The 72,089-nt window shown below is 41.0% G+C and overlaps 1 protein-coding gene across 1 annotated transcript; it reads left to right on the top strand.

Moving 5' to 3' along the window:
- Positions 1-30,945: 30,945 nt before the first annotated feature.
- On the top strand, positions 30,946-68,347 carry SLC5A7 (solute carrier family 5 member 7). Its single transcript, XM_063444624.1, has 10 exons — positions 30,946-31,060; positions 31,598-31,828; positions 32,609-32,825; positions 34,124-34,237; positions 42,125-42,280; positions 56,728-56,876; positions 59,483-59,626; positions 60,690-60,843; positions 61,446-61,663; positions 65,987-68,347. The coding sequence occupies exons 3-10, from the start codon at positions 32,648-32,650 to the stop codon at positions 66,617-66,619; spliced, it is 1,746 nt and encodes a 581-aa protein (XP_063300694.1). The 5' UTR covers positions 30,946-31,060; positions 31,598-31,828; positions 32,609-32,647; the 3' UTR covers positions 66,620-68,347.
- Positions 68,348-72,089: the final 3,742 nt, after the last annotated feature.

Below are 72,089 nucleotides of genomic sequence, written 5' to 3'. Positions count from 1 at the left end.
AAACCATCATGTGAAAAACGTAACTTTTGTATGTGACTACAATTCTCAAGGTAAACTTTTTTTTAAAGATTTAAAAAAACATTGGCACATTTTAAAACAAAACAAATACTTAAATCAATATATACGAGCTAAACCCAACATTGTATATAGGGGACATAAAAAATGTAAGCACATTTTAACAAAAAAGCTGTGTTTTAAAATAGGCTGAAAATAAAGACACATTTGGAATTGAGCTGAAAGTTTTTTTAATTGTGGCCATTGTCGGGCATGTAGAGAGGCAGCTATAAAAAATAAAAAGACTATTAAGTTTGTTTCTAAAATCACTAATAAAACTTTTGAAATTGATTCCTTTATTATATCTATATTTGGGACTTGAAGACTTGCATACAGCATCTATCCTACTGATGTGTAAGACTTTTATGTTTTTGTTTAAATACATTTGTATATTTTATTCTAGTGCTTGCTATTTTCATCTAATTCTGTGAGGATTCAATAACAGAAGCTTCACTCTATAATATCTTGATCCCACATATGCTGATATACATGAGCCAATCATGTACAGACTCATAAAAATGTAAATTAATTTAAGATTTATCTCTTGAATTGTTAAAACAGGCAGTGTGTACAAACAATATTTCCCTATATGAGTATTCTCTCTTACATTGACATCTGGAATAACTCTTATATGGTATATCTTTATTTATTTTCTCACTGATTCACTGTTATGCCATATACTATTGTAGCAAATAATTATCTTACATATTAGTGTCACACACTGTCCAACTTTTTTTGTATTGTTTTGGATATTTCATTTGTGAAATTGTGTGGTTGTTTTCACGGCGACATTTAGCAGCACTGATTTTCTGTGCTTACATAGTGCCTTTATACTATATATTTGTTTTTTCATATTGTTATATTGGCTGTTTACCAAAATAAATTTAAGTTACGCTTATAGTGCAGTCTCTCAGCTTTACTTTGAGGGTATTCACAAATAATTGGGGAAAGGAATTACAGCTCTTTAATATGTAGCCCCCTCTTTTCAAGAGACCAAAAGTAACTGGACAGTTGATTCAAAATCTGGTTCATGGACAGGTGTGGGCTATTCCTGTGCTATTTCTTCATCAATTAAACAGGTAAAAGGTCTGGAGTGGATTCCAGGTGTGGCATTTACATTTGGAAACTGTTGCTGTGGACCCATGGCATTCAGTCAATTAAGTGAAACACTCCATCCTTAGGCTGCAAAAAAGAGAGATAGCTGGAACATTAGGAGTGGCCAAATCGACAGTTTGGCACATTATGAGAAAAATAATAATGCATTGGCTCTGCAACAGTGATGGATGATCATAGGATCCTTTCCATGGTAATGAAAAACCCCTCCACAATGTCATGACTACTATATGACCCAACACGCAAAACTATGATAACACAAACAACGTATACCGGGTCTTAGAATGGCCGGATTTAACGTAAAAGAGAAAGGTCTATAAATAAGGTCAGGGACACAGAATGGGACAATATGAATATACTAGCAAAAGGTCAGGATACCAGACGTAGGGAAAGTCAAAATACAAAAACAAGACAATATTATGAAGAACAAGCTCTCTGACAACCAACAAGTGGAAACAATGACAGGGCACTGAGAAAAGGCATTACAGGGTTTAAATATGCCTCTCAGGGGTGTGAATGGTCACTACGTGGCCTTTGACCCCAAAATGTGCATGTGCATCGACAGCGTAACATCACATACATGCTGGCACCATCTTTAATGTGGGCATTGTGTAATTTATTAGTAAGAAAGCGGTCGCAGCTGCCGGCGTCCCTTAGAATGCCGCACCAGTCGAGACCCGGCTTACAGGAGGATTGAACGGCAATCCAGGTGAGTATATTACTCCTCTCTCAGCACGACCGCCATGTTCATGTGCAGCTGCGGCGATCGGAGACTTATTTATGACTGAAGTATCGGTATAACCACACTGATCAGGCGCAGTCACGCCGATACGAACCCCCAGTGCCGTGACACACAACATCCAGCTAAGAGGTAAGCATATAAATATCCAAGTCTACCATAGAAGATAAGAGAAAATACAGAGGTTTCACTTCACCACAAGGTGTAAAGCATTCATAGGCCTCAAGAATAGAAAGGCCAGTTTAGACTTTCCCAAAACAGTTCTGTAACAGCATTCTTTGGACAGATAAAAGTAAGATCAACCTGTACTAGTGTTTATTGATGATGTGACAGAAGACGGAAGCAGTCAGATACATTCTGAAGTGTAAAGGGATATATTGTCTGCTCGAATTCAACCTAATTCAGAAAAGTTGATTGGGCAGCGCTTCACTTTACAGATGGACAGTGACCCAAAACATACTGTAAAGAAACCTAGGAATTTGTTAAGGCAAAGAAGTGGAATAATCTGCAATGGTCGATTCAATCACCTGATCTCAACCCGATCATGCATGCATTTTACTTGCTCAAGACAAAACTTAAGGCAGAAAGGCCAACTAACAAACAATAACAACAACTGAAGACAGCTGCAGCAAAAGCCTGGCAAAGCATCACAAAGGAGTAAACCCAGCATTTGGTGATCCATGCATTCAAGACTTCAAGCAGTCCATGCCTGCAAAGTATTAAAAATTCACATTGTGTTTATGATTGTGTTAATTTGTCCAATTACATTTGAGCCACTGAAATAAGGGGACTGAGTATGAAAATGGTAGCAATTCGTAAACATTTCATACAATATTTTTGTTCGGTTCCTTGAATTAAAGATGAAAGTCTGCTCTTCAATTGCATATGGGTTGTTTCATTCCAAATCCATTGTGTTGGTATACAAAGTCAAAATTATGCAAATTGTGTCAGTGTCCAAATAGTTCCAGACCTAACTGTAAAATTCTTCTGCTGACCATCTGCCACTGGTGGAGACAGTCCAGCAATGCATGCCACATGTAAGCTTGCATTGGCATCTATAACCAGATCTGTAGATGGATTGTATGTTCTACATGTTCATATGAGTGAGCCTCCACATCAGTTCTCCCTTGGATTAGATTGCATCAAATGGAATAAGAGTTTTGTAGGAGTGACTGGAACGTAGATAAGACGCCTTAAAACAGGGCCGGAGTGGGACAAAAATTTAGCCCGGGCAGTTAAAGGCAGAGCAGCCCACTATGAGGTGTGGGACCAGAGAGCGGTGTGTTATGTCATCACTAAAAAGTATCCCTAAAAACAAAATATGAGTATGTTAGTTGGGGCCTCTCCAGAGATCCAGTGCTCTGGAGTAAATTTCCTGGGGGGGAGGGAGGGGGAGTTCTGCACAACTCAGGCATACAATGTATTTGCTGGTGACTTGTCTCTGGTGTCCTCAATAGTGAGATACCAGAAAACAAAAGTGGGACAGGTCTGTTAAAGTGTGTGTGCATCTGTGAGGATGTTCCTTGTGGTATTGTATGCATTTGGAGGTTGCTTGTTTATAAAAGTCCCAGTTTCTATTGAAATCTCCACCTTTCACAAGATAGATAAAAAAGAGGACACACTTTACACGTAAAGCATTTCGGCAAGCTAAAGAGCATTAAAGGGCCACTATAGTGCCAGGAAAACATACTCGTTTTCCTGGCACTATAGTGCCCTGAGGGTGCCCCCACCCTCTGGGACCCCCTCCCGCCAGGCTCTAGGGGGTGGAAGGGGTTAAACTTACCTCTTTTTCCAGCGCCGGGCGGGGAGCTCTCCTCCTGCTCTCCTCCTCCTCTCTGCCTCCTCGGCTGAATGCGCATACGCGTCAGGAGCCGCGCGCATTCAGCCGGTCTCATAGGAAAGCATTTACAATGCTTTTCTATGGACGCTTGCGTCTTCTTACTGTGATTTTCACAGTGAGAAGCACGCAAGCCCTCTAGCCGCTGTCAATGAGACAGCCACTAGAGGCTGGATTAACCCTAATATAAACATAGTAGTTTCTCTGAACTGAAAAAGGGTTAACCCTAGCTGGACCAGGCACCCAGACCACTTCATTAAGCTGAAGTGGTCTGGGTGCCTATAGTGGTCCTTTAAGTGTCCCTTTAAAGTAGGTCTTACAATAGCTAAATGTTTTGCAACTATATTGCTGTCAAAAAGCTAACAAAATAAATACATGCTATGTTCCATAACCAAAGCCCCATATCATATTAATGATTTCAGGACATTACTTCCAAGTCTCTATTTACAAAAACTCTGTTACTTATTTACTATATTTACTCAGTCCAAAATACTGTTTTCACTCATGGGATTTATATATTTTGCCTATAACAAGGGTGGTTATGCTTAATGTGTACATATTGTAAATATCTGCCATTGTTGGTCCATTCTGTCATTATCTCTGTTACCAAGTTAACTCCATAGTGTATGGGGTCAAGTGTCACAATATATGCCAAGAGTGATAAAGTGGTCATTGTATTCTGCCTAAACTACTGTCCTCTGCAGATATTGCACCATCACTACCATGATTTGTGATGGCATATGTAATTAGAATATTAATTATGAAATACATATTAGAATCTATTTTTAATAATTATAAGCAGAAGGCTACAGCTCAGTTGATTAAAGTTATGTTTGATTATTAACTAACTCTTTAGTGTCATATCACAGTTGTAGTTGTAGACAGAGGGGAATTGACAGAAGACCAAGAGTTAAAGTAATATTAACTCTCGTGGTAGGATGGGGGTAGGTTTTAGAAAGGCTCAAGCCTGCTACTAAGACTACTAAGTAAAGTACAGTTTAAGTCGAGCCTTCAGGCACTCTGTGTCAGTGGAATGCCTAGGGGCCCTTAAACCAATAGCGCCAAAACAACCTCAATCAAATCATGTACCAAGAATTTACCGAGAAATCCTGTCATCAGGATTTACCATATGTTATATATTAATTATGACGATATCTCCCCTATGTCTCTAAATATATGTGTGCATGGGTAGTGTCTTTCATAACCTTTTCTAGAAACCTCAGAAATAGCAATACATGAAAATTAAAACCCACCCCATTTCAGACACAAAAATGTAGCACAAAAAGGATTAAAGGAACACTATAGGCACTATAGTAATTTGATGTCATTTAGAGGTGTAACTAATGCAGTGAAAGCCCTTTAGGTAAACCCATCTATCACAAGAGGGGCCAAAAGGTAGATCCCCATCCGCCGCACAACTCCCATGATCCTATGCCTGCTGGGAGTCTACTATTTGCCCATCCTTGCAGGGCTGTATTTGTGAGCAGTGTTTGTGCATTTCAATGTAAGCATGTTTTTGTTTAGAGTATGTGTATGCATGTAGGAATGTATTTGTATGTATGGTTGTCATTGGATTTCAGTGGTGTACTTGTGTGTAGTGTTTGCGTTTGAAGGCAGGAGTATGTTTGTATGTAATGTTGGCTTTTAAATGCAGGTCTAATTTTGTGTGTAGTGTTGATGTTTGAATGAAGGGGTGTGTGGGGTGGCTTTTAAATGCGGGTATACATTTGTGTGTAGTATTGCTGTTTGAATTAAGGGGTGTGTTTGTATGTAATGTTTGTGTTTGATTGCAGTGAGGTGTTTGCATGTTGTGCTTGTGTTTGATTGCAGGAATCTACCCACATATACACATACACTGCCACATACATACATACTTACAGAGATATACATACACATTAATAAACACAGATACACACATATATAAACACACTGACACACACAGACACATTTGGATCCACAATGACACACACATAGATGCACACTCTGAAATATACACACACACTCAGATACACAAACTGACATATACACATCCTGACACACAGATACACATACTGACACATATGCACACACTAACACCCACATACATACACACATGCACACACACTGACACATGAACATACTCAGATACACACACACTGACACATACACGCACCTTGACACACAGATACACACACTTAAACATAGATACACGTACTCACTGACATATTCACAAATTCATACATACATGTTGGCACACATATACACCTACACTGACACACAGATACATACTGTGACGGAACGCTGGCACTCCGACTGAGTACCTCTGCCAATCGATGCTCCTAGTGCTCGCTGAGGACTCCAAGCACTCCAACCGACACCATCAGCACTGCAGACCCCACTTCCAGCGATAGAGCTGTGCTGGGGTCTCGCCGTCTCCACCCACCCTGGATCCACGACCAGGATCCAGCTCCCAGTGGGTGACCCTCTCCTAAATTCAGAGAGTGTAGCAGGAACAAATCAAGCTATTGCAAGAGCGTACTCTGGGGAGTAAGTGATTATAGCAATCCCCAGAGTGTAGGTATCCCTTCCCCCAAACATGAGCCAAGGCTTCAAGAAAGGTTCAAGATGATCTGATTTTAATGACCACACACTGGCTTTTATGCAAGTCCCCATGCAAGGGGACATCCCACAGGGTGGGACACAGTACAATCAATCCTTTACAGGCAAACCGTAAAACACACCCAGCACAAACATACAATCCCTCCCCTCTGCCTGTGATATAATTACTGAACACAATGGGTTAATGTAATTTATCACAGGCAGGAAAAATACACTTTATGCAACATATTAATAACTTCCAAAATATACATGCCACAAACATAAAAATATGTTCGAACTCAGCACACTTTAATTATAAACATGCCCAAAAATCATACAATTCCCTCCAGTAGTTCAAAGGTTAGATAAAAGTCCTATTTGGGACAAAACAGCTCGATTCAACTGGTTTGGCAGTGTCCCTGGGACAATGCCCTGCTAGAGAACAATGGTATAGGTATTAGAGGGGAGGGGAAGAGACACATGCTCCCATGGAATCAGGCTGGAAATTAGTCCTCTCCAGGCACAAGTGGCGAAGGGCACTTTGTCACACATACATTTAAAGTTGTGCTCAAAAGTTTGCATACCCTGGCAGAAATTGGGAAATTTTGGCATTGGTTTTTAAAACATGACGGATCATGCAAAAATGTTTATGTTATTTTAGGGTAGTGATCATATGAAGCCATTTATTATCACATAGTTGTTTGGCTATTTTTAAATCATTATGATAACAGAAATCACCCAAATGGCCCTGATCAAAAGTTTACATACCCTTGAAGTTGACACTTACAAGTTAAAATGCCAATTAAAGGTTAATTTCCCACACCTGTGGCTTTTTAAATTGCAATTAGTGTATGTGTATAAATAGTCGATTTGTTTGTTAGCTCTCACATGGATGCACTGAGCAGGCTAGATACTGAGCCATGGGAAGCAGAAAAGAACTGTCAAAAGATATGCGTAATAAGGTAATGGAATTTTAAAAAGATGGAAAAGGATATTTAAAGATATTTAAAGTCTTTAAAATGCCAGTCAGTACTGTTCAATCCCTTATTAAGAAGTTGAAGATTCTGGGATCTCTTGATACCAAGCCAAGGTCAGGTAGACCAAGACAGATTTCAGCCACAACTGCCAGAAGAATTGTTCGGGATACAAAGAAAAACCCACAGGTAACCTCAGGAGAGATACAGGCTGCTCTGGAAAAAGAATGAAAAATGAAACAACTGTAAGTCAGCGCTATTAAATCCAAATACAAATAATGAGAATGAAGGCAGCAACCCTAAACAAAGGCTCCCTCAAAAGCCCTTGAAGGTGATTAGAGAAAAACAAAAGACAAAATTACACCAATCACACACCCTAAACTAATTAAAATAATAAACTCTTGTTTTTACCCACAAATTCAATTATAAACATACTTGAATAGTAGATTTTAATATGATATAAGTTTTATGTAGTTTCTTATCTGCAAAGCAATGTTATTTTGTGATTGGCTGACAGAATTTTGGCGCCAATTTTAATTATTGTCACTTGTATATAAACTCCAACAAGCCAGGTTGTATGTTTTTACTCCATTGAAAAAACCTGTAGGCGAAACGCGTTTGGATGTATTTTACTGTTTTTTTTTACTTTAATAAATAGATTTTGGTCATTTTACTTTTACTTGTACCAACATCTTTTATCATCTGACCTTTTTATAACGACTTGGCACTAACTACTTTTATTCTCCATATTCCAAAGAATCGCAGGTGGGGATCATACCACTGGTGCTATTGTCATAGAGAAGTTAGTCTGCTCTACCTTTGTGAGTTTATTTTATATTACACCTTATTACCTATTATTATTTTATTGAGAGCACTATTGTTGCCTTTTATTTGTCTTTTGTGTTCCTGATACTAAGAACAATTAGTACACCACACCAGAACTGGTTTAAGCTCTACTAAATGTGTGTGCAACCCTACTATTTGACTATTTTATTTAAACCTTGTGGAACATACTGCACCATTACTGTTTCCATCTTCCTACTTTTCCCTTATGTGGGTCCCCGATATTTCCATCAACTAAGAACACTCACCATATATCCCATAAGTGCACGTTTAAGCTCTATTGAATATGAGTGAAGCTTTATTACTTTATTATCATATCCACACCCTGGTGAACATTCTGCACCATTATTTTTCTCATCTCTTATAACTCCTTTGTATATATACTGACACCTGGAAAAGTGCAAGGATCACTATCTCCTGGATCCAGAGATCTACATTGGACTTCAGTTCTATATATCTAGACTCTGTTCTCATTGAGACAATACTGAGATAAGACTATCTTTTATCCTTGCATTGTGGCGCAGCTCAACTTTGTCTTTTGTTTTGCTCTGGAAAAAGACAGGGTGGTTCTTTCGAGGAGCACAATACGATGATACTTGAACAAAATTAAGCTGCATGGTCGAGTTGCCAGAAAGAATCCTTTACTGCGCCAATGCGACAAAAAAGCCCAGTTACAATATGCCCGACAACACCTTGACACGCCTCACTTCTGGCACCCTGTAATTTGGATTGACTAGACCAATTTAGAGCTTTATGGTCACAACCATAAGCACTATGTTTGGAGAGGGGTCAACAGGGCCTATAGTGAAAAGAATATCACTATGAAGCATGGTGGTGGCTCACTGATGTTTTGGGGGGGTGAACTCTAAAGGCACGGGGAACCTTGTGAAAATTAATGGCAAAATGAATGTAGCATGCTATTAGAAAATACTGGCAGACAATTTGCATTCTTCTGCATGAAGGCTGTGCATGAGAAGCTCTTGGACTTTCCAGCATGACAATGACCATAAGCACAAGGCCAAATTGATTCTCCAGTGGTTACTGTCAGGATCGGGACAGGGATCCAACACGCAGAGTACAAACAGGTACAGGGTACGTATACCGGACCTTAGAATGGCCGGACTAACGTAAGTAGTAGTAAAGAATGGTCTAGAGACAAGCCGAGGTCGAGGGAACGAGAGAGCAGGTAAACGAGAGACAAGCCGAGTCAAAGGGTAATAGAGGTAAACGAGGTAGAACAGACAAGCCGGGTCAAAACCAAAGAAACTAACAGAATACATGAGCACTGAGTGACTAGACAAGCTAGAACCACGACAGGGCAATGAACAAACGTAGAAAGCCCTCTTTTATACCCTGATTCTAAACAGGTAATCACGCCCCCGACGAATCCTCATTCGTGCTTGGGGCTTGATTGACAGATCGGTTGGGTTGTCGTCATGACGTCGGCTACTGAACGCCGCGTCATAAAAGGAAGTGGATCCCTCGCGGCCGGCGTGTAAACGACCGAGGGAACCGCGAGGAACGAGTGATTCAACCCTTTTGCAAGGAAGAACGTCCAAGTGTCTCACCTCCACAGAGGTAGAGACAGCAGGTACCCTGACAGTACCCCCCCCCCCTCAGAAACGCCCACCGGGCGGAAGGAACCGGGACGAGATGGAAAACGGGAGTGAAAAGCCCTGCGGAGGCGAGGCGCATGCACATCCTCCTGAGGTATCCAAGACCTCTCCTCAGAACCATATCCCTTCCAATCAACCAGATATTGTAACTTCCCCCGGGAGATACGAGAATCGATGATGGAATTGATTTCATACTCCTCTTGTCCCTCAACCTGAACAGAGCGAGGAGAGGATGCCGTGGAGGAAAACTTGTTACATATTAGGGGTTTTAACAAGGAAACATGAAAGGAGTTAGGAATGCGTAAGGCAGATGGAAGAGCCAGACGATACGCAACTGGGTTAATTCGAGTCAGGACCCTGTAAGGTCCAATGTAACGAGGAGCGAATTTCATAGAAGGAACCTTCAAGCGAATGTTTTTGGTACTCAACCATACCCTGTCCCCTGGAACAAAGACTGGAGCCGCCCTTCTATGTTTATCAGCGTGTTTCTTGAACAACATGGAATTATGCAGAAGAATTTGTCGAGTCTGATCCCACAACTTCCTCAGATTGGCAACATGAACATCAACCGACGGTACTCCTTGGGAAGGAGAAACCGAGGGAAGAATGGAGGGATGAAAGCCATAATTCATGAAGAAGGGGCTAGAACGAGTAGAATCACAAACGAGATTGTTGTGTGCGAACTCTGCCCAAGGAATCAGACCAACCCAATCGTCCTGGTGTTCGGAAACGAAACAACGCAAATATTGTTCAATCTTTTGATTAGTGCGTTCAGCAGCTCCGTTAGACTGGGGATGATAGGCAGAAGAGAAATTCAATTTGATACCCATTTGAGAGCAGAATGACTTCCAAAAACGGGAAACAAATTGGGAACCTCTATCAGAAACAATTTCGGAAGGTATTGTCAGGGTCTTACCTGAGTTGGGAGTCTGTAGCGCAGATATGTTGCTCACCCTTGCAGATAGCCACAGGCCGAGGTGGTCAGGTAAGAATTCACCTGGCCTGTGGGTCTGTGCACGGGGGCTGTGCAGGATGCAGTACCAAATACGCAGGACAGGCAAGGACAGAACCAGCAGGATAGTCGAGGGATAGCCGAGGTCAAAAGATGCCAGAGGTGAGGAACAACGAGGAGTAGCCGAAGTCAAGGGATGCCAGAGGTCAGAATAAACGTAGTCACAAGCCGAGGTCAAATATACGAAGCAGATAAACTGGAACACTGGTACGACACAGGAACACTAGATCAAAGACTTGACACTGAGCACAGGGCGAGGCTGGGTTTAAATACCCTGCTGATGATCGATCAGAGTCAGGTGAGACACAGGCAAGTCAAGGTGCAACCCCCGGTGTAGTAGCCATGCCAGGATGAACAAGACCGGAATCAGTAGTCTCTGTGAAAAGCTGCTGTGGCTCAGAGGCAGAAAGCAGGACTAGGAGTGATAAGATCCCCGGTTCAAGTCCCCTGTTGGGAATTCCAGGAGCGACCACGTCTGGCCGTCTGTCTCACAGGTGAGAACCCTGACAGTACCCCCCCTTTAAAAACGACCTCTGGGCGTAAGTAGGTTCTCCATCGAAATAATCCGCCTCTCCAGAGTCACTATCAGAATCCATCGAGTCCCCATAGTGAAAGTCCTTAGTATGGAATCCCTTATTAGCTCGGGATTTCCCAGTACCAGCTTCTGGTACGGCTGACGATCTGTCCAGGTTTTTTAGGTTCCGGGTACAGGTGGCAAGAACTTCCACAACTTCGGCAGGAACAGTGCTCGTAGCTAGCAGTGCTTTTTCGAACACTTCTAGGTCTTTTTTACAGACCGTAGTGCCATTAGAAGCAATGACACAATCCATAGGTAAATCCTTTTCAAGTGGGCAGGAAGTAGTGGTGGTACTACAGGAAGTAAATTTGGTAGTAGATGCAGACGACTCTGGAGCAGGAGGTATAGCATTTTCCATGGAAGCCAAGCCTGGGCAGGAATAACGGCTCCCTTGTAGCTCTTTAGGCTGATATGCGGTGTACACTGGACGAAGGAAATTATTACCCAGTCGGAGAGCTGGAGGTCTAGGAGGGCGAACAGGACAAAGCGTGATGAAGTGTCCTCCTTCTCCACAGTAAAAACACAGACCATGGCTTCTCCTTCGGTCCCTCTCCCTAGGTGTGACTTTGCAGTGGACACGTCCAATTTGCATAGGTTCCTCAGGGTCAAGTGGGACACAGGATACCTCTGGAGTTTTCCTGGGAACTGGATCATAAGAGGGCATCACTGGGGTGTGGTGATAGTACTCGGTTCCTTGGTTACGTAGACTCCGCAATTTTTTAGTAGGTGGAGCTGGCTTGGGCTTAGTGGTCCTGCACTGTGAGTCCATAGCAATAATAAAGGATTCCCAGCTGACAAGGACAGGACTCTTCCTCTGCAACATTTGGTAAGACCAAACTTTGATGCGTCCAGACAACAGGTTGATAGCCGCTCTGACCCTGATGAAATCCGTGGCGTAAGTTCGAGGCTTTAAAGAAAACAATGACTGAAAGGACGTGTAGTTACCATCAAATCTGTCGGGCATGATGACAAAGGGTTCCGGAGCTGGATGTACTGCGCCTTTAAGAGAAAAAAATTCTTGCTGCAACTCCGAAACAGTCTGGGCCAGGCTAGACACTTGCTGGAGTGAGGGTGAGCACATTTCTGCGGACTCCATATTGGTCAAGTCTTTTGTCAGGGTCTTACCTGAGTTGGGAGTCTGTAGCGCAGATATGTTGCTCACCCTTGCAGATAGCCACAGGCCGAGGTGGTCAGGTAAGAATTCACCTGGCCTGTGGGTCTGTGCACGGGGGCTGTGCAGGATGCAGTACCAAATACGCAGGACAGGCAAGGACAGAACCAGCAGGATAGTCGAGGGATAGCCGAGGTCAAAGGATGCCAGAGGTGAGGAACAACGAGGAGTAGCCGAAGTCAAGGGATGCCAGAGGTCAGAATAAACGTAGTCACAAGCCGAGGTCAAATATACGAAGCAGATAAACCGGAACACTGGCACGACACAGGAACACTATATCAAAGACTTGACACTGAGCACAGGGCGAGGCTGGGTTTAAATACCCTGCTGATGATCGATCAGAGTCAGGTGAGACACAGGCAAGTCAAGGTGCAACCCCCGGTGTAGTAGCCATGCCAGGATGAACAAGACCGGAATCAGTAGTCTCTGTGAAAAGCTGCTGTGGCTCAGAGGCAGAAAGCAGGACTAGGAGTGATAAGATCCCCGGTTCAAGTCCCCTGTTGGGAATTCCAGGAGCGACCACGTCTGGCCGTCTGTCTCACAGGTGAGAACCCTGACAGGTATCCCATGTAAACGAAATATCTCTTTAGTGAATATCTCAGCCAATTCAGGGGAAGATGGAAGTTTAGGTAAGGGCACGAAATGAGCCATCTTAGTAAACCTGTCAACCACCGTGAGAATCACAGTCTGTTTTTTAGAAACAGGTAAATCGACAATGAAGTCCATAGCCAAACAGGTCCATGGTTTCTCGGGAATTTCCAAGGGATGCAAAAGCCCACAAGGAAGCGTCTGAGGTCGTTTAGTCTTCATACAGACCTCACATGCTTCGACGAAATCCCTAATATCTTTACGTAAGGTGGGCCACCAGAAATCTTTGGCTATTAAGGAGTATGTCTTACGAATGCCAGGATGCCCAGCCACCTTACTATTGTGAAAGCATTGTAGCAGTTCTAGTTGGAGTTCAGCAGGAACAAAATGCCGTGACTCAGGACTCTGTCTAGGAGCCAGATGTTGTAGCTTCATAATCTCGGCAATCAACGGAGAATGAATCCTGAGGCTAGTGTTGGCGATAATATTGCACTTGGGAACTATAGAAGAGAAAACCGTCTCAGATATAGTAGAAGGTTCATGTTGGCGAGACAAAGCATCGGCCTTAGAGTTCTTAGAACCAGGTCTATAAGTGAGCACGTAATTGAAATGGGTGAGGAACAAGGACCAACAAGCTTGTCTGGCGGATAAGCGCTTGGCCTCCCCAATATAAGACAAGTTCTTGTGATCCGTCAGAATAGTAACAGGATGAAAGGTCCCCTCCAATAAATGTCTCCACTCCTTTAAGCCCATGATAACAGCTAGTAGTTCCCTGTCATCAATATCATATCTGCTTTCAGTCCCAGATAGTTTCTTGGAAAAAAAACCACATGGATGTAATGGTTTATCCACGCCTAACCTTTGAGACAAGATGGCACCTATACCTGTCTCTGAGGCGTCTACCTCGAGTAGGAAAGGTAAAGTTGTATCGGGGTGAACTAAAATTGGTGCAGAAGCAAAAAGTTCCTTAAGTGTCTTGAAGGCAACGAGAGCTTCAGTAGACCAAGTCTTAGTGTCAGCCCCCTGTCTGGTCATATTGGTAATAGGAGCAATAATGGAAGAGTATCCTTTAATGAAACGCCTATAATAATTGGAGAATCCAATAAACCTCTGAATGGCCTTGAGACCCCTAGGTAATGGCCAATCTAAAATAGACTGGAGTTTATCCGGATCCATTTTAAAGCCTTCCCCAGAAATCACGTAACCAAGAAAGTTTATCTGAGATTGATCAAAACTACATTTCTCCAATTTGCAGTACAATCCATGTTGTAGGAGTTTGCGCAATACCCTTCTGACTTGTCTGTGGTGGGTCTCAATTTCTCTAGAGTGTATTAGTATATCATCTAAATATACAATAATACAATCCTGTTGAAATTCCCTAAGAACTTCATTGATCAGATCCTGAAATACTGCCGGTGCATTACAGAGCCCAAAAGGCATTACCGTGTACTCATAGTGCCCATATCGAGTATTGAACGCTGTTTTCCACTCGTCTCCCTGCTGAATTCTCACCAAGTTATACGCCCCTCTGAGATCTAACTTGGTGAAAATCTTGGAACCCTTTAAACGATCAAAGAGCTCAGTAATCAAGGGAATTGGGTATGCATTTCTGATAGTTATTTTATTCAAACCTCGGTAATCAATGCAAGGGCTTAACGTGCCATCCTTCTTATTCACAAAAAAAAAACCGGCCCCGGCAGGCGAGGATGATCTCCTAATGAATCCCTTGTCTAGATTCTCACGGATATATTCCTCTAAGACTAAGTTCTCCTTAGTGGATAAAGGATATACATTGCCCCTCGGAGGCATAGTACCAGATAGGAGATTAATCTTGCAATCAAAGGACCTGTGTGGAGGTAAAGTATCAGCATTCTTCTTGTCAAAGACTGCCTTTAAATCTATGTATCGAGAGGGTATTTGTAAGTCTGTAGACTGGGTGGAGTTAACCGGTGTATTACCTACGCAAAGTGGTGAGACTTTCTGTAAACACCTGTCCTGGCAACCCTGACCCCATGAAGTTATCTCCCCTAGCTCCCAATCAATAATAGGGTTATGTTTCTTTAACCATGGATACCCCAGAACTATAGGAACAGAAGGGGAAGAGATAAGCATAAGGGATATATCCTCCTCGTGTAAGATACCAACCGTCAAAATAACAGGTATAGTCTCATGAGAAATCACAGGTTCAGATAATGGTCTACCATCTATGGCCTCAACGGCCAAGGGAGTATCTCTTAGCTGAGATGGGATAGAGTGTTTAGAAACAAAAACTTGGTCGATAAAGCTCTCAGCAGCTCCGGAGTCTATCAATGCCATAGTCTTTATTACTCCCTTCTCCCATGCTAAAGAAACCGGTAGTAGAAGCCTGTGATCTTTATAATTGTGTATAGAGGACAAAATAGAAACACCCAAGGCCTGTCCTCTAGAGAAACTTAGGTGCGAGCGTTTCCCGGGCGATTAGGACAATTTAGGCGAAGGTGCCCTCTTACTCCACAATACATACACAATCCCTCCTTTCTTCTGTACTGTCTCTCCTCTTCTGAGAGGCGAGTATTGCCTATTTGCATAGGTTCAGAAAAAACTGGAATATTATCACGAGTGTTCTGTCTCTCTCTTAAACGTTCGTCAATACGAGAAATAAAAGAAATTAAATCCTCCAAATTTTCAGGGAGCTCTCTAGTAGCCACCTCGTCTAGGATTACATCAGATAATCCGTTTACAAATACGTCTATATAGGCCTGTTCATTCCACTTAACTTCTGACGCCAAAGACCTGAACTCTAGTGCATAATCCACAAGGGTTTGGTTATCTTGTCTAAGGCGCAATAGCAATCTAGCTGCATTGACCTTTCTACCTGGAGGGTCAAAAGTTCTTCTAAAAGCAGCGACAAAGGCATTATAATTATAGACTAACGGATTATCATTCTCCCACAGAGGATTGGCCCATCTCAGAGCCTTATCAATGAGGAGTGTGATAATGAATCCAACCTTTGCCCTATCTGTAGGGTAAGAGCGAGGTTGTAATTCAAAATGAATACCAATTTGGTTTAAGAAACCACGGCACTTCTCCGGAGAACCACCATAACGTACAGGAGGTGTAATACGGGAAGAAGCACCTACAGTGGCTACTTCTAGACCTGAACTTACAGGAGAGATGGACGTAGCTCGCATCTCCTCCGGTGGATTACTAGATCGAGATAATAAAGCTTGCAGCGCTAGAGCCATCTGGTCCATTCTGTGATCCATGGCATCAAATCTAGAATCGGAAGGACCAACCTGAGTGTTTGTACCTGCAGGATCCATGGCCCTGTCGTAATGTCAGGATCGGGACAGGGATCCAACACGCAGAGTACAAACAGGTACAGGGTACGTATACCGGACCTTAGAATGGCCGGACTAACGTAAGTAGTAGTAAAGAATGGTCTAGAGACAAGCCGAGGTCGAGGGAACGAGAGAGCAGGTAAACGAGAGACAAGCCGAGTCAAAGGGTAATAGAGGTAAACGAGGTAGAACAGACAAGCCGGGTCAAAACCAAAGAAACTAACAGAATACAAGAGCACTGAGTGACTAGACAAGCTAGAACCACGACAGGGCAATGAACAAACGTAGAAAGCCCTCTTTTATACCCTGATTCTAAACAGGTAATCACGCCCCCGACGAATCCTCATTCGTGCTTGGGGCTTGATTGACAGATCGGGTTGGGTTGTCGTCATGACGTCGGCTACTGAACACCGCATCATAAAAGGAAGTGGATCCCTCGCGGCCGGCGTGTAAACGACCGAGGGAACCGCGAGGAACGAGTGATTCAACCCTTTTGCGAGGAAGAACGTCCAAGTGTCTCACCTCCACAGAGGTAGAGACAGCAGGTACCCTGACAGTTACCTCAGAAAGAGGTGAAGGCTCTGGAGTGGACATCACAGTCTTGAAATCTTAATATCAGCGAGCCACTCTGGTAGATCTCAAATGTGTGGTTCATGCAAGATGACCAAAGACTTTGCTTGACCTGGAGGCATTTTGCCAAGACGAAAGGGCAACTATACGACCTACAAGAATGAGAGACCTCATAGACAACTATGATGCTTATTGATGCTAAAGGGGACAATACACAGTATTAAGAATGAAGGGTATACAGACATTTTAAGAGGGGTCATTTTATTTTTTTCTTTGTTGCTATGCTTTTTTTTATGATTGTGCCATTCTGTTATAACCTACAGTTGAATATGAATCCCATAAGAAAGAGATGTGTTTTGCCTGCTCATTCATGTTTTCTTTAAAAAATGGTACAGATATTACCAATTCTCCAAGGGTATGCAAACATTTGAGCACAACTGTATATTTGCAGCCACCCTCCTGTTAACATACCTTTGGTGTGCATTAAGTTGGCTTGCTTGGGTCTTGCTGCTACTGGCATGATGGGAGTGTGGGGTCTAGAGCAGCTCTCCCCTTGCTTCTTTCCATCCATGCTGCCTATACCGCTTATTCCTCCACTCTGCCTTCATATGAAACAGGGATGAAGTGACTGGCACTGACTTACCCACAGGCTGCCGATACTACAGAGGCCCAGTAGTGCTGTCAAAGTGATCCAGCACTTGACTGGGCCCCTGTTCATCAATGCCCATCGTGTGACTGTAAGTGCCATCCAAAGGGCATTCCCTGTGTGCAGGCCCCTGTGCAGCCACACCAGCTGCACGGGTGGTAGTTCTGCCACTGATCTAATTGAATTGAAGAAATAAGCTTCCATGGCTACCATCAGTTCATTCATTGTTAAAGTATTTTCAAGCAAACCAGTCCCTACTGGAGATATGGCAAATGCAAAGATTGCACACTTCCTTATGCTCATACCAAATCACATCAGGAATCAGAGCTCTGATAAGCTGGAAGCAATCAGCTGACACTCTCTGCCAATCATAGACACCTATTGCCGCTCAGATTAATGCTTCCTCATAGCCAAATAAGCACAGTAGGGATGGGTTGCTGGGTACTCTCATTTAGCATTAAAACAATAAAAATCATGAATGGAACAGCATTACCAAGAGACTCCACACACTATAACCACTCCAATGAGATGAGCAGTCACAGTGCATACAGCTATTGTGTCCCTTTAACTTCACATTATGCATTAACTCTCATTGAGTTGTTATTCCTATTTCTTAAATATGGCATGCATGATATTGATTATGAAAAGGATGCTGCCCTACCTAACAGTTTTTGACCAATCTCCCTTTCCCCTATTTTACACTTTTTTGGAGCATTTTGTGCACAAACAATTATATGCCTTCATCCCACTCTGTTCTATAAACTGGCTTCAGCACCACCAACTCAATAGATAGCACCCCATTTACAGTAAAAAGCAAAGAGGACCTGGACGACTTGACACAAGAACTTCAACTACCACCCATCGACATGCACTGGCAGGATCCCATGGCCTTCTTTGCCTTCAACACAGGGACTCAACCCGAAACTCCAAAGTCTCCCAGAATGCGGAGGTCCTGGGCACAGACCACCCGTCCCTTTGGAGCCTCTATTTGAAACATTGCTGATACTGGATGCCAAGCCTAACCACAAGAACTACCCATGTAACTAGTGTCAAGGACACTGATGATACCAGTACTATCCTTTGTTGGACAGGGGGCCCACACACTTCCACTCCAAGTAACTAGTGTTAAGGACATTTATGATACCGGCTGTCATACCTAACTGCAAGTACTACCCTTTGTCCCGGTGGTCAGACGGACCGCACCCACTTCCACTCCACATATTTAGTGTTGATGGCATATTTTATATAACAATATGGAAGGGGCTGAGGGGGGATACAGGGTGAGATTGCTGGGAACTGTATCTTCCAACTCTAAGGTAGCTCACAGTTATATGCTCTCCTGACACCACATGAACATACGGTCCAGGGAGGGGGAGTGTCTGGGATGAACTGTGAGAGGAATGGTGGAGAGGTATACCCCCTCACTATATCTCATCTTACACAGTTTATAAACCTATATCAACCACCCAATATCATAGTTGCACCGTGGGGGGAGGGACGGGAGGGTCGGGGTTGGTGCCCTGACTGGGTCATGCCGCTGGGGCCCTCCAAGCCCTGTAAGGACCTGTTCAGGAACAGATAGGGGGGGCTACAATAGAGGGGTTCATTCGGGGGATGGGCCCTCAGTGGGGATTAGCAGTAACCAGGGGATCCACAGGCATGACAAGCATATAAAGTACATACAATTAAGTACATACATTCTAAAAAAACAAAAAATGAAAGTGTAGGTACACTAAAAACTGGAATGGGGATGTTAATTACTGAAGACCAGGAAAAGGCAGAAATTTAAAATAACTATTTCGCCTCCGTATATACTAAGGAAGAACCCATGGCAATAGATGTGCAAATTATTGCTGCTAAAAACGTGCAGAAAAATTGTAATTGGTTAACTCAAGACAAGGTGCTGCAGTAACTAAACAAAGGTAATATAAACAAAGCTCCAGGGCCTGACGGTATTCATCCACGAGTACTTAAGGAACTAAGTGTAGAAATAAGTGAACCACTGTTTTTAATCTTTCAAGATTCTTCTCTTTCAGGAAGTGTTTCGGAGGATTGGAGGAAGGCAGATGTGGTTCCTATATTCAAAAACGGTTCAAAATCCTTGCCTGGAAATTATAGACCTGTGAGCTTAACGTCTGTGGCTGTAAAAGTATTTGAAAAGTTATTAAGGGATAATATTCAAGAATTCCTTGAGAAGAACATGGTTATCAGCAAAAATCAGCATGGTTTTATGAAGCACAGGTCATGTCAAACTAACTTGATTGCATTCTACGAAGAAGTAAGTAGAAGTATGATCAGGGTGTTGCAGTGGATGTGATCTATTTGGATTTTGCCAAGGCATTTAATACAGTTCCACACAATAGGTTAGTGTTCAAACTCAAAGAAATCTGTCTAGATGAAAATGCTTGTTCTTGGATAGAACATTGGCTTGCAAATAGAGTAAAAAGAGTTGTCATAAATGGTACATTTTCAAGCTGGACAGAGGTGGCAGGTGGTGTCCCTCAGGGTTCTGTTCTGGGACCCCTTCTATTTGACATGTTCATAAAAAAGCATTGAAGGTCATGTTGAGTGTTTGCAGATGACACAAAACTCTGTAAAGTAATACAATGTGAGCAAGATATTACTTTGCTGCAGAGGGATTTAGACAGACCAGGGGACTTGGCACTCAAATGGCAGATGAAATGTAATGGCCGTGCCACCCCCCTCCATCACACTTTATATATCAGTGGGTGGACCATAGGATAATATATCTGGGAACGTGGTTGACGAAAAGAAGTCGCGACCTATTCAAGGATAATTTAGCTCCTTTACTGGCTACATTTAAGCTGGAGATTGCGGAGTGGTCCTACCCACACATATCCTGGCTAGGGAGAGTCCAGGTCATAAAAATGAACTTCCTCCCCCGTCTACTCTACCTGCTGCAGGCCATCCCCATCATGATCCCAAACCCTTCTTCGCCTCTCTCCATACAACAATGGGACATTATGTCTAGAATGGAAAAAGACAGAGGGTTAAGCTTCCCACACTTATGCAGCATCAGGATAGGGGGGCCTAGCAATGCCTGACTTCAACCTTTACTATGTGGCCTGCCACCTCCAAAGGGTAATGGAATGGACTAAGACTAATGTGAACAAGCTATAGAAGGTAGTGAAGGCTACAGAGGCAGGCAGACCAGTTTCTGTCCTGCCTTGGCAACCCGGGGGGGAGGGGGGGAGGAGGAAAGAGGTAGGCATTCCCTATACATACGACACACCCTAAAAGTATGGCAGAGGGTGTCATAATGCTCCCCCTTGCACCCCGTGACACGTAACAAAGACTTCCCACCCGGACTTGACCCAAGTGCATTCCGAGACATATTACATAGACCCACTTCCCAACTTCACCACATCCACAACCAGGACGGCTGTAGAAAGTTAACGGACCTACTGGGGGGAGCCATTCCCATCTTCATACAGAAATTTAAGTACAAACAAGTGACACATTTTTATTAATATCTTCCCTTTGAAAAAACGTACATGCACCCGTACCCTCAACCCCATGGGATATCCTTTATATACTCCATGCTAAAGGGGGAAACCCCGACGGTAAAATCCACATTTATGGAGAAATAGGAAACAGCTCTGGGCAGAACATTTACTGAAAAAAGAACCCCACCCTTCTTCATCCCCATCCCTTGCCCCCTCTTTGTAATTCTCTACTTGTTTTCTCTTCTTACTTGTCCTTCTATTCTCTCTCAGTATCTTCCCTGAGGTGGGACACCTGAAGATTGGACCCCTGAGACAGGACCCTCCATAACAGGGAATATCACAATCCTAAGTGTTACATATTGACATACGATTGGAACCAAAAATCTGGGTCAGGATCCCTACTATCAAGGGCGCACATTACTCGCATCACTCCATAAGATCCAAAGAGCCTGGTCCCTAAGGGACGGGCTCTTTGGACCGATGGCGAGGGCTGCCTCCCCGATTATTTTTTCCCCAGATGACGCACTTGATATACGAGAAACAAAAGGGACACACCAAGTGTTGATTCATCACATGAACAAATGCTACTGTAAGTACACTCTGGGACCTGCATGTCCAACAAAATGACAGTGCCTCCTAAAATCTTGAGACCTGCGAGTCTCCGAATTGTATCTAAAACTTCTTTGGATATCTTCTTGAAATTATGTCTCAATACAAGAAATGACCTGCGAGTCCATGTTTTATTACATATAAAATAAAATGAAAAATGAAAATGTTGCATAATTTTGCATGAATCAAATGCCTAAGTGAAAATTATACATCATATAATATTATAATAATATTTTTAAAAAGTATGTCAAAATAATACATTTATTAATGTAATAACTTTTAATCATTGCTTAGGTTATAAAGTATAGAGTACAGTAGTCCCTGTTTCACTGCCAGTAGTGTTTAATAATTGTAGTTATATGCAAAGATTGCTGTAAAGACTGTAAAACTTGAATTCTCTTTTATAATTTCAGGCAAAGATCAATTGTGCCATGTAGACTTTGGATGTGGGCAAACCAAGCATATTTATAATTTCTCCTCTATAGCAAGGGAAGTGTCTTGGGAGATGTTTGGATTCTTACGTGTCCACACTGACCTGAGGTTTATGGGAAAGCACCAATAGGCCTCGGGAGAGACTCCCGAGGGGTGGATTGAGCCTTTTCTTGGTTTAGGAGGGGTCTGCCTTCTTCAGATACTGGCCTGTGTAAGTTCTTTAGTTTTATATAAATTAAATGTGACAATTGTTTTGCATTAACTGATATTTTATATATTTTTTATGCATTATATTTAGAATGCATTAAAAACTGGGCCCACTACCTAGATGATTGCGTATATTAGCTCGAGCCCAGTAGACTAGTGTCCCATGGTTCCCAAGTTTTTTGAAATGACGTCATTGTCCCCCGCACTCTAGCAGTCAAGTCATCCATTATTCTACATTCTCTAATCCTAGATATCACCCCGGGGAAAGCCACACGATCGCTATAGTACGGCGCGCGCTTAGGGTTATCTTATGCACCAATTTTTGTTCCCTCCTGGTCCAACCATCGAGAGATCTATTTAGCAGGTATACCCAGGGATCTATATGTAGGGGTTTATTGAACGTCTGCCTCAGGAGGTCCTCTACTGAGTTTTGAGCATTCCCACCACATGTGGATATATGTGCCCCGGGAACCACAGCCCCGCCAGCAGTCATCATTATCTAATTTGTGCATGCGATATAGTTTCACAGGCATGGTATACCACCAAAGCATAGTTTTCCATGCTTGCTCTTGGAGAGTGACACAGATCGAGACAGTGGTATTCGCCTCCCATATCTCCCTCCACTCCAGCCTCTCCAAGACTTCACCGAGGTCCGTTTCCCATTGATCCGTCTAATTCAAACTTCCCCATTCTCCAGTTTCTGCGCTCAAGTGAGCGTACAGAAGCGTAATCATTCCCTTGGGGGTGATCCCGTTGGAGCAAAGCCTCTCATAAAAGGTCAACTGTCCCAAAGCAGCTTTTTTAATGTGAGGTTTGCTACCGAAGTCACGAATCTGAACATAGCGGAAAAAGTCGGTAGGGGTTAAATGGGCCCCTTGTTGTAGTTCCGCAAATTGAACTACCGCTCCATTTCGATATAGCTGATGTAGACGTTGCAGCCCTGTTCGTTCGATGTTACGAAAATCTCTGGGAGCCATGCCGGGGAGAAAGTCCCCGTTTCTAAGTATTGGAGTCAGTGGGGAGGGGGACGTTGCCAGTCTGTATTTGAGATGACATACATCCCAAATCCGAATAGAATTGAGTATGGACGGACACGTTCTCCGTATCGCGGGTCTATGCCCCCTGGGAACCCACATCGCGAACTGGGGGGCGTCGACCCCTACCATTATAGATTCTATGTCAGCCCATCTCCTCTCCTCTGGCGGGGAGTGCCACATGGCCACCTGCGTGAGCTGGGCTGCGAGATAATAGAATAAATTCGGGAGGCCCAGACCCCCTCTATCTTTTCGTCTATACAGCACTTGTCGAGAAATTATGTGCCTCTTATTCTGCCAAATTAAGTCCCCCATTGATCGTTGCAAAGGGGCCAATTTAGTTTTTGTGACGCGGACGGGAAGAGCCTGAAATAAAAACAGTATACGTGGCAATATGTTCATCTTGACAGAATGGATGCAGCCTATCCAGGAAATGGGTTTATCAGTCCACTTATCGAGGTCACCCATCAGGGCTCTAACCATCGGAACGTAGTTAACGAGGTATAAGCGATCAGGGTCAGCTGTCAGGTGAATCCCCAGGTACTTCACGGAATGTGTTTCTATCCTGATTTGACATGTTTCCCTTATTCGAACAACCTCTGCGTCCATGAGACTGACCGGGAGAGCACTAGATTTCTGGATATTTGCCTTATAACCTGATAACACACCGTATTCCGCCAAGACCCCCTGTAGCGACAACATGGAGTCCATAGGATTCATAACAGTCAGGAGGACGTCATCCGCATAGGCCGACACTTTATATTCTTCGTCTCCTACCTTAACTCCTCCAATATTGGGATTCCGTCAAATGGCTTGCAGTAGCGGTCCTAAGGCCAACACAAATAGGAGGGGGGAGAGAGGGCATCCCTGCCTGGTTCCATTGTACAGCCAAAACGGGGTCTTTGGGGCACCCGTTATCTGGACCTGTGCTCGCACGTCATGATACATCGCTCTTGTTACCGTCACATATTCGTCCGGGAAGCCCATATTCTTCAATACCGGGAAAAGAAATTGCCATCTCACCCTATCAAAGGCCTTTTCGGCATCTATGGACACTGCCAGAGTGGGGGTCCCTGTGGTCCTTTGTTTCCATATCAAGTCAATATTCCGTCTGGTGTTTTTTGGAACAGTTGCCTACCTTGAATAAAACCGACTTGATCGGCATGTATAAGCGAGGTCAACAGTGGGTTCAACCTGTCCGCTTGAATCTTTGCCAAGATCTTCAAATCATGGTTATGGGCCTATAGTTTTCTGGTAGGAGTGGGTCCTTTCCTGGTTTGGGCAACAATACGATAGTAGCCAAAGACATATCGAGATCCAGCCGTCCTCCTTGACGCAGATGTTCGAAGAGTCGAACCAACTGAGGTACAAGCTCGTCTCTAAAGGTTTTGTAATACGTGGCGTCAAAGCCATCTGGCCCCGGTGCTTTATTACCTTTCAGATGAGAGATAGCCTTGTCAACTTCTTCCTCCGTGATCTCAGCCGCCAACACGCCTGCTGCCTCTCCGCTCAGTTTGGGCATCCCTAGGTTATCCAAATATCGTAAAATCCATTCGTCCTCCCTCTCCTCATGAGGACTACCATCAGGTGTGTGATTGTACAACTTCTTATAAAAGTCTTCAAAGACCTCGGCTATCTCGGCGGGTGTCGATTTCGTTGTGCCATCAGGATGCCTGATAGCTGTAATGTGGGTCCTGTCCTGCCTAGGTCGGAGAGTTCTAGCCAGGAGGGTGTCCATTTTATTGGCACGTCCATAGTACGTCCGCTTGGATCACACCATGGATCTGGCAGTGTCATCCAGTAACAGTGTACGAATGTCTCTCCGTACCGCATCCAGTTGCCTGTATGTTCTCTCGTCCGGCGCTGTCTGATGTTTCTGTCCGAGGGTTCTCAATTGTCCCAGGAAGGTCTCCAGTTTCTGATGTTTCATCTTCTTCCTTCTGGTGGCTAGTTTAATCAGGTTCCCTCTCGTGACGACTTTGTAAGCCGCCCATAGCGTGCCCGCATGGATTTCAGGGGTGGCGTTCAATTCAAAGTATTCAGTGATCCCTTTTCGGATCTGTTCTCTTATCTCTTTGTCCCATAACAAGGACGCGTTCAGCTTCCAAGTCCATGGTGAAGACACGCACAGGTTGCCTAGTGTGATAGATACATCCGCGTGATCGGACCACGAAATGTTACCCACTGTGGACACCGCGATTCTAGACATGCCCGATGCATTAGCTAGAAAAAGGTTGATTCTTGAGTACGTGCCATGGGGAGCTGAGTAGAACGAGTATGCCTTATCCCCTGGGTGGTGAGCCCGCCATATGTCCACCAATCCCGTATCAGCAATGAAATCCTTGAGCAAAGTATCCTGACCGCCCCTGCCCTGGGACCTAGGGATATCAGTGCGTGAGCTCCTGTCAGCAGCCGGGAACGGGGTAGCATTAAAATTGCCTCCCAAGTACACTAGGCCATGGGGGAGTGCCGAGAGTTTGTCTCGGAGCGTGGTCCAGAAACCAGGCTCCGGTAAATTTGGTGCATATATGTTTATCAGGTGGATTACGTGCGAATACAAGGAACCCAAAACGATAACGAAGCGTCCCTCCGGGTCTGCCTCATGTGAACTCACATTTAGCGGACAGCTGTGCCAAATGAGGATCGCCACCTCATTGCGTTTGCGATGGGACCTGGCTTCATATGAACCTGCGAAGGCATGATCCCTCAACCGGAACTGGGCCTGTTTAGGTAAGTGGGTTTCCTGAACAAAAGCTACATCGGATTTCATCCTTTTTAATTCTTTGAACATTAGTCGGCGCTTCAGTGGCGCGTTAAGACCCTTTACATTCAAGGAGGGGCCCCTAATCGCCATCCTGAGGTACTGTAGCTCCTACCATATTTACCCTTTCCGTAATCCTTTCGGTCACTGTCAAGTCTCCAAGCGCATCCCACCGCCGAACCCCCACCCCCTCCAAACCCCCCACAGGAAAAAGATGAAAAAAATAGAGAAATGAAAGACAGCATCAGGACTCAGTCCATCGCTAAGCGTCTCTGGTCTTACCAAATGCCAGAGTGTTTTGGGAACGTGCTCCCACATTCCAGCCACGATCAACGTTGGGAGGAACAATGGGTCATCGAGCTCCCATACCTAGACGCCTCCCTACTGCTACATCAGCCTCAGATTTGCCCACCCTCCTTGTGGTGGATTGAAGGAACCATCTGACCCATCAGTGACCTTGCCCAATTGACACGGAGCAGAGTGCCCCTTCTGGGGAAGGGGGGGGGGGCGAGGGTCGGCCGAGACCTGAATTTTTAAAGGCCTATATCACTGGAACTCGGCTGGTATAAGTGTACTATGTGAATATCGTGTGAGTCCCCACCTCCTCGCGTCCCCCCGATATAATCTAGGTATACAAGGGGAAAATCAAAGAGAAACAACATATCGAAGGGGACGTAAAAGCTAGATAAACCATTATTTACAATAAGGGCCTGGCACGGTACCCCGAGTTGCAGTAGCATAATTCCTAGCGACATCAATACAATAGTGAAGTACAACATATCAGCATATCAGAATTGCCCACAGTACCTTGTGCCCCTCGGTTTCTAGAGATAGGAGGAAGTAAACCTAAACCATTGCACAAACCTGCCCATAAATGGATATAAACATCAGACCCCCATCGGCATGAGATACCCTATGAGATCACGGGATCCCCATAGCAAAGAGGGTATACATACTACACCACTGCGTTGGAATCGTGGACAAAGCTTTATCCAAATGTGCCTGGGCCAATCATGGACACAGTGCGAGCAACTGGTGCACTGAGTCGGGGTACAGATCCCGGGAACACATCCATGCAGCCCAATGGGGTATGTACACCATCGCCCCAGTCCCCAGGGCCCCGGGCCGGGCGTGAGTGGTACCGGATGCGAAAACTATGTACAATGTTTAATTTCTGATTGACTACCCTCCCCATCCAACAGATCGCTCTTTGTGTTTTTGGTGAGTTAAACTATAATACAAAGACGGGCAGGTTAGTTATTCCGCATCTCGCCCCTAAAATAGGGCTTTGACACCCTAGAGCACTACGGAGAGCCTATGTATGTTTTTGTTGTTTTTTGCATTTTATAATATCATTATGTTTCTTTTGTTTTTAATTTTGTAATATATTATTTTTCTGCGGTTGTTTGATTTTCCCCTTTTCCTTTTTTAACCATCCAAAGCTTTAAATCACATATCAATAGTGGGCAGATCGGATAATATTTCTCCTTATCTCCTTTTTTCTTTATTTTTATTTCTTTCTTTTTTTTTTTTTGGGTTGTTGTTTGGGTTTTATGTTATGGTTATCTTACTATTGGGGGGGGGGGGGGGGGTGGGGCACGTAGCGAATCGCTACCACACTTTTTACCAATGCCCTCATAAGAAAAACCATGAGATCCCATATGTCAATTACAGCATGCACGTATCCATGTATCGGGGGCCCGCTCCCCACCCGCCCCACCAGGAAAAAAGGGGGGGGAGGGAAGGTGGGGTGCAGACCCCCTTCCCCATAACCCGCACCCGGCTCCCCACACACAACCACTGGGCAACATCAGCGACAGAGTCCATACATAGCCCGAAGCTGCTACATTCCCACAACAGCATCAGTGGCAGCTCCTGGGAGGTAGGGCCATCCCATGTTAGCGTCTCAAGCCTTAATGTATTGAAAAAGAAATATTGAAGCAATCGTCCCCATCAAGGTCGTCGGCCTCCATACAAAAAGGCAGAACATAAGGGACAGGAAGTCAAATAAAATCAAATAAAATAATATAATATAAGAGGGGTTAAACTGGGGTTCTTTGTTTGTTTTTCTTTTTTTTCCTTTCACTTCTTCTTTTTTTTTTTTTAAACGAAAATCACCGCTCAAATAAGGCCAGGTTCCCCCAATCCCCAGTTCCCCAATCCCCAATTGGTCTTGCCCGCCCCATGTAACAGAACACACAAAAAAATTACCCAGTGCGGGAACACCTTCCTCGCTCCATGATGGCGCACTCCAGCGTGGCGCACTCATGGGCATAAATCGCCAAAACCAGGGCCCCCCCCCCAAACACAAAGGCGGAACCCCCCCCCCCCCATTGAAAAAGGAAAAAAAAAACCTGGAGGGAGGCCAGAGGATACGATACCAACAGGACTTCAACGGCGGCTTTGTGGGCCCACTTCGCGCCATTCTGCTCGCAGGTGTGGAAACTCTCCTGGGTACATCGCTACGGTCGGCAGGTCTGGAGGCGGCTGGATCCCGAGACCCTGGAAGAAGCGCTTCGGGTCCCCACCAGGTATTAGAATATGTGCTCTCCCATATCGGAACACCATAAATTTGAAGGGGAAGCCCCAGGCATATTTAAGGCCTGCTCCCCTCAGCGCCCCTGTAATCGGCCGCCAGTCCCTCCGCCACTGTAATGTCGAAGGGGCCAGGTCTTGATAGAGGGAGATTGCATTTCCATCATGCCGAATCGGTCCCTCCCGACCCCTCTTTATCAGGGCCTCCTTGGTGCGGAAATAGAGGAAGTTAATGACAACGTCCCTCGGGGTATTTGCCTCGGCCCGCTGCGCTCGCATCACCCGATGTGCTCTCTCCATTTGCCATTGCTCCTCCGGGATGTGCGGAAGGAGAGGCCGAAAGATGGAGAGCAAGAGCTCTTGGAGGTCTTCTTCAGGCCCCTCAGGCAATCCCCTCAGGTGGAGGTTGTTCCTCCGAGACCGGTTGGCCAGGTCTTCTAAGGCCAGATCCATGTCCACGATATGGGTCGTCATCCGGTTTACCCTGTCCACCGCCTCATTATGGGCCTGTGTGGTGGTTTCCATGCGGTCCTTGAGCTTAGCCGTGCGCTCGCCCAGGGTGCCAATGTCAGCCTGCAGTACGGCAGGTGATTTCGCTATTTCACTAGCGAGTTACGCCTTAACTTCGGCGAGTTTAGAGAGCACTGCCTCTTGGTCCGTGGAGGAGGCCCCCTTGTCAGCGCTAGGAGAGGCGTGTGGGGATCCTCCGTCGCCATCTTGGCTCCCGACCCTGCCATGCCGCTGTGCCGCGAGGAGATCGAGCACGGAGCCTCCGGACTCCGTGGCCCTCTTGGGCTGTTTTTTAGGGAGTCTCTTCTCCATGGTAAGGGGGTCCAAGGGGTAGAATATTTGACAAAAAAGGCAGTTTTTGTTAGCTTGAAGGTGCCTTTAGGATGGAGCTCTAGTGAGACACGTCTAGTCTCATCGACGGTCAGACCACGCCCTTTGTAAACATTTTGTTTGGATCTTATGCTGAATTACATGTGGAAGGGTTCATTTCACTTTGGAGGTTTACTAACTAGGGCTTTGTTTTTTTTTTGTTTTTTTTTTTTTTTTTTAAAGAGAAAGCAAGCTGTTTAGAAAGTGTTGACATACTTGAAATGCAACCAGCTTTACAGACATGTGTCTGTCCTATATGTTCCCTCTTGGTCAGTACATTTTTTCTTTTCACTTTTATCTCTTTCCATATATTTTTGTGTTTTTTCTTTGTAACTATTTTAATATATTTGAATGGTAATAAAAAAGGTGATAACCTTTATAACCACCATGATGTCACTTCCATTTTGAGTGCAAGGATAATATACGTAAGTGTTGGGGGGATTAAAGGATTTTCTTCTATGATGCACCTTGGAGACAACTATTTGGGACCGTAAGTACTTTGCACATCTGCTTGTATAACTGCATTATTAAATGACACCAGTTCCCAAGAGGATGACAACACACTTCCTTCTAGCGATACGAATTCATACCTGAATAGGTACTGAGAAAGGCTGTAAGCGGTCAGCTGACACTCCTAACCAATCACAGCCACCCATTGCTTCACAGGCTAATGCTTCCTTATTAGCCTGAGTAGCAGAGGGGGATTTGCTGCTGCAAACTCTTGTATATCAATAAAATATTCAAAATGGTTTAACACTGAATGGAAGGATGGTGCCAGGGAAGACACTTCAATGAGATGAAGCACCGTTAAAGGGACACAGTAAATATAGTGTCCCTTTAACGGTGTTGTGTTTCTATAATATACTATATAAAGAATGGGCACTATCTCCTTTCTCTGTTTTGTCATGGCATCCAACCATGCAGTGTATGTAGCAGTAGAACTGAAAGGTGAGTACCATAAAAAATAATCAGTCCATCAATCAGTCAGATTGCAAAAAGAGATGGGGTGGAAGGGTGCTGCAGTGTTTACTTGCGTCATGTAAGGGAAATTCATTAAAGTAAACGACGAGTGGATGTGTTCATGTTGAGGTTAGCTTGAGTTATTTTAAGCCTCATTTGCCCATCCCTATTTTCATTCATAGATTTCCTCTTACAGTATTATTCATATATCTATTCCCTTCCCCCATGACTACCCACCAGCTATCACTCATTCATCGGTGTATCCATTTAACGCTTTCTGACGTCCACTGTCCCAGCTATGACGAACGACTCACCTGCTTTAAAAGGATTTTGTTTTAATAAACTAAGAACGTTCGCCCATGATTCCTTTTTTAAGAACTGCAGAACAATTAACAACTTATAAAGGAATAATAATTATTAAAAAAGATTGGTTTTATAGCCAGGTCTATATGCTGCAAGTAAGGTCTGGAAAGAAGATAAGAACATCTTCCCACTGACTGGAACCGGCAAGATCTGTCTTTCTATCCTGATGTCCCCAGGTAAGAGCATGGCTTTTAACGTCTCATGAACAAGGCGTGACCATGTGGTTGTTATATGAATGGATACTGATGATGTTATACCTAGAGTAACATTATATTCTTTTTATTTTTTTACCTATTTTTTTTTTTTAATCAAAGATGATATTTGATTATTGACCCAGATATGTTGATTTAAAAGACAGCATAATCATATTTTAGTTATATTTTATTATATTAGAATTTATGTGCCTTCCTGATAATTGCTGAATAAAGCATTCTGGAATTAAAAGGCCAAAGACAATTTCAGTTACTGCCCACCCCACTCTTCCCAAGTTACCTCCAGATATCACTGGGTCAGTTCTAGCCAGTTATTTAAACATAGCTTAACACTATAGCAGCCTCTACATCTGTTTCAGAATATCCTTATTTAATAAATCATGCACAAAATGTAAATGTATTACTGTTATAACAGTAATCAGATAATCAATTACACTAAAGGTCATTGGGAAATATTTGCTGTATATGCTTATTTATTGTTCAATTTCCTCCTTTTGACAGAAAGGGAAGCAGAATGCAGTGTGCCTGGGAGTGAAGGCTGTCTACTTGTATGAGTAAGAGGATTGGAGAAGAGCAGGGATATCATCAGGAGCCTTGTGTGCCTGTGTGTGTACAGAACAGATGCAGATTGGGGCAGAGAGTGCCTGTGTGTACAGTGTATGGTTTCTCCTCGATCATTGGAAGGATGCTGAGTTAAAGAATCTGCTGATCTAAGAACAGACCTAGGAACATGTGAGTAGTGCATTTCAATACTCATGTTATATTATACCAATATCTTAGCATCAAAGCATATTAGTGATTTTTTTTTTTTAAATCTCTGCAATTGAATTTTAACATCCAAAGTTTTAACGTATTAATATGTGTTGAATAGCTGCTCATAGCAGTGCATTGGGAAGACTATGCACACAGCTGGTTAGTTGCTGTATATCTGTGAATTTTTAACTCCCTAGTTGTGCAATTACAGCTGGAGCCCCTTCCTTGATAAATTGCTGTGTAATGTTTTACCAATTCCTCCGGCTCTGAAAGGGTTAAAGGTCAGAGAGTCCAGAAGATCTTAAAGCAGGATTATTGAATTGGATGGCTTCTGATAGAAAGTGATCACCCCTTTTTAGCAATGACAAGAGACACCTGATCTATGTCCCCAGAGATCCGTTCAGCTCTTAAAGAGTTCTATGGAAATGGTTTTAAGAAGTGATGAATTCAGTTCCAAGAAGAAGGCTAGGCAGCATGTTCAAGCAAATGACCCTACCTGTGATCAAATAGGAAATATAAATTCGTTGTACTGTGTGATGTGACTGGACCAGTCCCAGTAAGATGCCCTGTTGAAGACACACTTGTACGAGCTTATATTTACAGGTGGACGACTTGTTGATTTTTGAGTCACTGCATGTGGATACAGTTGTGCCTTGGCTTTATTGTCCCAGAGACTGCATGTAAGATTGAACGTTCTAAGGAGTTATTCCGTTATAAAAATGGATACATTAATACATTGCCTATATTATACATCCACAGATCCCCTCATGAAATAATCAGATCCAGCTATCGGAGAAGATGGGTTTCCACGTGGAGGGACTGATAGCTATAATCATATTCTATTTAGCAATTCTTTTCGTGGGTATCTGGGCTGCGTGGAGAACGAAAAACTCGCGTGGTGATGGAGACCCCAGGGAAGGGATTATTGTGGGGGGCAGAGACATAGGGCTGCTTGTGGGTGCGTTTACAATGACAGGTGAGTGTAATCTTGCAGAACCTAGACTGATTCCCTGTACTTTGAATGTAAATAACGAAAAAATAAAAAAAAACTAATGTTCTCCCGGTGTTGTGACAAGTTTACTGCTTCTTTGTGGCCGGTGGGGATTTATGTTGTAATTTTATTTTTTATAGCCTCAGCAAGCCTGTGTGCCTGACAGTGACAATATAATAATGCAAAAAATAAAAAGTCAGAGCAAATGTAATATTTCAGGGCTAGGTAAAAAAAAAAAAAGCATAAGGAAAACGATAAAGATTTGTATTAATGCGATTATGACAAATATTTGCTACTTTCTCAGAAGCCTGTGTTTCTTAAAGGCACATATTGTTTGGCAAATGGTCCCTAAAATGGTGGAAATGTCAGTTTATGTTAGTTAACGATATAAGAAAAGCTGGTTTGTCAGTTTAGTATTTATTACTGTAGATTATTTAGTAACCAGTTTATAAACATTTCTTGTTACTTGAAGCCACATATAGTACATGATTTAAATATTATAGATTTTTTAAACACTTCTTAAATTCTTTAAATATTATTAACTTTTAAATTAATTTCACTTTTTTTAATCTATTGTTGATTTTATTTTTTTATTTTTGAGATGTAAATAAATATTTAGACACCAGGCCATATAAACAAATAATATTTTTGGAGCAAAACATGTGATTAACAGAAAACTCAATTTAATAAAATTTCTCTTTAAATACTTGCTTGCAGCCCATAATTCCCACAATATTTCGCATGGAATATGCTGTGTGTGAGACATATAACAAATATCTAACATTGAGCAGACGTGTATTCACATCTGAATACTGAATATTATCATATAACTCTGTCACGTTGTCTGAAGTCTGTTACTCTGTAGAATCGCACCGGATTTGGAGCTTTCCTTTCAATGGAGTGAAGCTCCCTAGTCATCAATCGTTATCGGTTTTCTACGGAAATGTAAAGAAATGCCAGTTGCATATTTTAGGCCAAAAGACTCCAAATGGGATATGTCTCCACTTCCCAGTTTCTTAAATTACCTCAACATTACATTTCAACATTAAACATACAGATGCACTCTTTAATTGTTTTAAATAAAAGTGCCCCTACTATAGTAACTGAAAATACAGGTTCCCTTTTTAAAGATGTGTTCTAAATGATGATATCTCTATAACTGGTTGCATTCACATTGCTAATATCAGCACCGTGACTGGTGATTAGCTCTGCTATTTGAAATGGGATTTATTGTGATGCCAAGATTTCTCACATGTCATTTCCAATTACAATATTTTTTTTAGCAACATGGGTTGGCGGTGGGTACATTAACGGAACGGCAGAAGCTGTGTTTGTTTCAGACTACGGCCTCGCATGGGCACAGGCACCCATTGGCTACGCCATCAGTCTGGTTGTAGGTAAGCCAAAATCTAATTATCAGTATCAATATTTGTCTCAGTTAATACAAGTCATGGCTATTCTCAAATCAATTACTAGTGAAGGAATACAAATATACTGGAGATGGGAAGGCTAATGTATGGCTAATTTAATAACTGTAAATCTTTAGTCTCAGCTGCTATGAACAGCAGCACTTACTTAAATAAGCCTTTCAAACCTCCTAGGAAGTGTCCTGTTTTATATTAAGCTTAATAGTTCATTAAAATAAATAACATAATGGGAAGGCTTAATAGAACGTAATAGTAATTAAAACATGATTTACGTTAAAACTAAGGAATGCTTAATATGGCTAATGGAAATTAGGCTATTTACCTGCACTAAATTAGTTTATTCAAACATTTGGATATAACATCTTACAGCTCCGGAGTAAAAAACATATAATCTAGATTGAGAAAATATTAATAGAAATATAATGGGTTTATTATTGAAAACCATATTAACTCTCTCCAAGATATTTGCAGAAGAATGACAACCAGAATCAAGGTCACTGGGATGGTCTTGAACGTAATATGTAAATATATAATTTATGTCGGTATGCAAAAAAAGCAAATTTTCAATGAAATAAAAATATATATTTTTGAGTCTTGTGTAAGGTCAGGACAATTTTCAATAAATGACATGTGATGTGTAATGTTTTCCAGTTTTATCCTCTCATCCTAATGTATGGCACCATCCTCTCTATACAAAATATTTCTTCCACAAATGCTATAACCATCTAATGTATGTTATATTTCCCCCAAAGTAATTACCATCCATCATATTGTTGCCCTCCTACTGCAGCATTTCCAATCTTTTCACATCATGTGTTGTCCCATAGCCTTACATGACGTCACATTGTCTTGCATATGCTGCCAAAGGCTCCATATTTATTCATGTTTTCCCATATCATATTACCTCCAACATTGACCCCATAGGTTGCAGCTAGAGACACACACTAAAAGAGAGGCATAGTAACAGTGAAAGATACACAGAAAGGAAAAAAAGTATTTGATCCCCTGCTGATTTTTTACGTTTGCCCACTGACAAAGAAATGATCAGTCTATAATTTTAATGGTAGGCGTATTTAAACAGGGAGAGACAGAATAACTAAAAAAAAATCCAGAAAAACGCATGTCAAAAAAGTTATAAATTGATTTGCATGTCAATGAGTGAAATAAGTATTTGACCCTTTCAACTTAGTACTTGGTGGCTAAATCCTTGTTGACAATCACAGAGGTCAGACCTTTTTTTGTAGTTGTCCACCAGGTTTGCACACATCTCAGGAGGGATCTTTTTGTCCCACTCCTCTTTGCAAATCCTCTTCAAGTCATTAAGGTTTCGAGGCTGAGCTTAATGTGCTTCTTCTTGAGTCACTCGTTTGTTGCCTTCGCTGTGTGTTTTGGGTCATTGTCATGCTGGAATACCCATCCACAACCCATTTGCAATGCCCTGTCTGAGGGAAGGAGGTTCTCACCCAAGATTTGATGGTACATGTCCCTTTGATGCGGTGCAGTTGTCCTGTCCTCTTAACAGAAAAACACCCCACAAAAGCATGTTTCCATCTCCATGTTTGACGGTGGGGATGGTGTTTTTGGGGTCACTGGCAGCATTTCTCCTCCTCCAAACATGGCGAGTTGAGTTGATGCCAAAGAGCTCGATGTTGGTCTCATCTGACCACAACACTTTCACCCAGTTCTCCTCTGAATCATTCAGATGTTCATAGGCAAACTTCAAACGGGCCTGTACATGTGCTTTTTTGAGCAGGGGGACCTTGCGGGCACTGCAAGATTTCAGTCCTTCACAGCGTAGTGTGTTACAAATTGTTTTCTTGGTGACTATGGTCCCAGCTGCCTTGTGATCATTAACAAGATCCTACAGTGTAGTTCTGGGCTGATTCCTCACAGTTCTCATGATCATTGAAACTCCATGAGGTGAGATCTTGCATGGAGCACCAGACCAAGGGAGACGGACATTTATTTTGTGTTTCTTCCATTTGCAAATAATCACACCATCTGTTGTCCCCTGCTCACCAAGCTGCTTGGCAATGATCATGTAGCCCATTCCAGCCTTGTGTAGGTCTACAATCTTGTCCCTGACATCCTTGGACAGCTCTTTGGTCTTGACCATGGTGGAGGGTTTGGAATCTGATTGATTGCTTCTGTGGACAGGTGTCTTTTATACAGGTAACGACCTGAGGTTAGGAGCACTCCCTTTAAGAGAGTGCTCCTAATCTCAGCTCATTACCAGTATAAAAGACACCTGGGAGAAAGAAATCTTGCTGATTGATAGGGGATCAAATACTTATTTCACTCATTGACATTCAAATCAATTTATAACTTTTTTGACATGCGTTTTTCTGGATTTTTTAATTTTTTTTTTTTTTTGTCTCTCACTGTTAATACACCTACTATTAAAATTATAGACTAATCATTTCTTTGTCAGTAGGTAAACGTTTAAAATCAACAAATCAGTCATTGTATGTACATTCACCTATCTCTCTATGTCTGCAAATGCCTGCACGCATATGTTACCAAATTCCCTCACATTTGTTATATTGTTCTAGTATGGTTCCATATTGCCATATTCATTTTGCCAAATGGCCTCATTATGCTTTTATGTAACCCCCACACTGCAATTTAAATGTTTATATATTGCTCTTACATTTACTTTATATATATTATTATGTTTTATTAATGTCTGCAAATCATGCAGTTCTATAGAATATAACAGGATTACAGACAAACTAACGTTTTACATGCATTACATTAAAGTTAACCATAACATGGGCAGGTAATACTACTATATAAGGATAATGGTCTCTGCTCTTACAGGAATACAATGTAAATGTTGTGATATTGCCTCCCACCATATATTCATGCTGCCTACCCAGATTGTCACTCCATATGTTGTCAAACTACCCCCACATTACCCCTCCTTATCTTGTCATATTGCAGTTCACATTGCCACTCCCTGCATTGTTATTTGTAGTACACGTTGCCCGCCCATTTGTTGCTATGTTAATATGTTGCTCCCCCAATGTTGTCATATTACTCCCATTTTACCTCACTCATGTTGCTATAGTATCACCAAGTGATGTCTCATTGCTCCAATATCACAGTGAGAGACACATGAAGAGAGAATCATGTATATGCACAAGGAGACACAGTTAGACACACAGACAAAGACACAGTCACTGGGGAAGATACACATACACTCATACACAGTTAGATATACACACAAAAGGACAAAGAGGTGCAGAACTTTGAGCAGGATCTCTGGGAATTACTCAGGACCTTAACACACAGAGAGACACATTTACTTTCCATCATGTTTGGTCTGTATCTGTGATGACTGAATCTTGCTATGTTATGCCACAACACCTGCTGCTGTATGCAAATTAGGTGCCACATTTATTAAATGGGCCTAGTTTGCAAACAAAATTGGTGGCACTCCATCAACTGGTGTAAAGCACAATGTAGGAAAAAGTGCTGACTATCTCTAAAAAATACATATTTTGCAAACATTCTTCTGCAATAGTGTTGTGGATCAAACCAAGTGTTTGTTTTATCTGAGTATCTGCTCCTTTCCAAATTGCTAAAGTAAATGTGTTCACGCTCTGAAGTAAATCACACTGAGACACAGGTATCAGGTTAATGAAAAACTTCGGAATGTTTACTCAGGGGCGGCAAGCCCCTTATAAAGGCAAAAATACATCATATGCAAAAAATGTAGATAACAGAAAGAATACATCTTTAATTGGTTAGGTATTAAGTGTCTTATCCAATGCACCGATTTTACTCCGGATGTAGGCGCCATCTTGTTACACGAGGTAGTTATCGGTGGGAGGGGTGCTCTGGCAGCCATTTTGAGTAGATATTGATTACAGGTATACACAGTAAATAGACATTTTACTAACGTTAATTTCTATCCATAACAATAGCATCACACATGACATGCACAATGTTGGGCATGAATGTGTATAATTAACCCTCTTAAATGCATGTATATAGGGATCAAGTAGAGATTGTAGCCGTATTAGTCCAGTGATGTAGATGTAAAAAACAGATAAAATGTGTATCTTGTAATACCTTTTTTATTGGACTAACAGGATTTTTTAATGTCTATGTTCTATCAAACCTGTGTCTTATCTGCACTCATGTCGCTTTAACCCCTGTGTCACAACTCAATTTTGAATTCTATGTGTCGTCTTGCTCAGAAATGCTTCAGACTTGAGAAAGGGAGGTTCTCCCGAAAGCTTGTCTTTAAAAAATGCTGTTAGTCCAGTAAAAAAAGGTATTACAAGATACGCATTTTATTTGTTTTTTTTTTGCATGTATATAGTGAAATATGTAACAAAAAGAATAATGCAAGATAATGCAATCAATCGTTGTAGCATTGTCAGGAATTATGTATCATCTAATGTGAGAATTTTATACTTGTTTATGAAAAAGAATATTTCCACCTGCTTTCCTTTTTTAAATTTTTTAAAGAGTGAATACATTACTGTGACTTATATCAGTTAATGCTTTTACTGTAGTTTTATTGTGTTGTATTCTTTTTCCATTATACAATGTACCACAATACCATAGATATTGCAGATCATCTTCGTTGTAAATAATATTGGGTCACCACTTTGTTTAGCTTCATTTGCTCTTGGCAATCCTAAAGGGGCACTCAGCATGGAACAACAACTGAAAAACTCTAATATATTACACGGAAAGCAATTATTTTAACCCATTAGAATAGCAGTAGAAAATAAAGTTTGTGTTTATCCAACTGTTCTCTAACCACTTACTAGCAACATGTTTACATATGGTTTAATTTGCTTATTATTACGACATGAAATATATCTCAATGGAGCATCTTGCATTTTCCTCCACTCCAATGCTGAATGTTGCCTAACTGAGAAACACATTTATTATCTAGAGCACTCATCAGTCCCTTCCATGCAGAAGGATCGTAAATTACATCAAACCTCTCTTGGCTGCACAACAGAGTGGTGCCTGGACAAAAATGTGTGTGGCTCTTGAACAGCCACACTGAGTAGAAGGATGTAGTGAGGGCTCTAGGCAATTAATAGAAATTAATGCAGGATATAAAAGGTTACACCATAGTTTGTAAACCATGCAAGCTATCTTAATGCGCATTAGCTGTCAAGTAATCCATTTTGATTTGTCATATGAAAGGTGCAGAGAAAGGCAGCCTGCATTTTGGATTTGCATTGTACTTTTGGGTGGGATCAGTCTGATATGTAATTTTTGTTTTACTAGACACCAAATCATTTTAAAATGCAGAATTCACATTTTCACATCTCCGGATGCACATTTGTAATGCTTAAAGTAGAACTAGAGGCACTTTATAATAAAATTATTCCTATATTTAAAAAAAAAAATCAAAAAAATCAAAGGTACATTTAAATAAGCCCAGTACACTTTTCTGCTTTATATTTTTAACATCACATCTCTGTGTTTTCTCTTTTACCTATGTAGTCGTGTATTTTTTAAAGTAGACTCTATAATTTCACAATATTTAATATGACTATGAATAACATCCCACAAAAAAAGAAAACAAACATAAATAGCATTACCTGGAACATAAAAAAAGCATTCTTGATAAAGAAACTTTGCTTGTTTTAAGGCATCGGGAACATTCAGAATTGAGCATTACTTTTGTGAGTTCCTCAGTATTAACATAGATACGATTTCTTTGAAGCCTCTCTTACCTTCATAAAATACATGTTCTAAGTAATGAGGCAATCATATTGTACAACGGGTTAGTATTTTCCTAAAGGGTTCACTTTTCCTCCTTTGGTCATAATTGTGGGAGAAAGAAGACCAAAATTAGCAAATATCTTCCTGTTGTCTACCTGTGTCATGTATACTGTGACATTGTTTTTAGGGATATTTTTCCACCTGTCTCTTTCTGGTATGTAGGTGCACCCTCTGCTTTATGGTGCCCTAGGGATCTGTTTTAGATACCTTTTCCCTGTATGCCTTTAAGAGTAGAGGCATTATTACCCACCCCTAGGTATCTGTGGGTAGTACAGGAAATATCTATATACAACCAAGATAAATGGGATTATTCTCTTCCCAGGAGTACTTGTAGGTTAATATATATATATATTTTTATTTTTGCATTATTTGTTAATGTACAGCTATATAGGTTTGTATGGGCACTCTCTGCACCTTGGTGCATCAAGGGTGTCATAGGGACTTCTTTAGGTATGTTGATATTCCCCCGTATACCCTCTATAGTAGTGGGATTATTTCCCTCTCATTGGTATCTGTAGGTAAAAATAGCTTACCTTCGTATTAACTGTAAATTTATATTCCCCATTGTTTTTTCTCTTCTTTAGTTCAGTGAGTGGTCAGGAGGGTAAAACCAGTTGGGGCTTTAGTCATGTTATCTAAAATTTAAGATTCTAAGTCTTCTGCTTTAAGATTTCGCCTCCTTTAAATTAACCCACGGCCACCTCCATTTACCACTCACACTTGTCAGTCGACACTTTACTCACCTATTCTTGTCCATAAGCATATAAATCATATATATGGAACGGGGGGAGGCTGCACTCACCTGAACATGCATAAATGGGGTGCTGCTGGGGGCCAAATTATACAATACACAAGATCCAGCACACTCACCTATCCACTAAACAGTGACTTTAACACCTAATCTAGGCAAAAATAATGGGCGTTTAGTTACATTATATGATCATACATTGCATAAGCCTGCCACAACGTTAATGTACCCCATCTTTGGCAGGTCCTACTCTAACAGCCTAATGTCTGCTCTTATGAGATTAACCCACTTACTTGGGGAAAAAATTCCATCTGGGGCTCTCTGCAGTACAAGGCTAAATAGGGCCCTGGGATGAGGCACCTGTGACAGGGAGGGGTGCAGAATCAAGGAGCTGGCTAGACTCTCAAATATATATATATATATATATATATATATATATATATATATATATATATATATATATATATATATATATATATATATATATATATATATATGAAACAGGGGGGGTTGGCTGCACTCACCTGAACATGCATAAATGGGGTGCTGCTGGGGGCCAAATTATACAATACACAAGATCCAGCGCACTCACCTATCCAACAAACAGCAAATTCAATGCTGACAGATTTTATTCGTTTTTTTTTTGTTTTTTTTTAAACACCTAATCTAGGCAAAAATAATGGGTGTTTAGTTACATTATATGATCATACATTGCATAAGCCTGACTTCATATAATCATATATGTCTGTTTCTTTTATTTTTTAGTTTAATATAACGTTAATAAAGTTTTTTCGATATTTTTGTTTTCTGCAGTTTATTTAGCTGTATAGATTTATCCATCTTAATAGTTTTATTTACACTGTTAGATTTTACTGTGACGTGTATAATTTTTCTATTGAAAATTTTAAAATTAAAATGTACAAGTAAAAATTAAAAAACATTGTTACTTGTTGGAAGGGGTGCCATGACCAACCCACCAATGTGTGTATGTTGTACAATGTCCAAATGCACCTGTTTCAGTAGTAGCCAATACCTAGTAATATTTTTTTTTAATGAAATATATTGTCAGTATAAGCAGGGCTCTAACACTGCTAGTGACACTGCAAGCATGGAGAGTCCATGGCAGGGTTGAATATCTACTAGCAGGTACTGAAGTTTCACACACCTATGGCTAGTGGCAAGTGAAGAGCCCTAAGTATCAGTTTTGTTTGTGCTTGTACCATCAGTATACATTGTTTATTGATCTGTATGTTTTTATTTGGTTTTTTAGCTGAATACAATTTTTCAACTTACTATAAAACAGACATTTTCCTGCTTTCACTGTTTTATTGTTGCAATTTGTTTTCCAGGTGGGTTATTCTTTGCCAAGCCTATGCGATCAAAAGGCTATGTAACCATGTTGGATCCATTCCAGCAGGTATATGGAAAAAGAATGGGAGGATTGCTATTTATACCTGCCCTTATGGGAGAGATGTTTTGGGCAGGTGCAATATTGTCTGCTTTAGGTAAGGTGCATATTATTTATTTTTAATAAAAAAAAAAAAAAAAAAATATATATATATATATATATATATATATATATATTTAAATCAAGTTCCTTTGGCATTAATTAACATATATGTAATTCCCCCATGAAGTCATCTAGACATGGTTAGTTAAAGGGACACTCAGACCGCTAAAGCATGTTAACTTGCTGAAATTGTTGGTGTGAAGAGAGTGTCCTCTTTTTTTCATTTTGCACAAAGTGCAGATTTCAAAGTGACGCTTTTATAAATTAACCTGATTAGACCCATGGCTGTTAATTCCTAGATTTTACTAGTAACATGACGTAAAGTCATGATTTTATTAAAGACACGGAGGCGAGTATTATGCATATCTCTTTCTTTATTTCCTCAGCAGCAAAGATAGAGGAATATAAATATTATCAAAAATGAAAGAAAAAACTGTACAGGCATAACGAGTAGCCAATCACATAACAGAGGAAGTAGCTATATAAGTCCTGTGTCTCCCACAATCCCCCTCTTTCTTGCGCAACCGAAGACCAGGTAAGATAAACGATGTCCCACTTGATCCAAACAGGAAACGGGAAACAAAACGAGAACTTCAAGCTAGAAAAGATAGAAAAATATGGTAATTTCCAAACTCAAACTGTAGACTTACCAAACATAAACGTGAGGGATCTACCTGAAACATGATTCTGAAATAGAATATATACATGATTAGAAATCAATATAAAACTGTCAAATCATCTAAGCATGATAAAAACTACATAGTACAAAAACATGAACTCAATACAGACCCAATTGCCCACGTACTTGTATTGCATCGAAGCATCTCCAATCCCAAATCCACACCGGGAGGGTGGGAGGGAATAATACTCGCCTCCGTGTCTTTAATAAAATCATGACTTTACGTCATGTTACTAGTAAAATCTAGGAATTTTATTAAAGACACGGAGGCTCCTATTATGCAAGTTTAAAGCTGTGCTATCACCTGAGATGCGACGTGTTCAATTGGTCTGAAATAGAAGTCTCTGAAGGTCGACTCTCGGGACCAGTCCGCTGCGCGCATGATGTCCTCCAGGCGGCAACCAACTGTGGATGCCTTCGAAGCCATAGCACCCCTTACAGAATGAGGCGTAAAGACAGATGTGTCTATACCCGCTAGGGATAAAAGCCAACGAATCCAACGCGCCAGCGTCGGAGTCGATACTGGGCGATGAGGAGCCTTAAACGAAATGAATAGGGGATGGCGTTCAGATGAGCGCACCGTACGTGTAGCCTCTAGATAGGCCTTCAAACAATCCACCGGGCAGAGCGCCGGACACAACGGGAATCTAGGATATACGAAGGATTTGGACGCCGACTTAGTTCTCCTAGATATGGTGAAAGTAACGCCATCCGGCGTAAACACAAAGGCACCCCAGTCAAGAGCCCTAACATCGGAGACTCTCTTACAAGAGACCAGGCAAAACAGCATAACCATCTTGGAGGATAGTTGTTTAAGAGTCAAGTCCTGGTTAGGGTACCAATCCGACAGGAATCGCAACACAATGTTGACGTCCCAAAATGTCGAAAACCGCGACCTAGGCGGACGGACGAAACGAATACCCTTGAGAAGACGGCATACAAAAGGATGTTTGCCGATGGGTACACCTTCTAAACCACCATGACCGGCCGATATGGCCGATCGAAAAACGTTGATAGTCCTGTACGCCTTGCCTGAGTCGAACAGGGCTGTAAGAAACCCCAGGATCAAATGGAGAGGGGCAGATATGGGATCCACTGCCCGTTCCATGCACCAATCAGACCAAGACTTCCATGCAGCTCGGTAAGCTGATCGTGTGCCCGGAGCCCAGGCGTTATCGAGGAGCAAGAGAGTCGACTGTGGAACGTCAGGGACAAGCCAGCGTCCCCTGAAAGGAACCATGCTACTAGGGGCAACTGGTGCTGGAGCACCAATTCGTGCGAGTTCCCATCCGGATCCAGAAGGAGGTCCTGGAAGTTCGGCAACAGACGAGGGAAGTCTATGGACAACTCCATCAAACGAGGGAACCACGGACGTGATCTCCACAGAGGGGTGATCAGGGTCAGACAACAGTTGTGACGAACCAGCTTTGAGATCGTACGAGCGATCATGTTGAATGGGGGAAAGGCATACAGGTGGCCTGGAGGCCATTCTTGAAGAAAGGCATCTGTCGCCACTGCCGCCGGGTCCGGTCTCCAACTGTAGAACCTCGGCAACTGAGTGTTCAGTCGAGATGCGAACAGGTCCATCTCGAACCGACCCCACAGCCTGTTTAAGCTTTGGAAGACCGAGGCGTGCAAATGCCAGTCTCCCGAGTCTCTCAAATGTCTGGAGTTCCAATCCGCACCTGAATTGTCCAGACCCGGAATATGTTCCGCCGTCACCGAGACGTTGTTTAGGAGGCAGAATTGCCAAAAGTCCTTCGCCAGCAGAGCCAACATTTTGGACTTGGTTCCGCCCAAGTGATTTATGTATCGGACTGCCGATACGTTGTCCAATTTGAGGAGAACACAACAGTTCGCCTTTCCAGGGGTAAGGCTGCGAATCGCAAAGGCCCCCGCCAGGAGTTCCAGGCAGTTGATGTGTAACGACTTCTCTGCGTCGGACCATCTGCCCCCCGTGGAAATGTCGCCACAACGAGCCCCCCAGCCGTGCAAGCTGGCATCTGATTCTATGACCACGTCCGGAATGGAACCGAAAATTGCTTTTCCGTTCCAGGCTTCCATGTGTGCCAACCACCATACCAGCTCGTCTCTGGACTCCTCGTCCAGACAAAGTCGGGATTCGTACGATCGACCCGAACGTAGGTGTGACCCCTTGAGCCGCTGGAGAGCTCGGTAATGTAAGGGGCCTGGGAATATCGCCTGAATGGAGGAGGCCAGCAGGCCGATTATCCTCGCCAACTGCCGGACTGATAAGTCCGGAGCGCGAAGAGCTCGACGGAGCTCCTTCTGGATGGCTTTTATCTTGGATTCTGGCAAGTACAGGAACTGCCGTACGGAGTCCACCTGGAACCCCAAAAACTCCATAGACTGGGCGGGTGTCAGGACCGACTTGTCCCAGTTTATCAGAGAACCTAGGTTCTGTAAGAGGTTGATCGTCCAATCTAAATGCAACTTCAGGCATTCCAACGACTGGGACATGATTAGGATGTCGTCCAGGTAAATAATTAGTCGAACCCCTCGGGTACGGAGGAACGACACCACCGGCTTCATAACCTTGGTGAAACACCAGGGGGCCGAGGAGAGGCCGAACGGAAGGCATGTAAAACGCCAACGCCGTCCGTGCCAGGTGAAGTGCAAGTAGTCCCTGGATTCTATCGCTATTGGAACCGTGAAATACGCATCCTTCAGGTCCAATTTGGCCATCCAATCCGACTGTCTCAGAAGGTCTCTGAGACAATGGATGCCTTCCATCTGGAAATGTTGGTAGCGTAGGAAGGCGTTGAGAGGGCGAAGGTTTATCACTGGGCGGACACCGCCCCCTTTCTTGGGTACAAGGAAGAGATTGCTCGTAAAGCCTGGAGTGGCGAACGGCAATTCTTCGATGGCGCCCTTTGAGAACATCTCCGCGACTTCCGCGGAGATCATCGCGTCCTGCTCCTGTGGGAGGGACAATTCCCTGGGGGTATACGTTTGGACAGGTAGGGAAACAAAATCTAGTTGGTAACCCTGTACGCATTGCAGAACCCAAGCATCTGAGGTAATAACTGCCCACCTTGGGTAAACTAAGGCTAGCCTCCCCGCCACCCGAACCTGATCGAGAAGGGAAGAAGGGGTACTCACCATAAGGGCGTCTGCCCGACGACCCACCACGGGGGTATCTAGAGCCCCACGATCTCCCTCTAGCCGGGAAGAAAGGAGGCGTTTTCGGGTCCTGGAACCCTCGAGAGGGGAAAAAGGAACCTCTGTTGGCACGGAATGAGCCTCGGAAACCACGGCCGGGAGGACGGTTCCTGCTACGCCCGGCCCCACCGAAAACCTTGGGTGCGAAGACGCGCTTCATATTAGCTTGCGCCTTGTCAATAGCCGTAAAGGTTTTTACATAGGACCCCATGTCCTTCACAAAGGATGTGCCGAACAACATCCCCTCATCGGCTGAGTCAGGTTCAGCTACGGTCATAGCAGCCAGCTTAGGGTCTATCTTCAAAAGAATAGCCTTGCGTCTCTCGGAAGACATAGCTGTGTTGGCATTCCCCACAAGGCAAATAGCTCGCTGGACCCACCCGATGGCCACATCCATATCGAGAACTGAGTCGCCATTACGGGCTGCCTCAAGGAGCTCGTACAGCTTAGACAGGGGGCCCAGCGTATCCAGAATTTTATCCTGGCACCCTTTCAGGGAGTGATCAAGACCCTTTTTGGGCTTCCACCCAGACTTATTAAGAAATTGGGCAATTTGAGGGTCCACGTCAGGGGTCTTACAGGCAGCGCCAGGGAGGGAAGGTCGTGGGCATTCGGCACGCAATTTATTGCGACCTTCCTTTGTCAGAGGCGTGCGAATCCTCTTAGCCACATACTGGGCGATATGGTCCGGAGGGACCCATTCGGCAGACCGCGGGTGACGCAGGTCGTCCGGGTCAAACAGGGGGTTCCCCTGTGGGTCTAAAAGCCCTTTTTCATTATCCCCAGCGGGGTCTGGCACTTTTCTACGGGGAACGGCAGAGGACCCAGAAGGGGTTACACCCGTAAGGGGTTGGTCCTCGCCAGACTCGTCCTCCCCATAGGAGTCATATTCCATAACATCGGAATCATTGTCCACACTCCGGTCGGTATCCGACCCATCATCCAGGGCTCTAGCCCGTTTCCACAATCTAGCCTTTTTAGCCCGGCCAGGGGCTCTTGTGCGCGTGGGATGCGCGCTATCTGCGACCGCCAGAGGCGTGTCAATCATGACAGGCAAAGCCTGCATCGAGGAGTGGGACCCGATATGTCTAGCCTTAGCCTTCGCCTTACGGGCACCCGGCACAGTTAGGGCAGGGGAGGGGGACCCCACACCCAGGGGGTTAGGGGCAGCCATAGAAGGCAAGAGCACAGACTGAAGGGACTGGGCAAAAGAGGATGAGACAGTCCCCATAGCGGAGGCAATAGCCTTTTCAAGGGAGGAAGCCATAGTAGCTTCTAACAGGGCCTGGAGCTCCTGAGAGGCCATAGCGCCCTCAGGATTATCTACTGGAAAATCCCCAGAGGGGACGGTAGGCCCATCCTTGCTATCCTGCATAATGAGGTACGAGAGAAGCAAACTGAATACTAGAAATGGGTTGATTAACCCAGCAGAACAGAGAAAAGCTAAACCTGATCGTTGGTGTAGTAAGGGGACCCGTAGTAAAGGGACCGACCGCACGGCACAGCAGGGTGAAACGAATGATCGCCCAAAATGGCCGCCGCACGTGTCAGGGTGTGTCCGTGGACCGGCTCCAGGCGGGGGAAGGGGCGCGTGCACCTACCCGCGTGGGCAGCCCGCGAGAGGGGAAAACGAGCACACTCAGTCGCGTTCACAGAGAAAAGGGGGGCACGCGGCTGAGGTAGCGCCGAGAAGCGGCAACAGGGGCGGTATGAGGGAAAACAGCCCGCGGCGGCGGGCAAAGCCCCTAGGGGAACCCCCAAATACACCAACGATGTAGGTACTAGATAGTAATCAACAATAAATAAAAACGACAATAATGAAACAAGCATAAGCAAAACATGAATCACAAGAAAACAAAATGCAATGAGTAGGAGAGCTCAAGTAAAATACTTAGCTGTCTGAGGAAGCAGCAAAGAAAGAGGAGGATTGTGGGAGACACAGGACTTATATAGCTACTTCCTCTGTTATGTGATTGGCTACTCGTTATGCCTGTACAGTTTTTTCTTTCATTTTTGATAATATTTATATTCCTCTATCTTTGCTGCTGAGGAAATAAAGAAAGAGATATGCATAATAGGAGCCTCCGTGTCTTTAATAAAATCAGACAACAGTTCCTCTTACTTCCTGGTTTGTTTAGCTCAGTTTAGCTAAATTCAAGAAGCAGCAATTGCTCAGAGCACCTACCTTGCAAAGACATCTTATTGAGCTGCATTTGGAAGTCTGTGATTGGACAGACACACAAATTGTGAGCGCTTGTATAGGCAGCAGACAAGAGAACTGCAAATGTTGCCAGCTGTTTTTAGATATACCCTTAATGAAAAAATGTACAATAAAATACATAAAGGTTTTCATTGTGGTTACATCTACTACACTTCGATTTTTATTTATGTTGTAATTGGGCAGTGGAGTGTCCCTTTAATATCACAAAAGGTACTTTCACTCTTACTGAAAAAGTGTGCCATTTAGTATCAAATTAATCCAAAGATTGTTCCTAACCTAAAGCCATAAAAAATTGTGAAAGGTATATTTACTGTTGAAAGGCATATTTACTGAATCGTGTTATGTTGGCATGATTTCTGCAAAATGAAGACTCCTATAACATGATATCTATATCCACCAGCTTGAAAAAATGTAAATGTTTTAAACTGGACAGCCTCTTCATAAAGAAATTGTTAATGTTAAAACACTTTAAAACACACTATCAGAACTATTTAATGGTCCTGGAATTGATAAGAATTGATTATGGAATTGCAAATTACAAGTCAAGTCAAATTAAGCTGAGGCATAGTTATCTAATCCTCAGTACTAGAGTGTGATAAAATTATGTTAGACCCATGTTATGTTAAACTAAGTGGTTCTGACTGCCCTGTGAAGTGTTTTCTGGAGATGGACTATTTTGGTGATATGATTTGATCTTGGCTAGAATATTGTAACACTTGATTTATGCTGTTCTACATCTGACAAGTAGTTTTTCCACTTTGACCTATGGAAATGTGACTTTGGCGAGTTAATTAGATGACATCATAAGGAAGTCAATGCTTTTTTCATCACCTCCTTAGAAGTAAGCCCATTGATTCTAAAAGCTGGTTTAATGTCCTTCTGTCCTTGTTTTGCTTTTCTATAATTCTCAACTAGGTTCTTCCCTGTAACGTGTGTTGATCTCCTTACAGAACCACACAATTAAAAATCCTGCTGTTACAATTTATTTGTGGATCCACCCATGGCCGCCTTATCGTATCCTCACTTTGAATTTCAGAGGTTTAAACATACAGGAACGCAGATCACATCTACAGCAGGACCTCTGCAAATGTCGCATCTCCATAGCCTTTTTGCAGGAAACCCACTTTAACCCCTTAAGGACACATGACGTGTGTGACATGTCATGATTCCCTTTTATTCCAGAAGTTTGGTCCTTAAGGGGTTAAAGAAGGGGCGGCACCACTGTGGAAAAGTAAACATTACCCCAGTGCAGCTTGCAGCAACCACCCCATAGCACGTAAGGCTGGAATGGCTATACTGTTGGAAGCAAAGATGCAATTCCAAGAGATAGAGAGTGTAATGGATCAGGGCGGCAGATATAGCTTCCTGAAAGGCAATATCCAAGATCGCAGATACACATTCACAACAATATACATACCTGATAATAATCAAACCCAATATGTCCACAAAATACTTTGTAGCTTTCGTCACTCACTGAGGGAACCATGATTCTTGGAGGTGACTTCAATGTCCTCCTAAACCCAATCACCGACTCATCTATGGGTCATAGCAGCATAGCACAAAGTGCCTACAGAAATCCCTACGAAATCTACGACTGGTGGATTGCTGGAGATGCACTCCGTGGATAAAGAATACACTCATTATTCGGCATTCCATCAGCGATACTTGCAGTGGTGACTACATATTTCTTCAACAAGAACAGATAGCAAACATATGAGCAGCGGAGATAGGTACGGCTATATGGTCAGATCATGGCCCAGTGACTCTGGAGATAGATTCGCCGAGGACATGATCTGTCACTTGGTCCTGGAGAGTTAACAGCTCCCTCATATAAGACTTGGAAATCAGGGAGAAATAATCTGAGGCTCTCTCCTCCTACTTCGAGATGAATACACCGGGTGAACTCATGACAACTACCATTTGGGAAGCACATAAGAGCTTCATCAGGGTACCCTAATCCGCTTAGCATAAAAAAAAAAAAGAGAGAATCACAGTGTCAGATCACCAAACTCATTGAGAAAAACATCTCGAAACCCAGTGCAAACAATCCCAACTTGTGGCAACCCACAGAGAACTATTGGAGGTACGTTGGCAATTCCACACACTCATTTCTGCTCTGTGCAACGGTTGAAATCCTTTTTCTGTCAACACGCTAATAAAAGAAAGACTTCGACCAGACAAGGCAGATACATTGGACTTGCCGATCACGGAGGAAGAGGTGGCAGCAGCGATCAAGACAGCTAAAACCGGGCAAGCCCCAGGGCCAGATGGCTTTTCCCTGGACTACTTCAAGAAGTTTTGTCACATATTACTTTCTAAATTAAACCAGGTCCTTAACGCTCTCACAATGGAAAATCGCTTCCACTCCGAGTCACTGGCTGCCACTATAACTGTCCTTCCAAAACCGGGTAGGGATCCTGAACTGTGTGGCAGCTACAGATCGATATATCTGCTCAATGTGGACGTCAAACTGTTCACTAAGATCTTGTCTAATAGGATCGGGAAACTGTTACCGAGGATCGTACACATGGATCAAAAAGGATTTATACCAGTTAGGAAGGCTAAGGATAGCACTCTACGGGCACTGTCAATCCAACACCTAGCGAGGCGATTAGGAGAACAAATTTTCTTCTTATCGACCGATGCTAAGAAAGCATTCGACCGAGTTAACTGGTCCTTCTTTACAGCCACACTGCAGGAGATGGGATTCGGTTGGAACACGCTGAAATGGATAAGTGCACTCTATAGTTGCCCCAGCGCCAAAGTACGAGTAAACAGTGCTCTCACGGATGCTTTTCAGATACGGAACAGTACCAGACAAGGATGCCCACTATCCCAAATGCTATTTGCACTAATCCTGGAGCCATTCTTGGAAGCCGTACGGAAGTTTGATCATGTTAAAGGTTTTACATGGAAGGCCAACACCCATAAGGTGGCTGCTTATGCGGACGATCTATTGTCCTTCATAAATGATCCCAAGACAATTCTACCTCACCTAGTGGACCTGTTCAAGACATATGGCGAAATCTTGGGATTCAAATTGAATATGTCCAAATGTGAGGTAATCAACATCACGGACCCAGTAACAGAAAATGATACCCTGCGACACTAGTTCCCATTCCGATGGTGCACTTATGAAATATCTAGGTTCTCACTTGTTACCACAGTGACCTATACCAAATAAATTTTATACCTCTCTTACACCACATAAGAATTATTTGAAGAAATAGTCTTACCCTCATATATCCTGGTTTGGAAGAATTGCAGTTCTAAAAATGAATGTGCTACCTAGACTTCTTAATCTATACAAACACTCCCCCTTGCCCTTCCTACAGCCTACTTCGCATCTCTACGATCTTCTAGGATACGGTACGTGTGGAATGGAGACAAGGCAAGACTCCTCCATGAAATATAATGCCTCCCTAGAGCCTCCATGAAATATAATGCCTTCCAGACTTACGTAAATACCACCACGCAACTGTCCTACAAAGAATACTAGAATGGCACATCCACCGGTTCACAAACAATGGATTGAACTCGATAAGAGTCACCTACGACCATCCCTACTTACGGCAGTGTGGAACTCAAAAAGGCCTACACAGACAGATCTGGATTTGACCTCTCCAGTGACACAAATGTTAAGGACATGGGACAGCATCTATCCCCCACACCGAGCCCGAGGATTCAGATACAACATAATGTTCAACTAGGGGGTGGACTACTACCTAGAACATGGGAATTCTTGGGCGTCGGTGTCGACCCTCTTCCAATCCATAAGCTCTTGTACAACACGGGCCTGATACCACTGCTGGAAATGACTGGAGGGAATTCACCATCAAGACTGCAAACATTTAGGTACACACAAATCAGATATTTCTACCAGAAGCTCCCAAATAGAGATGCAAAACACCGCAACCTCACATGGTTTGTGGATCTCTGCAATGCAAAACCAATCTGAATAGCCTCCCACCTATACCAACATCTCCTCATGGGACATCTAGAGAGTAAAAACACTTTTAGAAGGCGATGGGAACGGATCCTGGACAAGTCCTTCACCGACGCTCAATGGGAAAAGATACTAATAGTTCACCACAAGTTCTCCTCTAGTTCCAAATATCAGGAATCAAACTTTCTAGCATTTTGATACAGAACACCTGACAATTTACACAGAATTTTCCCGACCATACGTACCCAATGTCTGCTGGAGATGTGGAGTGGGCCCGGGAACAGTAACGCATATATGGTGGGAATGTGAAGCTGAAGGTGGAAGAGATTCTTGGTGACATGGGATGTCTAGATATGGAGACAGCCCTACTACACTCCACACCGTTAAACATCACAGCTTACAAAAAATCGATCCTTCGACATCTACTAAACGCATCCAAATCCTTGATTCCATTGCACTGGAAGCAAGATACGACCCCTACGATGGGAGAAAAGATGGACAGGTTGGAGGAGATATACGTGGCAGAGTCTCTCCAAGTCTCCCTGATTATTTGTTAATAATTGATGAGAAACATGTGGAGCGCTGGTGACTGTGGCTGGCTTAGGTTGACACGAGGAATGAGGGGGGTGGGAGGGGGAGCACAGTCCTAGAAAGTAGTGATATGGAATAGAAGATATGGAAAATAGGGTGCAAGGAGAGCTTCTTATATGGAAGTGAATGAGAGAGGAATGTGATCGATCACATTCCTCTCTCATTCACTTCCATATAAGAAGCTCTCCTTGCACCCTATTTTCCATATCTTCTATTCCATATTACAAGATACATTATGATGCTCACATCCCTCTCCTTTAATTGTGGTAGCACACAAAATATTGGGACATACAAAAAAAGAAACATTTGCGGCCTTGACGCTTCTATTTGAATCTCAGATATGAAGTACAGACCACAATATGTACTATTTAGCAGATTAGCAGCAAAACAATTAGAATGTTTACAACTGCACTGTAAGCACACTATTAGACGCTTCTATTTTACTCTCAGATATGACGAGCAGGCCCCAAAATGTACTATTTAGCAGATTCACACCCAGAAAATAAGAATGTTTACCACTGCGCTGTAAGCACACTATTAGACGCTTCAATTTGACTCTCAGATATGAAGTGCACCGCAGGCCCCAAAATGTACTATTTAGCAGATTAGCACCCAGAAAATTAGAATTTTTACAACTGCGCTGTAAGCACAATATTAAAAGCTTCTATTTGACTCTCAGATATGAAGAGCAGGCCACAAAAATGTACTATTTAGCAGATTAGCAGCAAAACAATTAGAATGTTTACAACTGCGCAGTAAGCACGGTATTAGACACTTCTATTTGACTGTCAGATATGAAGAGCAGGCCCCAAAATGTACTATTCAGCAGATTAACACCCAGAAAATTAGAATGTTTACCACTGCGCTGTAAGCACACTATTAGATGCTTCTATTTGACTCTCAGATATGAAGTGCAACCCACCAAAATAACTATTTAGCAATTTAGCACCCAAATCATTTTAAGTTTTAAAACTGTGACAGCAGTATTTGACGCTTCTATTTGACTCTCAGATATGAAGTGCACCCCACTAATGTACTATCCCACTAATGTACTATTTAGCACCAAAAAAATTGACTTTTTAAAACTCCGATGTAACCGCGGTATTTGAAGCTTCTATTTGAAGTATTTGAAGCTTCTATTTGACTCTCAGATATGAAGTGCATACCACTAATGTACTATCCCACTAATGTACTATTTAGCACCAAAAAAATTGACTTTTTAAAACTCCGATGTAACCGCGGTATTTGAAGCTTCTATTTGAAGTATTTGAAGCTTCTATTTGACTCTCCGATATGAAGTGCACCCCACCCCACCAATGTACTAGTTTGCAGAATTCTTTCCTAAGCTGTCCCTATCAGCACCAGCATCCTCTCCCTACACTCATATATAGAGGCTGGGTCACATGCTGCACTGGCCAATCACAGCCATGCCATTAGTAGGCATGGCTGTGATGGCTTCTAAGGGCACACGAGTCAACGCATGTTGATTGGCTGCCCTGCAGCCTTTGAAAACACGCCATTAAATCGCCGAACACCCAACTCCAACCCGAACGTACAGTGATATGTCCCTGTTCGGGTACAGGGTCCAAAAAACATAATATTCGGTACGAACCCGAACTTTGCAGTTCGGGTTCGCTCAACTCTACATACAACTTATCCGCTAACTTGTAAAATGGGTAATTTGCTGTTCTATCTTGATCATAAGGTTCACACTTTCTGTTGCTAAACCATGCTGTACAAACATGCTGGAAATCTATTTGTAAGAATAAATCGATCACTTTTTGCTCTTATGATATGGCCTGCTGGACTTGCGTGTCCCCTCCACCTGAAACACCTTTGCCACATGTATATGCTCATTGTGGTTATACTCAATAGAAAGCTTTGATTCTTTAAAAAAAAGAAAAGGAGAGGTAAGGACTTTCAATTTTAGAAGTATTTTTTTACTGAATGCTTGGTATTCCCAGTTACACTAATACTTGTGGATGTTGCTTATTAGAATTAGCAATTTCATGGAGCACTGCGTATCCCCTGATTTCTAATTATTATGGGATAGCACCGTTTTCATTGTTTAGAGAAAGGGGGCATTCCTTTGACACTTGAGAGAGAGGTGATTCATAGATAATTTTCCATGGTTTGGCTGCTTTGACAGCTGTCCTTGGTTTAGCATGTTTTCTGATGAACTCTGATCATTTATATTTATTGTGTATGAAAAGTTCACCAGCTGTCAGCACTGAACCTTCTTTTTCCCTAACATTACCTGTGATTGGCTGTTTGACAGATGGCTCTGTCAGTTGACTGGAATGAAACAAGTCAGTTTTATACATAGTATTGCATGGGTAGCTGTACTAGAAGAATCTATAACATTGCTCACAGTCTGCTGGATAATAAACAATTTTATTGTGGGGGATTCCAAATTGCCCTCCAGTTGAGGAAGTGCACACTACGTGTGCATGAATGATTAATGTTTTAAGTACTTAGTTAATTATAGCTCCCTATAATTCACTCACAGTTTGTTCCCCCAATTAAAGGAAATGCTAATCAGATTTGTACTTAGTTACCCCTGTATGAAAGACACTTTTATTTGATTCAAGTGAATTTCCTCTAGGTAGCCTGGCCTGTCTCTCCTACCTCGGGCCAGACTTCATTTGTTCTAATAAACATAATTTGCTCTAATTTCCAACTGTGTTCTGATTAAACGTGAAACAGTAGGCAGCTTGTTTACTCTACGTGCACGTGATAAGTCACAGATATTTCCCTCTTATATTTATGTAATGTTCGGTGGAGGATTTAAAACGTATTAGCTTCAAAAACACCTATACACAAATACATAAATATCTAAATAAATAAAAAATCAAATAACTTCATTTTCTTACACTTTTGTGGGCCAGGCACTGCCCTCCTTAAACATTCTAAAAGTGTCAAATGTAAGTCAGTCTTAATTCATCACATCACATTCCATGTACTTATATCACCTAATTCAGCTAAGTAAGGGATACACGTTTGTCCTTTTCCATGAGATCTCAATCCATTTCCACATACCTTAAATAAAACAAATGCATAACACTTTAGACTTATTAACAAAACCACTAAAATAGGTCTCAATAGAAATCAATCAAACAACCAAATAGTTAGTTAGTCACTAAAAGGTACAAGAACCTACCTCGTAATCAGTGCAAGTACGGTACAGTTAAAAAATAGCAGAAACACTGTACAAAATATCCACAAGCATAGATGCAGCCATGCAACTGCTTACTAGACACCTATGTTATTTATAATGGTGGGAGGTGTATAAAACGTGAGACAGGGGATCTCATGATACACAACTATTACGGGGACACTTAATGTGGCCACTTTATCGCCATACTCTCTGTGTTCTTGGCCAGGGGAGAACTGGTTATATATGTGACCTGGGGGACAAATACAAACAAATAGAACTTTCTCTAATAATAAAATAATATAGTTAATAATTTAGTATTGTAATGTGAGGCAACATCCCCCAATATTCTCTATATTAGTGACGCTTAGGGCAACAGCCCCCCTGCCAACCTCTCTCTGATCTTGGCCTATTAAATGTGGCATGCACAAGTCAAGTGGCTAAAAGGCTCCGTGTCCTAGGTACACCAAATTCCCACTAAAAAGAACAATGCCCTACTTTGTAAAGAAATGTTGGTGAAAAGAGTTGTCTTCTCTAATGATGTCCTATTAAAAAATAAATTTTCACTTCTATGAAATCCAGAGTTGTCACCAGAGTTCATGTTTGCATATATCAAACGATGTTTAATATTTACATTTTAATAACTGAGAATCATATTTTTCTTTTAGGTGCTACTATAAGCGTGATAGTGGATATTAATATTAATATATCAGTGATAGTGTCAGCTTTAATTGCAACTTTTTACACTCTTGTTGGAGGACTTTACTCCGTGGCCTATACAGATGTTGTTCAACTGTTCTGCATCTTTCTTGGATTGGTGAGTAAATTATCTGAAAGAACATACTTTTATTGCAAAATATCCATGTCTGGGAAATAAATCCCCACTAGATAGAAGAAAAAAGTGTTATTTAAATTGAAACAAAAATGTGTCATGATAATGATATTAAATGACGTAACTCCTGAAACTAATCTAAATATATATTTACTTTTTTTTTTTAGCTGTGAGTTAATATGTATTAACTTCCACTTCTAATTTTAGAGAAGAAAAGTATTTGGTTTAACAGTTCTTACATATCCAGAGAGCTTTACAAAGTATAGCACTTTGCCATGGGGCTTTAATCTATCATTTGCAGTGCTTTTATACATAGAACTATGTAAGAAAACCCCGTGGGCTTTCAATCTAAAATGACAATATGCAGTGGGACAAAATGTAGCAAAGGGGAACCTACCGGTTAAAGCAGGTGAGGTGGGGGCACACGAGGAGGTGCTGAAATTAGCTAGCAGATTATTAATGATTAGCAAATGGTGATTTCACACAGATGGAGAATGAAGGTTTATAAATTAATTTTGAGACAGGTGGTGTTAGTATAGAGTGGAGGTCAATTGTATACTGCCCAAGGAAAATCAAAATGCAGTCCTTGATAATCAGTCTGTCGCTGCATTGAAAGGATTTTTTATGATGACAAAAAGTTTAAGAAATGCATATTGCAAAGTTGTTAATTAATGCATAAAATAGTAAGAAAACAATACACAAAATGTAATTGTGTCATCATACTAGTACCTTTTCATTCAGTCCCGAAGGCATGCTGATTTTCATAAATCCTTTTGGTGAGATGAGTCATAATGTAACAATTTGTCTTTCTTGGATTCTTGTAGTTCCTTTTTTAGTTTAAGTTTAAAATAAATGTGACATTTTATTGCACAGAGAATGGATAGGTTTGGTGTGCTTATACTCCATCTGCCCACTCCTTCTTTGGTTCATTCATTACGGTGATTGTTCTCTATAAAGTGATTGGATTCACGCCTCAAATGGATTTCCTTGTTTGTTTCCATTTGTTGCAGTCACCTTGAGTTGTGATCACATTTGTTACGTCATATCTCTTTGTAATAAATGAATCTGGAGCTGGGCTAGGGTGATTTTAATACAGAATAATACTGTGAGCATCTTCGAAGGGTAATACTTTACAAAATCTAAATACAAACGTTAATTAAAGACTGTATTATTTTTCTTTAAGAACTATTACCATATTTGATATGGGTTTGTATACCTTGTATAAAGCATCATCTGACATTTCCATTTCATTAATCCATCAAAACAATATTCCCAACTGAGTAATATAATTTTCATTTCCCCAAACTATAGTAATTTAGCATATGGAGATTAGCACTTTAAGAATGCATCAACATGTTGATATATAGGGTATACCAGTACCAGTAGTTCCCAATCCTACACTAACAGTTCATGATTCACCAGTTTATCATTTCTGTTCTAAAGGGAAAACATTGGGCTGTTGGTGTGCCCTGATGATGAAAAAAAAAAAAAAGGGCATGGCCGAGTATGTTCTTTTTTCAAAGATATGTGTCCAGATAGGTTTATGTATACTTTTGTATAGGAGTGCATGCGTTTGTGTGTGTAGTATGTTTGTGTTACTGCATGTTAGTATGTACGTTTTTATATTGGTATGCATGCAGTTTAGTATCTGTGTATCAGGTGTAATTTGTTTGTGGATATATTAATAAATATATAGGTATGCATTCAGATTATTGTGTAAGTAAATGTATGTTGGCATGCCCAATCATCTTTTGTCTTCCAATTTAGAATATCAGATGTATGATTTTAAGTCAATAGTGATATTAAATTGTAAGCTCACATGTTACAGAAGCATTTGTAGGATAGTTAGAGGATAAGAGAATAAAAACATGGATTCTGCCAGCCTGCAGCACAGGCAGAAGGGAAACTCGAGTGCATAAAATATTAGTAACTCTGTATATCTTAAATTGTTCTCTGTAGCATTTAACTGCTATATATACATATATAATACTCTTTGTGAACTTTCCAACCCCCATCCTTGAGGGTGGAATCCTTTACTTGGTCGTGTCTATTCTCTGAGGACTTCCTTATTTGCAGCTGACCTTTCATCCTAAAGCACACTTGAAAGGCTATAAACACAAAAGTGTACCCTACATGATCGCATCCTCCATTTCATACCAACCACTAATTATTTTAGAGGAATCTATAACGCAACCATGTACATCTGTACAGCTAATAAAGCTGAAAGACTGTGTTACTCAGCTAGCCTGCTGTCAGCAATTATAATTACTAAATTGTTGTCCAACCAGCTTAATAAAATGCTGCCTTTTTATCCTTTAGTAGTTGTTCTTAAAAATAAATACTTGCAGCTTTAAAATTTTCACAACATGCTATTGAATAAGAATCATAGTTATTTAATTGGTTTACACTTATAGCATAAACACACCTTAAATTCAAGTGACATTTTTTATGTTTTATTACAAATCAGAAAACATGTCTGCATTGTATTTTAACAATGCCTTTTAAAGAGCACGGTGTGCCCTTCAGTTTAATAACATTTCCTGCTTGGTGTATTGATGAATGGCATTCTAGTTTATCAATTTATCTTCTAGTGGATCAGCGTACCTTTCGCAATAACACATCCTGCTGTTACAGACATCACAGTGACAGCCGTTACAAAAGTCTACAAGGAACCATGGTTAGGCAGCATACAGTCTGCTGATATTTGGTCTTGGTTGGACAGTTTCTTGTTACTGGTAAGCAATGCTCCAGTCATGTAAGCCTTTTTCAATGTTTTATGTATTTACTGGTATGACTTATACCGAGGTCTATATGGTTCTGGGCACTCCCTGTCTCCACTACTGATGACGGAGAGTTAGTTCTCTGTCTCAACTAAGTCCTTCTCTCAGTCAATGAGCTAACCCTGCATTAGAGAATTTAGCTCAGGAGAACTAATTGAAGCTCCTGCTTAGGAGACAGGGGGTGGAACCTGGTGGATCCAAAATGTTCTAAATTGGTTTCACTCCTTGCAGTGATTATGGTGCCTGAGCACTCCTGGCATCATAACAACTCCAGTAAGCTATAGTGGTGCATGGAGTTCCCTATACAATTGGCCATGATGCCAACAAGCAATATATATGGAGGTATGTGTGGTGCAACGTTAGAATATGAGCTGGCCATGGTCCTGTTCTTGTTCAGATTACAATATATTTCACATAATTAAGTTGTTTATCTTTATTTATTTCAGAAATAAACTCCCTGACAGCAAAGTCAGGAATCACTGCCTCTGTCAGAATATTTCATTTGATAGATTAGATAGCTTGATAGATAGATAGATAGAGACAACTGAGGTCTTTATATAACCTTGACAAAGACCTCAGTTGAGGTTGAAACATTGATGTGTTTCCCCAATAAATCTGCTTAATGTTCAACCTTGAATACCTGGACAATTTTGTTCTTTTACTTACTAATTGACTATGATTTAGCCCACGTCAGGTCCAGTTAAGCACCTAGGATTGGAAGAGAGTGTGGTTTTCCTACTAGAATGTATACTGTATAACATGTAAACTGCTTTCTACTTGAATCCAAACACATATTTGAAATATCCTGTCTGCCTCATAACCTCTTCTGTAGCAAGCATCTACACTATCAAAAATTATGCTTAGTTCCTCATAGTCCTGTTGACAGTTGGTCCACTTAAATATGTACCAAAATCTTATCACAATATTTAATTGTTTGTGTTTTCAAGGATATTAATGGGGGAAAAAAAACAAAATCAATGGCTTCTTCCTGTTTCTAAACGTATACATATATTTGCAGATACTAGGAGGTATCCCTTGGCAAGCCTATTTTCAGCGAGTCTTGTCTGCTTCTTCTGCTACATATGCTCAAGTGCTCTCCATCTTGGCTGCATTTGGCTGCTTAGTGATGGCTGTTCCGTCTATTCTCATTGGAGCAATAGGAGCTTCAACAGGTATGTAAACATCTTAGTTTGTATTGTTTTATCTCTGTTTAATTTGTGATCTGTCTTAATTTCTCCATAGACCATAATATAAAATTTAAAACACAGTGGTTAAAGCTGACATATATTTAAAATGCAGTTATTCATACTGTAAAACATACCTTCACTCTCTGAGCAGATGGTAGGATCAAATGCTACGACTATGTTATTATGTCTCTGGCCAGATTCGCAGAGGAGTAAAATGTTACTGAATCTATCTATACTGATTGAATAATACACTTTTGATCACCTTACTAGAGTTGCATGGGTCTCCTTTTTCTATATTTTATTTGTATAATTTTTAATGAAGAGTTTGTCCTATGCTTAAAATATTTTGAGAAAACGGATATTTACTCTTAACACATGATTAACACCAAACTACAGGACACAACACTTTTGACATTATCTCATGAGTAATAGAAGAATTCAATAGATGGACAGAATGTCACCAGTAATCTGACTTTTCAAAGTACACACTTTTATGGCTTTCTAATACTCCAACTAAACCAGCTGTTACTTGGAATGCTAACATGCGAGGATGGAGATGTAACATTTTGAATATTGATTATTTGCAGACTGGAACCAGACAGATTATGGTTTACCTGACCCACAGTCCAGAAATGAAACAGATATGATCTTACCAATTGTACTTCAGTACCTATGCCCTGCATACATTTCATTTTTTGGCCTTGGTGCTGTGTCTGCAGCTGTGATGTCATCAGCAGACTCCTCCATTTTATCTGCAAGTTCTATGTTTGCCAGGAATATCTATCAGCTGTCATTTAGACAAAATGTAAGTATTTTTGCTAATGTCTTATTCTGATAATGTATTTTTTTATATGACTTTGAACATACACGTATGTTAGTTCTAACTTTATGTTTTAGATAACATTGATTGTGATTGAGAAAAAAAGTCTAATTTCTAATAAACCAAAAGAAAAGTAATTCAATATTGCCAACACGTTGATAGAGTAATGCACTAAAACACTTGTCATACAAATCAGCTCTCACAGTGATGGAACATGTCTATGCAGTATGGGTTTGCAATACAAATAATTGTATTAAATATACATTGATAAATGCATACTCAATGAGAAAATAAAATATAATGAAAATCAGCAATTCATTGTTATCATAAAGGATGATACTTTTCTTAAAATAAAAACTGGACTGAATATGATTTGGTACAAACACTTTAAGAGTTCATATGTTATAAAAAAGGAGCTAATAATAACATTTACAGATATTTGCAATATGAAAAAATAGAATAAAAATGTTTAATTTTAAGATATGTAAATATTGTAATGTCTTCCCCTCAAAGAGGCAGTTACTAGTTATTGAATGTGTGTAAGGTAAGAAAAAACAAGGCAAGGTTTTATAGAGTTTACAAGGCCATTAGTTGTTTATTTTAAGAATTAAAGAACCATTTTATTTCCATTGTGTGTTTGGGGAATTTGGAGGCCAAGGCAACACATTGAACTCTTTGTCATGTTCCTCAAACCACTCCTGAACTATTTTTTGCAGTGTGGCACGGTGCATTATTCTCCTGAAAGAGACCTCCGCTGTCAGGGAATACCACTGCCACGAAGGGGTGTACATGGTCTTCAACAATCTCTAGTTAGGTGATACATATCAAAGTAATATCCATATGAATAGGATCTAAGTTTTCCCAGCAGAACACTGCCTCTGCCAGGCTGCCTTCTTCCCTTAGTGCATCCTGCAGCCATCTCTTCCCCAGGTAAACTTCGTATATGCACCTGACCATCTACTTTATTCAAAAGAAAACATGATTCATCAGACCGGGCCACCTTCTTCCATGGCAATGAAAACAAGAAAGGAAAATGCAGATTGCATCAATTGACAGACATATATTAAGTATTATAGACAATTATGAAGAAATTTACAACTGGACATAGTCCACAATTTTCTCTATTATAATAATCTTGCTTCAGTTTACAACCTGCTGTAGTTTAAATAGCATGCAATGGTATAATTCCACTTGTGGAGTTGTACTTCTTGTGAGTGACAGTCAATGGTGACCAGTGGTAATTTTGTAAATTGACATGTAATATATAAGAAATACACCAATAAAGAAGGAGTTTGCATCATAAGCTCAGTATGTTAGGCAGGTGGTGGTACAATGCCCACCATATGGATATCAGTTGGTCTGGTATCCATACCATAATTCAGAGCAACTGAAATCCATATGGTGGGGATTGTACCATTATCTGCCTGGCATATTGAGTTTATGACGCAAGCTTCTTCTTTGTGAATGTGCTTCTTATTTATTAGGTGTCTTACATTGATTTAAAATATCACACTATTTACTGCTTTTGGTTGTCAATCACAAGACATACTGATTCACAAGTGGGATTATACCATTGCATGCTATTTAAACAAGAGCTGATTGAAAGCTCTGGAAAATGTAAGTGGGCATTCATATATTATATGTAGTTTGTGTTCCACCCTATATACAAGTATGCACCATTGGTTTGTTTTGTTCTGTTCTCTTTCATATGCCAATGGGTCTAATTGCAAACTCTATCTGAAGGAAGATTATTTGATACAGAGAATTGTGGGCTACATCCGGGTGGACTTTTCTTCATAATATTCTATTATACTTAATATTTGTATGTCGGTTGGCGCAACCTGTATTTTGTTTTTGTCTGTTTGTACTTGTTATTAGGGGTTAAAGGGAGTCCACCTTTCTTTACAATGTTTGCAGCCTCACATTACCCACTGGTAATTACTTTTCCACCTTTTATATATATCTTCAATTTCTATTTTATTTTAACCTTCTTCCATTGCTCTATGGTCTAGCTCTTACACTTGTGTCCCCATTAAAGGGACCATCGACAGTGGACAGTGGTCATCATGGGCACCTTGAAAGGTCTGCGGCTACACAATCCCATACACAGCAAACTGCAATGCACTGTGTGCTCCGACACATTTCTATCATGGCCACCATTAAGTATTTCATCAATTTGCTCTACAGTAGCTCTTCTGTGTGATCAGGTCAGACTGACTACCCTTGGCTCCACACATACATCAATGAGACTTGGACGCCCATGACATCGACACCATTTCACTGGTTGCCCTTCCTTGCACCACTTTTGGGAGGTAGTAACCAATGCATAACAGGAACATCCCACAAGACTTGCCATTTTAGAGATGCTTTAAACCAGTCGTCTATTTAACCCTTATCAAAGTCACTCAAATCTTTTCGCTTACCCATTTTTCTTGCTTCCAGCACATGGAATTTAAGAACTGACTGTTCACTTGCTGCCTAATGGCAGGTGCCATTGTAACGATATAATCAATGTTATTTACTTCACCTGTCAGTGGTTTTAGTGTTGTGGCTGATCAGTGTTTATATATAAACATTTTTAGATAAAGAGTCATTGTGAGTGGGGCTATTTATACTCACTATTTTAATATAACGTTATCCATGTTATGCTTTCATTATCCTTTTTTTATTTAATATCCTAAACACTAAAATCAGTGTTTATTAAATACCCTGCTTTACCTATAGTACCCTAAAGGGGTATTTGTATTGATAACTTGCTTCACCTGCCCTGAAGGGGCATTTGTATTGATAACTTGCTTCACCTGCCCTGACGGGGCATTTGTATTGGAATATTCATTTTGTGCTCTTGGTTATTTTTGTGTATTGTTTATTTACTTTTGGTTTTGGGAGAACACTGTTTTGTGCTGCATTTAACTTTTTAAGTGCTACATTCATATATATTTTAAATTCACATTTTTTTGAAGCACCCTTGCACTTGTTGGCTATATTATCTAAACTTCTCTGAGATGCCTGGTCTGGTTGCATGGATTCTTTGTGACAACCTATTAGCAGTCTCTCTGGTCTGCATTTCATGACATCAATTTGGTGGAGAGAGAAAGAGGAAATCCTTGCACACTGCCTGTGCTGCATAAATCAATCTATGCTGTCACTGTTAGCACTGAAATACTGCTGGCTCTGTAACAGCCACAATAACAAAATGTGCAGCTAATAGAGCTTCAGTGCTTGATCTCGGGAGGAATTATATTATGGCTGACATAATGGTGGAGCTCTGCAACACATTTATATGCACTAAATATTACTGTGGAGCTGTATAATATACTCATATGCACTTCATATTACTACAGCATTCTGTTACACACTCATATGTACTGCATATAACTGCAAAGCTCGTTACTGATATACACTGATATGAACTGCACATTAACACAGAACTCTGTAACATGCATTCACGAGGTTCTACCCCTTATTTATATAGCCACACGTGCCAATTATCCCTCTACTGCTCATAATTTGAATCCTAATATTACCCACGAAAATAACCTCTCTGTCTATCCAATATAGATTCTATTTTGCCCGGAAAATTTACCTCTTTACTCCTTAATCTAGATCCTCACATTCCCATGGTATCTAATACCCTCCAATTACCCAGTTTACATTCCCATAGCTGATTTCCCCCCTCCTTTTGACTTAGAAACGAACACAGAAACACTCACAGACATACACTGTCATACAGACACTACAGACATTAACATACACATGCATACAATCACACTCACATATCTACAATTACAAACATAAAGTCACTTACACAAACACACATTGACAGTAATACAAACAATTATTCACCTATTCACAGTAGAAGTTAGCTCTCTGGCTTTATCATATCACGTAAGATGGACCCTTGATTTTTAAAATCATAGAATTTTTGAAACTTTTACATTTTTTTTTTTCATTTGAAAGAATCGGTCTGGACATCTAATAACATTTATTTCGAAAACAAAGAGAGCCTGCATCAGCTTATAAATTGGTCAAAAAGTTAATTTTAAAAAATATATATTTTGGTGCAGCATTGTACAACATGTGTTCATAACATCTTAATTTTTTTTTCTTTTTAATTTGTAGTCACGCTGTAAAAATATATTATCTGGAGAATCTGGAGAATTTTATAGCAGATATGATTTCTGAAATTCTGAACGAATTTGTTATATTGCAGTTTCATACTTGTTATTATATTTTGTGCCTATACAATTTTACAGAGTTACCATAGTGACATGATTTCAAAACTAAATCCGATTATGTATTTTACAGGCATCCGAGAGGGAAATTGTCTGGGTCCTGAGAATCACCATATTTATATTTGGAGCGTCAGCAACCGCCATGGCCTTACTGGCACAGTCAGTGTATGGTCTCTGGTATCTCAGTTCTGACCTTGTGTACATCATCATTTTCCCCCAGCTTCTCTGTGTTTTGTTCATTAAAGGAACTAACACCTATGGCTCTATCGTAGGATATGTTTTTGGACTCTTTCTCAGAATTAGCGGCGGGGAGCCATACTTGTACCTACAGGCCCTAATCTGCTACCCTGGTTGCTATGCTGATCCTAGAAATGGTATATACTTGCAGAGATTTCCATTTAAAACCGTTTCCATGCTGGCTTCTTTCTTGGCAAATGTATGTGTATCTTACTTAGTCAAATACTTGTTTGAGAAGGGAACAATATCACCAAAATTAGACTTCCTAAATGCTGTGATAGCCAAGCACAGTGACGAAATCATGGACAAGACCACTCTAGTAAAAAATGACAATATCAATTTATCTGAGTTAGCCCCTGTCAAGCCAAGACACAGCGTTACCCTTCCTACCACGTTCACCAATAAGGAAGCCATCAGTGACTTGGACTCCAGCCCAGAATCTCCAGAGTTGGAAGATAAGGACATGTGACAAAGCCATAAGAACATTGCTTCTCTCACACTGAAACAATGAAAACTATATTATACTGATACTCATGGGTGAGCAGCGATTTAGTAAAACCACTTTTTTTTTAACTTATAATCAATGTGCAGTTCAATAACCGATTATAAAATAATCACAATCCAATGTCATTGCACAATACCAATATAATTTCACAAGTGAAAACAGGCTGTTTAACCATCCCAGAGATGAAGGCACTTCCTACCCATTGCTGTTCTAGCATTGATTGATGTTCAGTATCATTTTACATGACAGTACCTAACACGCCAATTGCACTTTTTATTGATTTAGTTACCTTTTTTTTTAATATAACTTAGCAATAAGGGATTAGGTTAGACCAGTAAAGAGTCTGCAGAATCTCATTCCTGCAAATTGACAGCATTCCTTTGGCATGTAACAATGGTAGGTTATATAGATACATAGCCTACTTTTGTAGTTTTATTGTCGAAGCCAATATTTCTTATTCGTAAAGTACAGTTTAGACTTCTCAAGTTTCTTCATGTTTGGCTTTTTCTCTTTTGTTGTTTGTGTGGTTTATTGTAATATTGTACAAAACACCAGCACTTTTGCACATTTTTTATGCGATTGTTTGAAACCATTCATCTTTACAGGGATTTGTGCAAATTGGACATCAGTGTTTGCTACGATGGCTTTATTGTAAATCAGCCTTGTTCTTCCATATTATTTCAACTATTTTATAGATAGACCCTTATACATCTGTCCGATACGTGTCTCTTTTATGGATTATGAAGACAAGCTATGACTATGTATATATAAAAATGTTGAAGTTCATAATCACATAAACAAATGTGAATTAGTTAATAATTATTACTTTACTTTATGCATAGGCTTATTTATATTTTATATCCTTTCAGATACCATCATAATTGAGTGTGCAATAATAAACCACCCATTTTAAGTGCACGCTTGTTTATATACATTTCAAGTAATGGCCCACATTATCATACCAAACCCTTAATTTTTCTGATGAGGCACTCATAATCAATAACCGCCTGAAAAGAAAAATGTCCCAAGATGTCGATGTAGGTAATACAGATGTAGGTTATACGGATTCTATGAACAAAGCCTGGGCCTGATGTGCTGCTTTTAAAACATGACATGCTCTGTTGGATAGAGTTACAATAGAACGTTGCTTAATGTTATTAAAGAGGAGATCTATGTAACACGTATATGTATATGTAGAAAATGCCTACTTTTATATCATGAAAATTAACGCACTCAATAATAATAACATTGTCTTAACACTTGTCTTACATTTGTTATGTCTCTATGTTGACTAATCAGATCAAGTGCTTCTTAAAATGCAAATATTCAGTGCATGATATGAAATATAAAATCAACTTCAGCAAACATCTAAGTAAAGATAGGCAAGTGTCTTAAGTAAACAAAAATTCAAATCCAGGTTTTCCTCTGGGTTAAATAACCATATCAATAAGGAATCACATGCTTTACCAACTGTCTGTAAAATTTTACTTTTATTGCAGCATTAAAACCCATACAAAACACTTTAAATAGAGAAGGCTCAAAAACAAAACAAAAAAAATAAACTAGACTTGTACACAGTGACAAAAAGCCCGGCACTTGTGGCGGGCTTATGCAATGTATGATCATATACTGTAACTAAACCCCCATTATTTATGCCTGGGCGAGGTGGTTTTAAATAAATCTATTACGTTCTGTGAGACTTGAAATTGCTGTTTAGTGAATGAGTGAGTTAACAGCCTCTTGTATGTTATAAATATATAATATATATATATAGAGAGAGAGAGAGAGAGAGAAGTATTTATAGAGAGAAAGAGAGAAGTATTTATATATATATATAGAGAGAGAGAGAGAGGAAGAGAGAGAGAAAAGTATTTATATATATATATATATATAGAGAGAGAGAGAGAGAGAGAAGTATTTATATATATATATATAGAGAGAGAGAGAGAGAGGGAGAAAGAGAGAAGTATTTAGAGAGAGAGAGAGAGAGAGGGAGAAGTATTTTATATATATAGAGAGAGAGAGAGAGAGAGAGAGAAGTATTTAGAGAGAGAGAGAAGTATTTATATATAGAGAGAGAGGGAGAGAGAGAAGTATTTATAGAGAGAGAGAGATTTGTATACATAAATATACATACATATTGTACTGTACACTGATTTTCGTGACATATGGTTCACAGATCAAGTGAAAAGAAATAACCAATAAAAGTAAAAGGAGCAATAAAAAAATCTATATTTACATATTTATATATTATATGTTTATTAAATATATAGAGATTTGTTTCCTCTGTTGGTCACTTCTCACTTGATCTGTGAATAAAATCGACATTTAGTGGCTATCAATCAAATATTTTTGTTTGGTGCCATGGACAGAACTCTGAATCCCAAAATGAAGGAAACTGTTTGATGTATTGTAAATTTTGTTTATTTCCTGCTTAATCCATGTAATGTTTCTAAATTTTGGGAATTTACAGGAACTGCCTGTCGATCGCCCCAAATTCTGACAAATTGAAGTTTTTTATACGCAATGTGTTGCACGAAACTTAATAGGTTTATTTGTTATTTGTTTTGTTGTTCATTTTGTTGTCCCTTTTCGGTTTGGTTATTTAGCATCACAGAAAACCTGAATTAGAATTTTGTTTAATTAGTGAAGCTCATTTTCTGAACGGAAGCCCAGCGAGGATGGTCCTATGGTAAGATAACAGTTGGAATAGGATAGGAGTTAAAGTTTACTGCTTGGAGCCATTAGTGTTTTATTTGTATACATAAGTATCTCAAAAGGGACATTACAGTCACCCAGACCACTTTATCTCAATAAAGTGGTAGGGGTACAGTGGCCCTGTCCTTTTAACCCTGCAATGTAAACCATTGTAGTTTTTCTATCAATTGTGATGTTTACATTGCAAGATTAAATCCATGTTTAGTGGCTGTCACACTGATAAGTTTGTGTGACGCTGATATGGTTTCACAAAAATCATGCCTGCACCTCCACTCAGGTGCATCTCAAGAGCTACAAAAGTGACCTCCCATATTACCCTATCCAATAGCAAGCAACTATGATAGGCTGATAGCATGGGGCTAACCTACCTCCAACAGTCTCTGACTATAAATGACATCAAGGATGGATGGGGTAATGCATACGTTCACGTCCATGTTAACTCAGTTGCAGCAAGCCATACTTTGGGTGCTATAAGAGCCATAATTTTTGTTAAATCACTTGAAAATGAAATTCACTATGGTGACGGCAAACAAAGGCTCTTTGGTTTATAACCACTACTGTGAATGATTATTGACCATAACTGTCAACACCATAGCCACCAAAAGATTGCGATGGGTACTTAACATGTTTGGAGGAAGAGACAGGAGTAATCATTAGTAAATGATGGTTGCTTTGCAAGATATCACAAAATGTCAGTGAATAAAAAAACACAAACATTGACTTCATTTTTACATATAATATTTACCTAATCATGTCAGCATTCCGGCAGGTATCCCCATCTCTAACTGTTTAATGTATGTAATTGTAAATCATCTGGTGTTCCATGTGTCCATTATTCCATTATTACAAACGTGAATATATTTTAGTCTGGTCAAATCTGTCTTATGTTTGTTCTTGAATTGTTAATATGAGTTAATGTGGCATCTATGTTGCAAGCACTATTACCGAATACCTACCCCTCACTGAAAAGCAGTATCTTGTAGAGCACAAAGATATGATTAATGAATTCCTGCTGGCAAACCATTCTATATATATTCTGAAATTCTAATTAGGGGCTGCTTCATGCCTTGCACATAAACAATACAAAACATTACAGTGGAATCATTGCAATTACTAAAATGGTCGTAGCACTTGACCGTTGTATATTTTGTGTTAGATAATGCTAAACAACTTGAATATTCCATGTTAGCTTTCAATGTAGATTGTCGAATAAATGATAAACTAGACTGTAAATCAGAGCAAATTAAAACATTATAGGAACACTACAGTATTTGAGTTTGTGTAGTTGGTAACGGCATTTGGGTTTAATCACTAAACAGTAAGTTGTGTTGAGTTGGAAACTAACAAGCACAAAAATTGAGCACATTGATATAAAAATAGTCTAGTTAAAAAAAAATGCAGTGTTGACCTAGATGTTGGATTTATCTCTGTTATCAGTGTATGCAATGTGACTTACAGTATTTATCATTTATCTATGTACAATATAATAGTTTAGTGCCTCTAGTGAGCTCTATTAGAAACGGGGGAGGCAGCCATCTTGACGAGAGCTCCAAAAAGGCGACAGCTTTTATTGAAGCTTAATTGGTGCCTTACTGCATATGGTATTACCTGAATTTGAAAAACAGAATGATTAGTAGTTAATGCAACTCCAAAGCAATTCTAACACGTCTCATTTTGGCAGAGACTAAACACATGCCAAAAATGTATGTTCTTTTAAAATCACAGAGTTGTTTTTTAATAGATGTGCATTGGTTATATTTTGAAATCTATCATTATATGTTGGAATAATCACATAATTATACTTCAGTTAAAAGACGTAAGAGGAAATCTTATATAGAGGTGCTGTTCATGCATATAAACAGGTAACACAGAATTATTGGTTCATTAACATAAACATGTACACAATATAAATTAACAGTGTATTGTAACAAGCAATAATCTATTAATTATCCATAGAATTCTGTGTGCTCATTGTAATAAAGAGGAAGAGCAGAGAAGGGGAGAACATTACAATAATATCACACCCACGCACACACAAGTCTCGACACAAAACCGTAGAAACTTTGGATTACCCCCTTAAGGACACATGACGGAACTATTCCGTCATGATTCCCTTTTATTCCAGAAATTGTGTCCTTAAGAAATTGTGTCCTTAAGAAATGCGCTGTGGAAGATTCCCATAATATTGTGTTTTATTGATGGCTGAATTAATTCTATTTGTCCAAAAAAATCAATGTTGCCCTGCCTGTTAATCAAAGGGTCAGGTACCATGAGTACTACGGCTTCCATGGTATAAGATCATTTTTTCATATTAACTTGAAATGTCAGTCATTTGTTAGCGTGATGGAAAATAATGTTTATTGTGCATAGCTGTAATATGTTTCAAGTGTCTGCTGGTGTTTACCTTCAAATTGATGTTACAAGCACCAGGGAATGTTTCTTGGATGTTGTTGTCCTTTTACATGAAAGCTTTGGGTGGGGACCATAGAAGGTCCAACAACAGCAGAAGTACTATAGAGTAAGAATATCTCCTATAGATTTGAAGCCAATTAGTCTGGGTCAAGTAAAAAATAATGCCTGCATTGTGTATATTCTGTTCATTAAATGGAAAAAGTGCATTTTGGAAAACGTACAAATGGATATCCAGTATAATATTTCCCTTTTAAGTGTTATTGTGTCTGTGTATATAGAGAACCTGTATGCTGCGTCAATTCAG

The sequence above is a fragment of the Pelobates fuscus genome, chromosome 1 (assembly GCF_036172605.1).
Source record: "Pelobates fuscus isolate aPelFus1 chromosome 1, aPelFus1.pri, whole genome shotgun sequence".
NCBI classification, from domain to species: Eukaryota; Metazoa; Chordata; class Amphibia; order Anura; family Pelobatidae; genus Pelobates; species Pelobates fuscus.
The sequence above is the reverse complement of the archived record's forward strand: the minus strand, read 5'-3'. Positions and strand labels throughout refer to the sequence as shown.

Excerpts from the sequence above, each read along its gene's own strand:
- SLC5A7 (XM_063444624.1), top strand. The coding sequence starts at position 32,648 with ATGGGTTTCCACGTGGAGGGACTGATAGCTATAATCATATTCTATTTA. Across the intron at positions 34,238-42,124 it reads CGCCATCAGTCTGGTTGTAG|GTGGGTTATTCTTTGCCAAG; the intron begins GTAAGCCAAAAT and ends TTTGTTTTCCAG. Across the intron at positions 60,844-61,445 it reads AGCAATAGGAGCTTCAACAG|ACTGGAACCAGACAGATTAT; the intron begins GTATGTAAACAT and ends GATTATTTGCAG.